This window comes from Sprattus sprattus (assembly GCF_963457725.1).
Source record: "Sprattus sprattus genome assembly, contig: scaffold_34, whole genome shotgun sequence".
In the NCBI taxonomy this organism is placed as follows: domain Eukaryota; kingdom Metazoa; phylum Chordata; class Actinopteri; order Clupeiformes; family Clupeidae; genus Sprattus; species Sprattus sprattus.
The window spans coordinates 148,222-220,310 of NW_027667030.1; the positions used below are offsets into that span (position 1 = coordinate 148,222).

Genomic DNA, 72,089 nt, shown 5'->3' on the forward strand with positions numbered 1-72,089 from the left:
ATATTTATCTTGGTCATTTGTAGTCGGCATTTTTTGGAAGTCAATACCTTTTCAGTGTGTTTGATTGCAATAGTGAACCCAATGCTAAAGACAGTTAAGCCAGATCTAACTGACTGTGTTAGGTTATCGCGTGACCTGCTATGCTACTATAGTTCTATCCCTGAACGTGAAGCTGTAGGCAACATAACATAATGTCAACTTCGTAGACTAGTTTATCCTCATTTTCTATTCGTCCTTGTTGTGATATTCCTATCGATTAAAAAAAAAAATGTGTTGAGTAGTAATGCTTTTATTTAAGGCGAGACACGGCAGGCAAAAACATCGTTTTTTTCAGCAGTGGTCAATTTTGAGATTTTGAGCTAGTTCACTCCCTGAACATGTAATCTTTCATACTAGCTTAAAGAAAATATCATAATTATACATTAATGTGTATATTTATTCACATTTTGTCTATTCGCGACGTTAGAATTCTCAGAGGTTTCCCGGAAAGTTAGCATTCTAACGTAACGTGCAGTATATCGGCTGTTTTCTGATGCTTGTCATGTTTGGTATTGCTAAAAAGCTCTGTATCTTCCGCATAACGCTATGTCATCCAAATAAGGACATTTCCTTTCCATCAGTAACCAATGATGTAAGTAAGAATGGGGCTTTAAATTTAAGGACGCAATTTCATTGGTTTGCGATGGTTTCTGATAGCGTGATTCGTTCAGACGCATCACGTGGTATGGTTTGACACTTCCTTGATTAGCTTTCCGCGGGATCTTTTTTGAATGAATGAAAAGCAACGCAAGCAACAATGTCATCGAGAAAAAGACGTCGACAGTTGTTGATCGCTAGAGAAAGTAAAATAGATGATATAAGTAAAGAATTGCCCTGTGCCGTGTCTGCGTCTGAACGGAAGCCTTCAATGGGAAACCTGGGGGGTGATATTCAGAATCAGAAAGATGAAGCGCAAACCGGTGCCATACAGCAGTGGCTGCTTGTGCATGTCGGCCGCTTAAATGACCTAATACAAGATTTGCTCTGTCCAAATTGTGCTGGGTCAGGGCTTGAAATTCACATAGATCCCCAGAATTATGGATTCTGCAGTAATCTATCGCTAGAGTGCTGTCTTTGTAAAGGGGATCCGTACCGTACACGTCGACGCGACTTCAGGAGGAGACCCGAAGTGATGTTGCGTTTGACGTGAATGTGCGAATGGTCCTGTTGGCACATGAGCTAGGGATGGGCTATGCAGCGTTGAAAAAGATCAGCAAGGTGTTTGGGATCCCTGCCCTTCATCTTAGAACTTATCAGAGGCATGATAAAAGAGTGACAGGTATGGATACAGGATTGTGTTAGAAAAGTTTAAGCAGTTTGTAGAATTTCTAATGACAGAGATAGCCTAATGAGCGTAGTGGTTAGCACCTTGTGACATAATTTTATGACATTTCTGTAACAGTATTTGTTTTCTATGGTTGGAATAAGGATGGATTTATAAGAATAGAATAAACAGTCATCCCATTCATTATGTTGTGTTGGTCAGTTTTACTTTTACAGTTAAGATTTCGATTCAGTGGCAAAAACAAAGAATATAAACCTTCTAATCAAATTAGTACATGGCAGGACATTGAAGTGAATTATTTCCCATCTGATAGCTTTACCTTATGACAACATTGGTTCACTGGGCAAACCTTGGCCCATAGTTGCACACAGGGAGGGAGTTAGGGGGGAGAAGGGCGCTCTCACGCACGTGCGCACATACACACACAGGCACAGAGTATGGGTCTGTCTTGCTATGCTTGGATAAAAGTAGGCTATTTGCTAAGCAATCACACAATTTTGCATAGTGTAAAATTAGGGACAGCTGACGTTTATTCCTTTTATTCAATGTATCACTTTCAGCTTATCTAACAAACTGCCCCAGTGACTGTTCTTGACCTAATCCCTGGTCCTATCCACAAAAAAAAAAAAAAGGATTTTGCCACAAGTGAAAGAAATGTGACCTGTATCAATAAAACCAAACCAAATGAACAGTTCTTGATACAAATTACATTTCATTATAGCAGCGGAAATTGAGAGAGGTCTGGAGTCCTTGCACAGGACCAGGGAAAAAGTCAGGCAGGCCTATGTTGATTTAAATCCTGATGTGGCAGAGTTGCTGAGGGAGGATGAAGATGCAATAATCAACATCAGTGTATCTTTTGATGGCACCTGGCAGAAAAGGGGCTTCACCTCACACTATGGCATAGGGGTGTGCATAGACATTTTCACTGGTCTAGTGATAGATTTTGAGGTCCTATCCTCATATTGCCATGGATGTGCCCTCAAGGAAACTGCCAGGCATGAGGGAAAGATAACAGAGGAGGAGATTGAGAGCTGGAGGGAAAAGCACGACTGTGCACAGAACTTTCAGGGCTCTAGCAAGGCTATGGAGCAGGAGGCAGCGAAGAGGATGTGGGCCAGGTCCATAAGTCGTCACCAGTTGAGGTACACCCAGATGCTGTCAGATGGGGATAGCGCAGCATTCAGGGGTGTGGTGTCCCTCAACCCATACCCAGAGCATGAGGTTGACAAGTTGGAATGTATAAACCACGCTCATAAGCGCATGGGCACAGCCCTTAGAAAATTAAGTGCTGAACGCAAATTGGGGGGGAAGGGTCTGGGAAAATGAACGGCCAAAAAATGTAAAACTTTACAGACTTATTACAGGGGGGCAATTTTAAACAACCAGGGATCAATTGACAGCATGAAAAACGAAATATGGGCTGGTCTCCTCCACGTCATGTCCACTGATGAGGTCCCATTGCACAACAGGTGCAACCCATCCTGGTGTTGGCACAGGAGAGCTGAGGAAAATGGGGAAACACCTGATAGCCACAGTACCCATGCAGGGAACTTTTTGTCCAAAGATGTGGGCCAGAAGCTTCTCCCCATTTACCACCGCATGTCGAGCGACAGCCTGCTGCAGCGCATGCAGCATGGTGGCACTCAAAATGCAAATGAGTGCCTCAACTCGTCATATGGGCTCTCTATCCCAAAACAGTGTTTGTTGGGAGGAGTCGAGTGGAGGCAGCAGCAAGCATGGCCATCTCAACTTTTAATGAGGGGGCCTCTGCCATGCTTGCTGTGATGGAAAAGCTATGGCTTGAAAGCACTGTTGTCACCATCACCACAATTAAGGAAACCGACATGTTGAGAATGGCTAAAGCTGACACCATAACATAAGAGAGTGTGAAACGTCGAAGAAAGACTCTTAGCACAGCTAAAAAGGTAGTTAGGCACCAACAAGAGAGGGGTGAGGGGCCAACATACATAATAATAATAAATAATAATAATAATAATAATAATAATAATAATAATAATAATAATAATAATAATTCATTTTATTTGTTATGCACTCTTCATTCTAGGCAGAATCTCAGAGTGCAAAAGGACAAAAGGACAGTTTAAGAAAATATATACATTTTTTAAAAAGTAGGAAATGCCTTTATGAATAAAAAGGTTTTTAGGCCAGTCTTAAGTGTCAGTCTAGTGTCTGTGTTGCCCTTAAGTGGTCCGGGCTGTTCCACAGTCGAGGGGCTGCAGCGGCGAAGGCCCGGTCGCCCATGGTGCGTAGCCTGGTGTTTGGGATCTGCAGGGACAGACTGTTATTGGATCTGAGGGGGCGGTGCAGGTATGGACAGATAGGCTGTTAACACTAGGGTGGCTGTTTTTTGTACATTTTGTGTAAAGTGTTGTTGCATTTCTGGTTGCAGAGTTGCCGTTCTGGTGGAAAATCTGTGTGTGTGTGTGTGTGTGGTTGTCTACAGTTGGTAGACCTGTTTTGTTAATAAATTATCAATTTTCATGTACTTGGGATGTTGCATATTGTTATTACTATGGGCCTGACTAGTTGTTTTGCTTGCAAGGAATGCTTTTCTAATAGAAATGTGTGGAATTTTACAATGTAAATCTTTAAATGCGATTTTCTCAAAATGAGTTTTTTTCTCATACTCCAAGGTAAAAGTCTCCACTTCAGTTCAACCTATATACACCAAACTTTCCAGTCTTGTACCCAACTATATTATGAAGACATTTACAGAGGGATTTGTAAATATATTTTTCCTAGCCTGAATTTTATAACATTATGTCCTCAAAAACATGGCGAAAATCGATTTTTTTAAGGCTATTGACAGTATTTTCTGATTTGAAGGAAAACAAAAGTAGATATCCATAAATCCCTCTTTATTTTTTTCCCATCTAATATTGTCAACAAAAGGGAAAAAAAATTTTTAACCTGGCTTAATCCCATGATCAGATTTTTTCTTTCAAACATTATCAAATGAACACATATTTAATGAGATAATACCTCATTTGCGTATTCAAACATCAAAATATAAAAATATTGTAATACATTTTTTTCTCACCTAAACATGAGTAATCAACTGAGAAAGTTTCATGGTGATACCTATTATTTAAGATTTTTACCCTATTCACCTGTAGTGGCTCGCCTTAAGATCAACAAAGGGAGGCTGTCCATGGAGAATCTGATGTTACAAGGAAGTATTAGAGATATAAAAGTCTTGACTCTCCCAATAGTTTACCTCCGATTTCCTGATGTCACATTGAGCATGGCCTATCATTGAGGAACAGCCCCCCTTTGACAATATGCCACTATTATTTTGGGTTCTCATTTCTTCCTCCTTCTGCAAATTTTGACAGGTGGTGCGGGTTAAAAGTTACAGCGACCATTTTTTGTAATGCTTCCTCACAGTTTTCTCGGTAATGCTGAAACTCACAAAATGGCAGATATTAAATGCATGACATGAAAATAACTATGTGCTTTGAGCCTGCCCTTAGGGGGATCACGATTGCTAAAGCTTGTGTGGAGGTGGTGTCTTGTATTGGATCCAAACGGATCAATGTCACCATTTCAACCTAAAACTACACTGCCTTATTTGCCTATGTATGTGTTTGATGTTTGTCTTTGTCAGTGATTTGTCCTATGAAAGTTTGCAAACGTTGCAAAAATAAGTGAAATATGCACCCCATGGCCTTCAAATCAAAGTCTTCTGAAATAAAATGCTTTGGAATCTGTTTTGTCTTTTTTTACAGGTCTACAGACTTTAACACATTTAACACAATGCCACAATGAATGACTTCAGCATACAGAGATGTCCTAACTAATGACTGGCACCTATCCTGCTGCCATCATAAAATAAAGCACACAGTAGAAATATAAAAAGGTTTCAGAATTCTGCAGAATGTCACAATCAAGTTGCAGGCAGTCCGTGAGAGTCAGATGAATTCCCTCATCCTACTATATGAGGTAAATATCTAGTCGGACTGGTCAGACAAGTTTCAACGTTCGAGCCACCCTACTGGATTCCAGCAAACGCCCCACTCTTCTAGCTAGCCCTGATTAACAATCAGGTAAGAATGAGTCACAGTGGAAGTGACACGACCTGATGTGAGGGGCTTCAGAGGAAGAATGACACACAGATGACACTCTCAAAACACTCTAATAACCACACACACTCCGTGCCATACAATACAACCATAAATACTCCAGCCACAGAGGCTCTCATGCAACCACTCCCCCTACACACACACATACATACACTCAGTGACGTGCGGTGAAGTCAGTAAGAGGGTAGACACTGAGTTATGAAAGCCAGATTACCTCATTTATTGTTTTGGCTAATAGGCTATGTCACAACAGTAGGTACAAGCGCCGCACACATGCACGGTCGATCGATATATAAAAAAAATCCAATCAGGCTGACATATCGTGTACTGCCCCCAGTCTCGCACACGCATGCAGACAAGCCAGTTAATGTCCATCATCATCATTTATCCTTAATCATTGCACAGCGGCCAATTATGTTTGTCAGTCAGCAGCAATGAGAACACACACTGCGCAATTGAATATGAAGGCAAATGGCTTGCAGTCGGCATTAATTCAACCACACTTATCAATTCAAAATTAAGCCCAAAATACTTTCTGACTCACCTGACTGGTAGCACAGACACAAAGCAATAAATAATATCGGCAGATACCGCTGCTGTCATTTTGACTTAGATTTTCGCGGGGATTACGCTTAAGGCCGAGATATACTCAGTTAAGGGAGCATGAATTGCTACGTGCTTACGTGTTGCGTCTTAATGGTTGGGGGTGTTGCCAAGCAATTCACCGCCGGAACAATAGGCTTGCGTAAAATGGCGCAAGTCTAGAAAAATCGCCGACGCACGCATGACGTGAAAAGAAGCGCAAGGGGCGTGCAAGGGCCTCTTGCGCTTGCGCTTGTGCTTGCACCTCTGACCATAAACCAGCCTTTAGCTGGTGTAATGACGTCGGCTGCGCAAATGTCCAGTAATATCTCAATTTGAATTGGTCAATGTTTGATACGTAACATAGATGATTACTGGCATAACATATTTACGTGCAAAGGCACAGGAGAGTTGTGCTTTTCGATGTACATGTTAAAGATTACAAGATCGAAGTGAGTTTTTCGTTTTCGTCCACAATGAATGGACCGTAAAGGCACTGCTTATTCTACCATTTTTTTGCATTTGATTATGCTTGTCATCGTTACGTCTAAACAATTGGAATAACACTATTGCATATATAAATCACAAGAATAAACAGTAGAAATACAAATACAAGTTTATTAAATAAAATGATTTAATAAACATTTCTACGTTTGAATTTTGGCAGGGTAGGCAGTGCCTACCTTGCCTACCCTGACTGCACGTCACTGCATACACTCACAAACACACTCTCTCTCTCTCTCTCACACACACACATGCAAACACACACACACACACACACACACATGCAAACACACACACACACACATGCAAACACTCAAATTCCACGGTGAACAAAATGAGCCGAAATGGAATTCAACGAAATTCACCTAAATGTGAAACGGAAAAATCATTTTTTTGAAATGGAAAGTCATTTGCCCTTAATATTGACTCACCTTCAGAATGAACTCAGCTGACGGCGGACAACAGGTTGTGGTGAGGTCAAGCGCTCCTCAGCTGGACTGAAAGATCAAGAGGCTCGCACCTGACTTTATACTTTGGTTGTGCTGAGTCACACAGACGTAATAGGCAGGTGGTAAAAAGGAAGGGGCTATGTTATTGGAACCAAAAGTGCTCTATGATGGGAGGGATGATTTAATCAGTGCCAAGCGCCACAGGTTTGTCCGGTTAGTTCACAAGTCCTGATGACAATCTAAGAAAGGTATTTATTGACACGCACACACTCCGAAGCCATGAATGCCAGGAATATGAAGTAACCGTCTATTGAACCGTGATAGAAAATAAAGATTTAATAATAATTTATAAACCATAGTAGCACAAAAGTTTATTTTAACAGCACAAACCAGCACAAACCAGATCGGGAATCACCGATCATCAGCGCATATTCACAGGCTCAGGGAAATCACCGATCGCCTGCCTGCAAAACGCCGTAGGAAACCAGGCTCTGCCACATCTAACATATAGTATTCAATGAAGGTGTGGTGAGAGCTCCAGCTCGCAGCTTTGCAAATATCATCAACTAAACTCCCTTGAATAGGGCCCAAGAAGATGAGAACCCACGGGTATAGTGCGCACGCAGCATCTCCGGGGGATCTAAGGAGAAACTCGTATATGACAAAGCAAAAGCCTCCACTAACCAACGGGAGAAGCTTGACTTTGCTAGAGGTTTGCCTCTTGCGCTTTCACCAAAGCACACAAACAGCTGATCAGGTTGCCTGAATGTCCCGGTGCGCTCTACGTAGGCAGGGAGAGCGCGCTCCGGGCACAGCCTATGCAAACGCTCCACCCTCTCACCAGCGATCGAGAACTGAATGCCGATGGGCTGACAGACAGGGCTTACATGTCACCAACGCGCTTCGCTGACACCAGTGCCAGGAGCAGCACAGTCTTTAAAGATACCAACTTTATGTCCACCGTCTCCAGGGCCTTGAATGGAGACCCTGTGAGAGCACGTAACACAACAACGCCAACCACGGCTGATTGGGCCAATTGGGGGCTAAAAGTATCAGCTCTATGACCTCCTCCGCTACCCTGAACACTACTTGTTGTAGGAGAGGGATCGGGGGAAAAGCGTACAGATGCATGTTGGGCCACTGCTGGCTCAGCACATCTACACCTAGTTGGGGATCGTCGCCCCCCAATGAAACCACAGAGGGCAGCAGGCGTTCTGCCTGTAGGCCAACAGGCCTACCTGCGCTCTGTAAAACAGCAGCCATATCTGGTCGACCACCTGACGGTGGAGGCACCAGTCCGCTGCCTGAGGGTTGCCCCTTGACAACAGGTCTGCTCTGTAATTGAGGTGACCTGGAATGTGAACTGCCTTGAGAGAACGAATATGGTCCACTGCCCACAAGAGCAAGCGGTTTGCCCATTGATAAAGTGCTGGGGAGCACACTCCCCCCTGGCGGTTTATGTACGCCATGGCAGACATGTTGTACGTCCTTACCAGCACATGCTGACCACTTAATGTAAGCAGGAAGTGCCGAAGCGCTAGAAAGATTGTTTGCAGTTCCAGTACATTTATATGTGACTCGGCCTGTGCTGTAGACCAGCGACTGTTTACATATTCCCCTTTCGCAGATCGCTCCCCATCCTGTGGTGGAGGCGTCTGTGGTTACAACAACACGGCGCGTCACTGTGTCCACTGTGCCCATTGGAGCCGCTGCTGAGAGGAAATGTGCCAGATAGCCAAAGTTTTCCAGCATCTGTGGTCCACCACAATCATTTGGAACTTGGTAGAGCTGAGTCTCAAGGAAAGATACCACCTCTGAAACGGCCGTGCGCACAGCATTCACAGAGGAAGCACTATAGTGGCAGCCGCCATCATTCCCAACAGTTTCTGGCAGCAAAGAGACGTGCCTCTTTGACCTAGCTTGAACTGCTGTACACATGCCCTGATGGCATTTATTCGGGCCTGAGACAGACTAACCGTCATTGAGCTGGAGCTTGGGAATGAGCGGCCTGCCGTGGGCGTAGCGCGCTTTTTTTCCTTGTTCACCAGAAATCCAAGGCGATGCAAGTGTGTCACCACCAGATGGCACCCTCTGCCTCTGAGCGAGAAGCCAGTAACCAGTCTTCCAGATAGTCGAAGAGGCAAATGCCTAACTTTCGTAATGGTGCGATGGCTGCTTCTACGCACTTTGTAAAAACCCTTGGTGCCAGAGACAAGCCGAAAGGGAGTGCGTGGAATTGCTACACTGTTCCGCCGAATGCAAATCACAAATATCTTTGATGTCTGGGAGGAATCGGTACGTGGAAGTAAGCGTCCTTTAAATCTATCGTGATGAACCAATCGCTTGGTTTTATGAACTGAACAAGACAGCGTGGAGTCAACATTTTGAACAACGGCATCAGTGCTTTGTTCCACACACGCAGACGAATATTGGCCGGTAATTTCCGTCCTTTTTTGGAAGTTTGGAAGTGGCCAATGTTTGCCTTCTCTGGTGGCACCACCTTTATGGCTCTCTTTGCGGGCAGGGCGTCTATCTCCTATTGTAGGGAATGGACACACCCCCGCGGCACCACTGATTGGACGACCCCCCTGAATTCGGGAGGGGCCTGCAGTGTAGCCTGCTGAGATTGTTCTCAGCACCCATGGCGACGCTGCGCATGCGCGCCAACTTTCCACACAGCCTGCCAGGCTGGGCTTCAAGTTGAATTCGTCGAGGCTTAGCTCGCTCATAACCAATTTGTCTAAACCTAGATCTACCCCCGCCTGGGGAGGGCACTCTGCCGGTGCTGTGTGGGCGGCTGGCCTGGCGGCTGGAATGGATTCTTATTCCATCTGCGCCGCGCTTGCACCTTGGATGGAGGCGCGGGGGAGCGAACACTATTGCGCTTCAGGCTGGTGTGGTCTGCCCCGAGGAGGACTGCCGCTCTGAGCTGCTAGAACGCGGCATCCATCCTTGAAAGGTCTCGCGGCTTTTCTGCTCTGCCTCGAACTTCTCATTTATAGCGCCCACCGCCTCACCAAACACGCCCTTGACGCTGAATGGGGCGTCAAGGAGTGGAGCTTTTTCCCTGTCAGAAAGTTTGGCCAGGGAGAGCCAGAGGTACCTCTGTAATGCCACAGTTGTCCCCATAACTCTCCCCAGCGCCTGCGATGAGCACCTGGTGAGCCTGAGGGACAAGTCAGTCGCTCTGCGCAGCTCCACTACCGTCTCGTTGTCGCTGCCCAACGACGCAGCTAGCTCTGTGAGGAGCTTTTCTTGGTAGCGTTGGAGCAGAGCAGCCGTGTTGGTGGAAACCGCTGCCTGCCCCTCTGCCAAAACCGCCTGATGTCGGGACGCCTTCGTGGGTAGCACGGGTTTCTGGCTGAGGCGCATTGTTGGGGAGGCGGGCGAGATATAACCCGCAACGGTATATCTACTGGTGGGAAGGAGAAGTAGCCCCTCTCTTTAGCACGGTCCAGCTGGAGGTATGCCGCAATGTCTGTGTCTTTCTCGTTCAAGGCTTGCTCGAACGAGTCATCCAGCAGACTCTCTCTCTCCAAGTCGACATCCAGCTCGACCTCGAGTTGGTTGTTGTTCTCGGTCAGCAGCTCAGCCGCCTCTGCAGTCACCGCGACTGGGGGCACCTCCCCGGAAGGCGCGGGCTGCACCTTCCTAACGTCTTTTCGCTCCCAGTAGCTAAGACTTTTTGTGACGTGTGCCAGCATCATGCTGGCACAGAGAGCACAGGTGAGGTCCTCGCCAGAGAGCCGCTTCTGCATGTACTCTGTCGAGGCAGAGCACGCAACGGGGGTTGCGGTTCCCCTTTATCTCGGGAATGTCCGGGTAGGCCTGTCTGGACATTATTTGTAATGAAACAACAGTCAGTTAAGAGAACTATCACAACGTAGCACATGGAATAGCAATGGCTAGCAGGCAAGTCAGAGACTAAGCATGGTAACCAGCCACTAAATAAAAATGAAATAGAATTGCCGGTAAAATCCACCATACCGCCTTCTCTGGCCACCTGCTCTTCCCCATGTGAGGAAAGCAGTAGACTGATGTAGAAGTTATGTGGGTGGGTTAGTAGATGAGGCCCTGAGTGAGTCAGAAGGTACTTCAGGTCGTATTAACCCTAACCAAATAGGCGTTTTTTTAATTATTTACTAAAGTGATAGAAAACTATTTGATATAACTTTTTGGAGTTTCATCAACGATTTCAATGGTTTGAAAATAGTTTCGGGTCACTATGACCCAAACATAATAGGATGCTTCACCCAAATGTGAAATTATGACCCAAACAAAAAAGAATGCTTAAACAACAAAGTCTGGTTTCATTTGGTTAGGTATTAAGAAGTTCTTTAATCTACCGATTGTTTTTCCTAGATGTCTCTTCGGGAATAGGTTCTTGGTGTAGTAGAATTTTAAATAATCACGGACACACAAGTTCGAACTGAGAAGACTGTTTACTCAAACTCCAGCCACAACGAATAACCTCTTTTTCACTTTCTTGTATATCAAACCATTACCTTCAAAGCATCATGGGTATTACCGTTCTTACACTACTTCCCCCTTCCGAAAATAAAACGTCCTTGTTTTAACTGATCCACATTAATTATTAACATTATTGACATAAGAGTAACAAGTGGAGCCTGTGGGGGAAAACGCACACACACACAAAAAAAACATCCCACATAATGCAGTTATACTGTTTTCTGCCAGGGATTAAAAACGAAATATTTTTCGTTTCGTTTCGTTCTGACCAGAAACGTTATTTTTCTGTTCCGTTCCAGTGTTCCTATGCTTCTCTTCATATTAATAACCGGTTAGAGCCTTATAAAAGAACGGTTAATAACGTTCTTTTCAAAAATGTCATGGGGGTGGGGGGGGGGGGGGGTGCTTACTGTTTGTCATAATGCGGGGTGGGGGGGGGGGGGGGGGGGGGGGGGGGGGCGTGCATGCTTAATGTTTGTCAGTATTCGGGTGCGTGCGTGTAGCCTATAGGTTAAATGCAATGCGCCCGTTCCAACGTCAATAATGGAACAACATTATATCACCTTGCAGTTCAATTTTATTTGTTTCCGTACAAAAGGTTCCTCCTTTCCGACAGTCAGCAACATGAAATCAGGCTGCAGGACCATTTAAACGCAAACATGGCCATGTCTTTCGAACTGAAGTCCGTTCAAAAAAAGGAAAGCAAGAAAATGCAGCAGCTTAAACCCATGGCTATTCAAAACAAAATGACAACAAACTCAGCCGGTCACATTTAGGCCTACATTCAAATTCGGAGAGCATCTCCAACAAAACCCTCTCCATTACGCACAAAATAAACACAACTCATGTCCATAGCTAGAGGCCTATTAACTCGAGAGCTAGCCTATTTGAAATGAACAACAGATAGCTTACATACCAAATTGCTTATTCAGTTTAAAGAAAAGTATGTCCTCCAAAAAATTTTCCTTCAGATTGCTGCGCAAAGGAGACAGGACATATTTGAGAGACGAAAAGGCACGCTCTACACTGACCTTGGTAACGGGCACAGGCAGCACACTCATGGCAAGTTTGGATGGACCTGTTAGGCTACTCGCTAGTGTCAACAGTAGTTTCACTTCAGCCAGGCGGTCTGGGTAACATTTAGCGGGCAGGTAGCCAAGCCCATCACTTCCGGAATAAAACTTTATTTCAAGATTTATTTTAACAATCATTTTATTTCCACAATATTTCAAGAAAGGTTATTTGGAACGAAAAATAACGTTATTAACCGGTTATTTAAAATTGAAAATATTGTTTTCACTCCGGAACAGCTGAAATTGTTTTTGTTCCCGTTTTCGATTACGTTCCTCACAAAATTTCGTTCTTTACCGGTTTTCGTTTTCGTTCTTTGAACCGTTTCTAATCCCTGTTTTCTGCCATATATCTACTGGTAATTCCACTTTGTTCAGACAGTTAGTCAGTTCACTTTAAGACCAATACAGATAAAACAAATACAACTCTTAAAGAAATCTAATCAGGTAAGTAGGCAAACTCAAATGTATAACTGAACAAAAATACATGTTGTAGGCCTATACTATATGTGAACATACAAAACAGTTGTGAAATTCCTTAAGTGTCATCCCTAAAACGTAACCTAATCTGGTTCTCCGTTCCTGAGGCAGGTATGTTTGCCACAGGATCTGGGGCATTGTCCATTGTTGGAGGTGCAGGCTCATTTGCCCCAAGCTCACAACTCCGATAGACATAAGGCTGTGAAGCTGAGAGTGCCGTGAGCTGGGAGCCAACACTCTGATTGGGCTTAGCCTGGCTGTGCTCAGGAGTAGTGGTGGGCAAGTTACAAGTCCATGGTGAACGGTAGGGCTTTAGGCGATTATAGTGAACCACCTTAGGCTTTGCCCTTGGGTCCAGTTGGTCTTGCAGGTTGTAATCCACTCCAATTTCCCCTGAGGATGAGTCAATGCGTATATTTTGAAAGGTCCAGTCCATCTGGGAGATAACTTGTGTCTGGCAAGTGCGGAAGATTGACCCACACAAGGTCGCCTGCTTCATAAGCATTGTGCCTCATGTGGCGGTCATAGTAATGCTTCTGTTTAGCACCTGCCAGAGCTATGTTCTGCCCTGCTAAGGCAAAAGGCAGTAACTCACCAGAGTGTGAAACTGAGAAAAATGGCTTTAAAGTTATCCTAATGTCCACACAATGTGGTTATAGCTACAATGTTGTAATTTTCACAGTTTGTAGTGTATGCCTGTCTTAATCTATTCATTGAGAAAAAAATTAACTCAAATTTGACCTTTGACCTTTTTTGGAAGTTACTGTGTTCTGCCTTAGCATTGCCTTCGGAATGTTGATTTGTCATACTAAGGCAGAAGGCAGTAACTTCTATGTTAAAGCTCAGTGGTATGGTAACAATGGAATAATGACCCTATTAATTAATCAGTAGTAATACTATTTCATTTATCACAATTACCAATACCATGATTATCACACACACACACACACACACCATTGAATTATCACATTAAGCACATAAAACAATGAACTTGAATTGTCACATGAAACACATAAAACATCTATGTCAGTCCATTGGGGTGTGTGTGTGTGTGTGTGTGTGTGTGTGTGTGTGTGTGTGTGTGTGTGTGTGTGTGTGTGTGTGTGAGAGAGAGAGAGAGAGAGAGAACGATAGAGAATGAGGCCCATTTTCCCCCTCCACATGCCCCCGCTCGCCAAGCGAAGTTACCCGATTTAGATGCACCTTTTTCGGACTAGCCACAGGCACTGGGTGGGGGAATAGCCGGATAGCTTAGCATATCTGCCATGCAATTCTAATGGTAATGCTACCTAGCTTGGTATGCTAACTGTCGGTAGCCTATACATCGTGAAATCAACCAAAATACTGATGTCACTGGCTTTAATTTGATAATGGCATGTTAGAGGTACATTTAATATCAGTACAGTTGTTTAATTACTGCTGATATTTTACATTTACGGTCTGTAGCCTGGTGATCTACAGCCTCTGCCACCTCTGCCACCCTAGCCACTCTACTAAGGCATAGAGCCGTAACTTCGGGGCGGCGCACACAGTAACTTCATTCGAATGCTCAGGACAAGGGTGAGAGGAAGGCAAAAAGGCGTATATCTGAAGTTACGGGCTTCTGCCTCAGTTTCGCCTTGCACTTTTGAACTTACGGCTAAACACCATCTTGTTTTTTGCCCGAAAACAACCGAATTTGGGCTTGATATTTGTGTACATGATAAAACTAAGGCATGTGGTTCCAAATACGTCAAAAACTCATTTTTGACCAAACTTGAAGTTACGGTCTTTTGCCTTAGCACGGCAGTGTTGACTGCTTCCATGTTAAATGCAGAATAAAGTCTGTGTCTCACAGCCGTGGCATATTCACCAGGGGTTCCAGGTGTAGCATTTGTAGTCATTGGCAAGTCCCCAAGGATGATATCTGCCGGCAAACGAGCTTCTCTACCATGAGTCAGAAAGAAAGGCGTATGATTAGTTGATGAATGCAGACTTGTATTATATGCAAACTCAACCTTGCGTAGATGATACCCCCTTTGGTGTAGAGGAACTTGGCTAACTGGTCTTTAATAGAGCGGTTGGCTTGTTCTACCGTACCATCTGACATAGGATGGTAGGCTGTTGTCCGTGTCTTGTGAATTTCAAGGATTCTGTATAACTCTTTGACCAAATTCGAATCAAACTGGCGTCCTTGATCTGTGTGCAGACTGCGTAGTACCCAGAGGCGGTTTTAGGCACAGGCGACCCGGGCGTCAAGTCACTCTAATACAATTAGTGGGCTTAAGTCAGTCACACCTCAGCTTTCTTATAAAAAAACGCACATTCATAATATTTTAATTACAGGCCTATAATTCCTGCAAGTTTTTTGTTTTTCTGAAGTTTGTGAAATGGCTTATACAAATAGGTAATACTGAACGATTATGTGTCACCAAGGGCAAGGTGAATTGATTTAGTCTTATCTTCTATACGAGTGACAGTGTTGGGGGATGGGGAATTTGTTGATTGTCGAGTGCAAAATAAGCACAGAGAAGGATAGGAAAAGGCCAAAGGCGTCAGGTGCCCAATTTCGAGCAAAACGTAAAGGTATGGCACTATGTTCTCTCTGATTGATTACGGTATGATGAAGGGCTAATGTTAATTGGTGGTATAACTCTTACATTTGTTAGCCTGTTATTCTGCTGCCTATGATTATACAACAATAATTCGGTGTTAACTCAACAAACACGAGATCTAATTTCGCGATAGGATTGTGCTTTGCAACAAAACAGTTACACGTTCAGTTATTATTTATTTCCATCTTTTAGGTTGACGTTGGACCGTGTAATTAGCCAACGGAATGTTCATATCTTCTGTAAGCAGTTTCAAAGACGGACCATTTGCCATTTGCTACAACTCTATTTCATGACAAAGTATAGTTTACCATTCATAAGTGTGGCATGCATAAAATTCTAGGCAATAACCAAGCAGCTAATTGTTCCTCCCTGAAAGATAGGTTAATATAGCGTCTAACAGATATTTAGCATGTAGGCAGTTAGTGTCAAGGTTCTTCTCAGGGATGAGACCTGAGTTGCTGGATTTGGGGAACCAGCGCTTAACCCAGTGGGCTACAGACAGGACCCAGTTGCAGGATGTCGTTTGGAGTTTAGCTTCTTTTTATTTTCAAAAACACAAAAGATTCCTCGACAGGAGAAACTACAAAAACGCAGAAAATCAAGAACAGGGCAAAAGGCCATAAACTAAATACTACTAATGTGCTTGAGAGCACTACAAAACAATGTGCTTGAGAGCACGACAAAACTATGGCGCTTGAGAGCACTTCTCTCAACCATGGGGAACAAAGACAATACAACGACCAGCGAAAGAGCAGGGAAACTAACCAGGTATTTAAAGGTGAGGGCACATAGTTAGAGGAGGGCACACAATGGGAAACAGGTGAGGGCACACAATTGGGAACAGGTGAGGGCACATAACGAGAAACAAAGGCACATGTGAACACAAACATAAAGTAAAATGTCCTTTTGGCCACTAGATGCCGTCAAAGTGCCAAATTACGGCAATCGTCGCCCAAAGTCCTGACAGTTAGGGCATGTTTATTCCCATTGATTCCCTTAAGTGTGTTATTTAAAGTTCTCTAAAAGGATTTGTGCAATTGTGCAAAGTTTCTCTTTCATTTATTTAGTTATAATTAAAAAAAAAAATGATATATATCTAAAAAATATTGTGGGGGGTGGGGGGGGGGGGGGGGGGTTCGGAGGGGGGTCTCGCCCGGGGCGTATTTCCATGTAGAACCGCCACTAGTGGTACCCCATGTCTACTGATGTAGTCCTCAAACAAACATTTTGCGACTGTTGTTGCTGTTTGGTTGGGAGGTGCATTTAAATCCATATATTTTGTAAAGCAATCCATCACAACTAGTATGTAACGGTTACCCTTATGACTGAGTGGCAGTTCAGTGAAGTCAGTAGCAATTTTCTCAAAAGGCCTACTTGTCACTATGTTTTGCATTGGGGCCTGCTGATGTGGAATTGCTGGCCTGCGTGCCTCACAAACAGTACACTGGAGACACCACCACACCGAGTGCTCCGCTGGGAAAGTCGGACCATGTTATGCTTTTCCTTGTCCCAGAGTATCGCCAGAAACTCAGAACGGTGAAGCCAAAGTCCAACGTCGTGAAGGTATGGTCCACGCAAGGGCCTAGGTTTGGTCTCAGCATTGGTAGGGACACCCCCCCCCCCCCCCCCCCCCCCCATATAAAAAAAACATAGTTGATGTTATATTGAACAGGCAAACTTTATTTAAATGTATTAACATTTGGGTACTAACTTGTGGAACTTGGAACTGATTTAAACATAATAAGAATAATAAAACCTTAGTTTAAATAAAAAACAAAACGTTCTCCACCTCATCTGAAGCCCTTATGGTCCAGCTGCTGCTTCCTCAACCTGCACTACATCTGCACTGGATTTCTAAGTTTCCTGAATGCATGTCAAAATATTGCCTTAATGAACAAATGACAAATTAACAAACTGAGAAGTACATGAAGTGCATTTGTTTGTTCTGAAATACATTTTGTAATATGTAGGTAATTGGTTCAGGTTTTATGGAGCTGTACTAAGCCTTCATCATCTGTAAGCGAGAGTGGGGTAATTTGTGCCAGCAGGGAACTTGTGCCACCCCTTATTTCTAGGGAACCATAGAAAAAATTGGTCAAGTGACCACATATTTTTGAAGAGTCAGCCATTTAACTCATTGTTGTCGTAGCCATTCTCACTAGGCTACGGTAGGGTAAATGTATGTAATATACGGAGGAAATAATTCACGCTCCTACAATCGGTAAGTGGTAGACCGGAAAGAGAAAGACTTTATTTGCACAGCAATATTTATACAGAACACCACGCATAACGTCTGACGTCTGAGATCATATATGTCAACACTCCCACTTGATCACATACTCTTAACATCATAAACTTACAAATAACACAACACTTTAGTACACAGGATTCTGTATTAGTATACTGTATAACAGAGACACTCCATCTCTATAATTTCTTTATTTTGATTGACCTTTTTACATACCAAACATAAATGTCATCAATCTCTCCACCTTGAACTTTGTCATTGGCTCTGTCATGACATCTGCCACCATATCAACTGTAGGACAGTACTCAATCAATATTTTCCCATCAGTTACTGCAGAACGAATAAAATGGTACCTTATATTAATGTGTTTGCATCTTTGGCGGCAAACTGGGTCTTTGGACAGAGCAATTACACCTTGATTGTCCTCAAAGATCATTATCCATTCCATTCATTAACTGTACAAGATAGAGGCTCTCTTGCGTGGTAACAGCCAGCGTTTAGGACATTGTCAGATCTCAGTCTCAGTTGTCATTCTCACTTGGTCAATTGTCATTCTCACTTGGTCAATTGTCATTCTCACTTGGTCAATTCTCATCCTCACTTGGTCAATTCTCATCCTCACATGGCATTTTGTCAGTTCTCATTCTCACATGGCATTTGTCAATTCTCATCCTCACATGGAATTTTGTCAGTTCTCATTCTCACATGGCATTTGTCAATTCTCATCCTCACATGCCATTTTTGTCAGTTCTCATTCTCACATGGTATTTGTCAATTCTCATCCTCACATGGAATTTTGTCAGTTCTCATTCTCACATGGCATTTGTCAATTCTCATCCTCACATGGAATTTTGTCAGTTCTCATTCTCACATGTACGTGGCATTTGTCAATTCTCATCCTCACATGGCATTTTTGTCAGTTCTCATTCTCACATGGCATTTGTCAATTCTCATCCTCACATGGCATTTTTGTCAGTTCTCATTCTCACATGGCATTTGTCAATTCTCATCCTCACGTGGCATTTTTGTCAGTTCTCATTCTCACATGGCATTTGTCAATTCTCATCCTCACATGGCATTTTTGTCAGTTCTCATTCTCACATGGCATTTGTCAATTATCATCCTCACATGGCATTTTTGTCAGTTCTCATTCTCACATGGCATTTGTCAATTCTCATCCTCACATGGCATTCTGTCAGAAAAAAAGTTGTCAGTCAGAGCAACATGGGGGGGTTGTTGACTAGTTTTCTGCAGCTTTTACAATGAATACCGCTGTGGTGTTTAGGTTACAGGTACAGCAAGAACTTTTACACAAAATAGTTGTTTTCTGCAAGCTAGTTCACTCGTGTAAAGTAAACCCATATTTAATCCACCGGTGGCCATGGATACTACAAACAAACTTTCCTGAGGAGTCTGTATCATCAACACACGGCGCGACGATAGGAACAACCGTTCCGCCAGTACAGTGGTAAGTTGACCCTTGCATCCTTAATAATACAAATAAAATAATAAGAAATTGTAAGAAAGTGAAGTATTGCATTTGATATGTTAATGGACATTTAAAATGAATGCCTCCATGTTGCTAAACTAACTTCGCTAGCTAGTCAAAGTTAGCAAGCTAGAAAGTCTATGATAGTTAGATAGCCTGGCGCTAAATTAACTTCGCTAGCTAGTCAAGTTAACGAGATAGCATAAGGTCTATGATGACAGCACACATCATTTTTTTCGTTTGAATGGTTTCCTTCATGGTATACATTAATGTCGACTGTGGTGTGTAATTAGTGCTTTGTATTAGTCATTATTTAATGGTATGCACGAAGCTTAGCAATTCTGTAATAGCTATTTCTAATGAAACTGTGCATAGCCCTAGGCAGGAGTACAATTTAACAGATAGGTAATAGACATCATTTAAATGTACCCACATAATGTATTGACTGAAGCATCTCTGAGCTGTTATTTTAGCTCCACTCAGTAGGACTGTTATTGTGCCATTGAGCCTAAAAATTAGTCTCAAAATGCAGAACTTGTAGACCACGTTGAATGTCTATAGGTTGACAGTTGACAAACTGAACCAAAAATTGTGTATAGGTTGACAGATTACAAACTGAACCAAAAATATAAATAATTTGGCTCCATATCAAATTTAGTGCAGCCCTTTTTGCTTTTATAAGTTTAAATATGCCTTCCCAGGTCATTCAGTACTTTCATACAACATTCATTTTTTTTCTGTACCTTTCAGATTCAATTACAGTCGAAGAAATCAGTCCTGACAGACTGGGGTTTGGCCAACATCAGGGACATTGTCCAGCTTCGCCAAGGTAACCGTGTACAAGGGTGGGCTGTAGGGCGGGACTTGCCTGTACATGGCACCTGAATGCATCCTGCACTATCAGGATGCATCCTGCACTATCAGGATGCCTCCTGTAACACTGACATGTGGTCCCTGGGGGTCACCTACCTGGAACTGTTCACAAGGTCAACCCCATGGGTCATCAAAAGACGACGAGAGCTGACTGCTCTCATGGCATTGAATACTCCACCATATGCTCTCGCAAGTCTAAATGAGAAGTACCACTTTTTGTGGTCATTGCTAAACTATGAAGACGACGAGAGCTGGCTGCTCTCATGGCATTGAATACTCCACCATATGCTCTCGCACGTCTAAATGAGAAGTACCACTTTTTGTGGTCATTGCTAAACTATGAGCCACAATCCTAACCCACCGCTTCAGAAGTAGTGGAGTTTCTGAAGTTGGGGCTAATGCTGGATTTAGATAGCCGATATGGGTACAAGTTGTAGGGAAATGCTGTCAGTGTGTGGAAGTGTTTTTGGTATTTGTTCCTGTTTGTTCTGAACACCAGTTAAGTACAGAATCAATGTCTTTTTGTTCTAACAGAGTGCACTTTATTAAAGAACATTTGTCATAAATTTGTTTCATGATTTTTAATACACTGCTTTAGAATAATAAAACATGAAGCTGGGGCCTTCAATATAGCCGCTACCACTAAGGTGACCATAGCACCTTATTAAAATGAGGGAAACCATGTAGAACTGTGACAAGATTCTCGATTCCCCCCACTATCCCCAGACCCACACACCTTCCTTTTTTCACTCTCTTTCCCTCAACATCATTTTGTACAATTCCTTTGCCTTTGCCCCATTTCTGTTCATCCACATCATCATGTCATCCACTAATTTCATGTAGGCAGCCAGGGCAGCCGTCGACTGTATGTGGAAACCGGAAATCTCCCAGAATTGTCCCACACAAACGTATGAACTCTTCGTTGGAAACCAGCAACTGCTCATCCATGTCACAGATGAAGCGGGTGGCATAACGAAGGAGTTTTGGCTCCACTGGGCACATCATATTGACAAACCCTGTGTGTGTCTGGGGGGGGGGGTTGTTGGTATTGCACTACACAAAACTTAGCACTACATTACAATTACAATACTAGGAGGTGGTGTGGGGTAGAGCACGTCAGACTTCACGAAAGGACCAGGAGCATGGTGCTGTTTCCTTATGTGATGGGTATTCCAAAGGCTCCGCTCCATATCCAGTTCGTCCTGAAGTAGACAAAGGTGGGTGTACTGCAGGCAGTTGCTATTTCAAAAGAAAAGGAAATAAATATCTTTAAAAATTCACTTATCCTGGCTAAATTCCAATATCTCGCCCTAAGCTCACTAAACAATTTTGACTCAACAATGCTGATTCGACTTTGTGACGGACTGATTCAAGCAAGTTAAAGACACACCAGCAACAATGGAATTCATAGATTGTGTGTACATTGCCTGGTATGCCTTTAACTCAGGGTGACCGGGTTTACAGTTAGGACATTGGGATTTAGCTACTGATTCGTTATTTACAAAGCAAAAGACTCTTAACTTACAGGTGCACAGGATTGTCCACTTCGAGCATGTCAGCCTCTATCATCCCCTGTGAATATAAAAACACACAAAATCACTCTATTGTTGGATAACAACAGTTTATGATATATTGTAAACTAAAAGACATGAGTGGTAAGGTAGTTAAGACTTTTGAAGATTTAAGATGTTTAAACCATTTGCTGGAATACCTCAAACCTTGTCAGCCATTTTTTTTTATCCTTCCCTCTGTCGTTAGAATTTTAAAGTTTATTCATAAGATTTCCATATAAAATACATAAGGACAGATAAGTAAACATTGGTGAATGCCTGAATCTCTGTGGAAAACAGTGTATGTGAGGTTTAAGAACAAATGTAATTCTTAGAACGGTTGGCGAATGAGGCCCATTGTTAGTTTACTTACCCATCAATGCACAGATGTACCCACATACCCACAAACTTAAGCTTGTCATTACCTGCAAGAAAAAAAAAATCTTTATAAGAGCATGCAAAGTTGTTTATTAAATCTAGGTAAACTGAGTCACATACTGTATGCGTTTTTCTCATGGGAGAGGAAGCACTGCTACCCACTAGTATAGTCTATTGATTCAATAAGTCTGCTTGGCCTGGTGCAGCAGATTTAAGTCTTACAGGCTCAGTTGTTCATTGCAACAGCTGAGCTCATCCTGTCACTTTCAATATAATGTTCATCTACGATCATTAGTGATACCCTTTAGCCAACAGCTTGATATAATATGAGGTGTGGCTATTAAATAAAGAGACTAATGCCTTAAGTAAATTGCATTGAAGAGGATGTATTTGTATATGGGCCATTCTACCGAATTGGTGCAAAGTCAGGTCGGAAATATTTTGATTTTTTTTATGTTTTATTCCCAAAACTTTGTCCGTATGTTTATTGTACCATATCTAAAGTACACTTATCTAGTAAAAGAACAGTCAATTTTTATATTGTATTTTCAGAATGTGTTGGAATGTTTTTCCTCTTCCAAAAATTGTCACTACCGAAACATCACATTTACTATAATAAAAAAGTATTATTATTGACCTGTTCAGATTGTGTTTCCTTCCCTTCTCTGAAGAGTATTTTTACAAATATTTCTTGAAGGTTTTCACAATGAAATCCATAAAAATGAATTTTTTACCAAATTTTCAAGTTCAATTTATACAATTCATCAAAATCTAAGTGCAATATTTCTTTGTAAAATGCAAAATACTGATCATATTGATTCCAGAGTTGTTGATTGATGAAATTGAACATACATTAATCCAATCAGTATCATAACATTTTAGTTGATTACTCAATATACTTAAATTTTTACAAAACATCCTGTGTTTCGGTAGTGCTGCACTGTTTCGGTAGTGACATCCAGTGTTTCGGTAGTGACTGCACTGTTGGATGGATGTTCATTTCTCTCCCAAAATCTTCCAAAAGGTGCTCTGGGCCGCCCTTTAGTCCACACAACACATTTATTTAAAAAATTATCGGATTGAACTACTTACCATTTCATTTAGTCACTACTGAAATCATCAGGTCACTACCATATGTTTCGGTAGTGACTGTTTCGGTAGTGACAATTCTAGCTAATTTTAAGCATAAATAAAGAATTCTAACAAGCACACTGCATGCAAAGACATCTTTGAAGAGGTGAACACACATACAAACATAAGATTTTCCATGAAACCCCAAAAGGTTTACTTAATTGAAGAAAACATGCGTTTCGGTAGTGACAATTCTTAAGGTTACACGTCGATTTTCAGACTTTGGAACACATTTATATAAAAACTATGGGATTTAGCTACTTACCATTCAACCATGAGGGTCAGAGATGCAGTGTCACTGCATGGTCAAAAATGCAGAGTCGTGGCTAAAACACAGGCTCAGCCAATGGACTAAAACTCTTGTGTTTCGGTAGTGACATGAAAACTAGGGACATGATTTTTTGAGTATAGAAAATTGATTTAAAAATTAAACCCACAATAAATCTAAATATTCCAAGTTCTGTTTCAACCCAATCATAAAGATCTTTGAAATTAAATCATTGAAAAAAATCTAAAAAACTTGAAAAATGTTATTTAAAGGCATTGAAATTTAGATGTCAGGGTTGGGGACAGCTACTTCCCAATAGAAAGTACCCTATAAATGATGATTTTGTATATATTTAGCTTATCACTATCTCATGTAATGCATTGGGTTTATATAGACCATAACATTTTCTAATTAAATATCTATGCCTAAATACCTAATTGTTTTGTAAATAGTTTTTATTGTTGAGGGACTGCATATTACACGAATTCGGTAGAATGGCCCATATACTCGTAATAACAGTCTCATTATTTTTAATTTGAACTTCTTTGGATCAAAGCCTTGGTCTTGATATACATTTACCTGAGATTTTTCAGTTTACACTGTGGGTCCTCCTTTAGGTCTAAAAGCAGTTTCACTCCTGATTTCTCAGGATCGTTTCCTCTGAGATCCAGCACTCTGAGATGATTGGGATTTAACCTCAAGGCTGAAGCCAGACTAGCATAGCCCTCCTCTGTGATACTGCAGTCTGAGAGTCTACAGTGATAATATAGTCATAATTCAACAAGACATTTGCACTATATTTACGGTAAGATTCTTTTTGTAGATTATTGAGGGGATCAGTAGTTTACTATGTCAAGTATATTGGATGATAGAGCATTTGAAAGGTTGAAATTCATGCTCACTGAGGTGGTATTACTACCTAAAATGCAGTTCTAAATGCATGGTGCTATGCCCAAGGTCCTATTGTTAATTCAACGAATTTAAGTAACAACCCACATCAGGAGTAAATAGGAATAATATAGTCAACCAGATTTTCAATTAAAAAGTTTGTAACATTTCATGATACTCTAAACATTTTATTTCCATTTGAGCATTTGTTCCAACAAGTACTTGATAAGAGTTTTGTAAACTGAGACAACTTCTGTAGTTCGTTAAGTGAGCTTGTATCATTGAAATGGAGGATCTTTAAGTACTATCTGTGAAAATGGAAAAATATTTTGTCTTTAAACATTGGGTTGCTTTTCATGTATAGTTTTCAAAGTATATAATACTGAAGAATCCAAATGTCTTACCTGAGAGTATCCAGTGCACAGTTTGGGTTCTCCAGTCCGCTACAGAGTTCTTGGACCCAGGCGGACTGGGACAAAAAAATCGGCCCGGGCATTTTGAACCAGACCGGCCCACTAAATTCGATAACACACCTTTTTAATCTCGAATGTCTACACCAACCAGGCTTATAGCTAGCAGGGCGTCTGCCCTATAGTCTACTAAAAAATAAGAAGAAACGGGACGCCTATACTTTTAGGCAGGACGGCCTAAAGACGCCCTATTTTTCTCCCGTTTTACCTGTTAACTTCGCTGAATGTGATCAAAATTCACCGTTTCAGTCGCTTCAGTGCTTAGCGAAGTCTAGAATCATACATATGACCTGCCAATTAGAAAATACAAATAGCATTGCTGTATTCCCGCTACAACAATGTTACATCATGATTCCAACGAAACATTGATTCACGGGCTCGCAGAAGCTCCAGAAGACAGCTGTCTCACCGCACGTCACTGAACCTACTACTGTATGAGTTCAACAAGAGTTTGTGTGTTAAGGTGGTGGTCTTAATTAATCTAAATGCAATACACATCATACACTTTAAAGCTTTGTTCAGAATACGGAGGTATAAGATCGGTCGATATTTTCCATGAAAATAGCGACTGAAGAACCCCCTGTTCTCGTCTCCGAGAGGACAGGCTGTATTGCTCCCTTTTCTAGAAGGGAGTCTATTTCCTCCTGTAGGAAACGCGCTTGATGAGGTGGCATTAACGTTTGACCTACGCCCCTGAACTTCGGGGGGGACGGGAAAACTGGAGCGTATAACGGGCTATCATAATTCGGTATCTGGACAAATTGGCATATTTTCGGAATACCAGGGTTTGGGAATACTGGGCTTTCGGAACAATTGACATGGCACCGCGCACCACTCAAACACACAACATAGAGTGTAGGCTAACGGCTGGCTGTTTCAGAGTACAGTAGGCTGAGGGCTAGCAACAGCTACAGACTTGTCTTGTATTTAGCTATGCAAACGAACTTGGCCATAGAACATAGGTTTTAAGTCAAACATATTTTAGAGACGTTTTAATTCATGATCAGTAAGCTTACCGTAGGTCGTTGTATCGTATCTCCCTGGCTGTAGCCACCAGCACTGTCATCCACGGGAGCTGATGGCAAAGTTTAGATAAAGGTAGAAGGTGTTTGCTGATATGATTGGACGAGACCCTAGTCACTCAAGAAGACGGCCAATGGGCCGCAGACTAGCGTGCGCGTGTCAAGCATGTCAAGGCCATGGGCCACGCTGTTTACCGTCCTAATGCATTATATAGGCAGGTCCAAATCGAAAGGGGTTTGTGTTGGGTCAGCCCAGGCGATGTGATTGGGCCAGCCCAGTGTCAGTAGGGCCGCTGATGAACTAATTTTGTGGGCCAGCCGGTCAGACCATTATATGGGGAAAAAAATTTAAAATTAAAATTCGGGACCATCGGCCCATATTGCACCCCGGCCCAGCGGGCAAACGCCCGGTATGCCCGATGGCCAGTCCGTCCCTGCTTGGACCCCAATGTCTCCAATACTGTTGTCACTGAGATCCACATGTCTCAGTTTTGAAGATGCTTTGCTGAGGATACATGCCAGTGCTGTACAGCTCCTTTCAGTGAGCCCACAGCTCTTGAGCCTTAAGGGGACAACAGCCACCAGTGACTTTAAGCTCAATGAAAAGGACACTGCTGCTGTCTGCATATAAGTGTTGTGCTTCTTAACCAATTAAAAAATAAGACTAAATGTTTCTCCACATATCCAAATTAAAAATGGGCAATCAGCAGTGGTGGGCAGTAACGAAGTAAATGTAATACGTTCCTGTACTTAAGTAACATATCTATGTATCTGTACTTTACTCAAGTATTTCTATTTGGTGAGACTTTATACTTTCACTCCACTACATTTCAAAGTGAAAATTCATACTTTTTACTCGATTCCATTGAGTAAAACCTCTCGTTCCTTTTAACCAAAGCGAATCAAATAATGAAAGGTCAAAGTGAGTTCACAATCACAATCACAAGTCCTTTCGGTTTGGTCAGTTTCGTTCGTTCGTTGAGCGCGAGCTGTTTCTGCTCATGCTCACATTTAAAAATGCTTGCCTTTTATCAGGGCACAGACTAGTATGCTCTGTAATTTTGTGCAATTTATGCAAAAACTAGTTCCCGTAATTTCTTCACGTTTGATATGGGGTCAAGTGTTTTGTTTTTGTACCTAGGGTTGTGTAGGGAATATCACTGCTATCACTAGTCTTCAGCACAAGCTAGTTTAACACCATTAGTTCCTCTAATGGTATTTATCATACTTTGAAACTAAAATTAGGATTTATGAGTTTAAGGGTAACACAGACAGACATATGTGATATAGTAAAGGAGCTTATGTGTGTGTGTGTGTGTGTGTGTGTGTGTGTGTGTGTGTGTGTGTGTGTGTGTGTGTGTATGTGTGTATGTGTGTGTGTGTGTGTTAAAAAAAAAGTTAACTGCTGAATTAATATTATCCCTTTACAGATAGATAGATAGAAAAAATACTTTATTCATCCCGTAGGGAAATTCTGGAATGTGAAGGGCATGACAGTTCACTATCACTGTGAAATACAATGATATCAATTCAGTATTTGGTCTTGTGATACTCACTGTAGGTACTCCAGTGTACAGTTGGGATCCCCAACAAGAGAAGAAAGATGCTTCACTCCTGAGTCTCCTGCTTTATTCCCAAACAGCACCAGCAATCTCATGTGTGAGGGGTTTGATCTCAGTGCTGATGCAAGAGAACTGAAGCCCTCTTCTGTAATATTGCAGTTTGCAAGGCTGTGGAGAGAAAAGGAAAAAATTATTGTTAAAAATGAAAGACATTGCAGAGATTTCAGTGTCCTTTTTATCTTTAGTTTTGCAGACTCATTCACAGTTAGGATTAGGACTAGGCCAAGGCTCGAGTTGAGTAGGTTGGTACAACATTGTTGCGTATTAGGAGTGGGCAATATACTGGTATGATTGTCACAACCGGAATTGTGCTGCGCCATGATATGGATATGCAATATCGTGGATGCATGATATATTCATAAATGGAATTCTAATTTGGCATTCATGTTGTTTTTTTCAAAATTTTAATTGAGTGATAGTAGTTAGTAGCTACATCTATATTTAATTTGTTTCTAACCTCTCAAGGTTCTTATGAAGAAAATAATGTATGTTAATATGTTGACCTAATTTTAGGAGCAGACATTGCAGGCAATTGTGCTAGCAAAAAACACGCATGGAGGCAGCTGCAGTTAGTAGGTAAGTAACATATTAATTAGAGCTGTGAAAAATAACGTGTTAACGCGTAATGATTAATTTACAGGATTAATGCTTTATTTTTTTTTAACTCATTTAACGCATGTGCCGAATGAGCTTCCAATAAACCCACAATTGAGCGTTCGCAAAACTCCTCCCTAGAACGGCCCTCGTCCAATCCTACCTGAGCAACCTCTACTAAGAGAAGAGGGTCAGACAACCTTGAGGTCTGATGAGCATGGTGAAATGGTGTTCATACATACGGGACTTGTAGAGCTGACACAAGGTACCCTGAGATTTTAGAGTGACAAGTCGTTTTTTTCCCCATTTCTAACGCCCAAAACAATGGAGGAAAGGAGCCAGCTGTGGATGAAACAGTGTGGGAGACCCCATTCCCAACTCAATGTATCAAAGATCAACAAACACACATGTCTGCTCCAAAGTAAATGAAGCTTCTTGAGCTTGCCAGGTAGCGAACTATGCTATCTAGCTAACTATCTAGTTGAGAGAACACCCCCAAACAGTTATGGTTCATGTAAACTAGTATTATAACGACTACAAGTACATAACTAGTCTCTCCAACAAATGTGTTAATGTTAAAATAAAATGTTACCTCTGTAAGGTTGCACACTTAGCCATCCTAGCTAGCTAGCGATAGCAAACGCCTTCAAGTTGCAAGGAGCTTAATATACTATATCAATCTTGAACAAAACGTCCCAAAAGGCCATTATGAACTTTTTTTTATTTTAATCTTTGTAGCATTTTGTGAATGGGCAACCTGCTCCTGGGTATCCCAAGGTATGTGTGGTGTAGTGAAGCTTCAGAATATAACGACAAGCTGGATGATATTAACACTCTTTACTGAGAACTGTCAGCAGCATGAAAGTATGTGACTAGTAGCATTGAGGTTCACTCTTCTTCTGCTCTATGTACGTATACTGTATTAGCTAGCATTGATTGCGGAACAGTGCCTCCTAGTGATAGCACAATATATAGCAGAATTACAGAACACAACAGTATGCATAAGGCACAACCTGAGAGCAATAACCGGTGATTTGATTCAAAGCCATATCATTAAGGATCATCATTTTAGATGTATTAATGTCCAATATGGAATAGAAAAGAGTATTGCTTTGCAGCATTTGCAGCACCAATATTTCACTTTTTTTATGAATAAAAAAAAACAAAACATTTTAAATGTATATATCAGTCTTTTGTCATACATCTTTTTCTGACAAAAATATGCAGAGAAAAATATGTGATTAATCATGATTAATCCACAGAAACCTGTGATTAATTTGATTAAAAATTGTAATTGTTTCACAGCCCTACTATTAATATATATATGTATGCCACGTTCACACAATTGTTGTCTCATTCAACATGTCAGGCTGTAGAGAGGAGAAAAACATATGTAAAACAGTTTACTGTTAGCAAATCCATGTATAATAATATTTACCACAGTAGACAATTAGTTAATAGTCATCATTTCAGGATTCTAAATATAAATATATACAGTATGATACTTTTGACATCTTATTTACATCTGAGCCTTTGCCACAAAATGTGCTTGATATTAGTTTCATACGAGACAACTTCAGCAGTTCGTTCAGTGAGCTTTTATCATTGAAAGTCTATGAGTGTCTGAAACTGTACATAAAAATTTGAAAAAATCTGTAACATTGGGGTTATTTGATCAAGAAATGAAAAGTTACAAATTATCCAACACAACTCATTATGAGGGAATACTGAAGAATCAAAATGTCTTGCCTGAGTGTCTCCAGTGCGCAGTTTGGGTTCTTTAGTCCACTACAGAGTTCTTGGACCCCAATGTCTCCAATACTGTTGTCACTGAGATCCACATTTCTCAGTTTTGAAGATGGTTTGCTGAGGATACATGCCAGTGCTGTACAGCTCCTTTCAGTGAGCCCACAGCTATTGAGCCTTAAGGGGAAAACAGCCACCAGTGACTATAAGCTCTATGAAAACAACATTGCTGGCTCTGTATATTAGTGTTGTGCTTCTAAACCAATTCAAAAATAAGACTAAATGTTTCTCCACATATCAGAATTAAAAATGAGCGTCAGGAGTTGTGAAAAGCTGTGGGCAACTTTCACAGGAAAATGTGATAAAAGTGCAACAAATGCCAATTTAATTCAAACTTAAGTCACAATATATCCTATGCCAATAGTGAGATAATCCACCCCATCTAGTAAATCACTTGTTTATTTGCATTCAAGGATTTTACACGAATTTCAGTTGTTTCTAGACAGGGTCTATTATTCAAATGGTCAAAATGTGCATTCAAAAGTTGGATGGAAGCACAGCTAGAGTTATTAACTCCTCCCATGCTGAGGATACACACTGCCACCATACTTACTGAGCCTTTTGAGATTCCTCCACTACTGGCTGCAGCCTTAGGAGACCTTCATCAGATCTGACGAACTTCTTCAAGTCAAACACATCTAGCTTCTGTTCTGAAGTCAGCAGCACAAACACTAGAGCTGACCACTGGGCAGGTGAGAGTTTAGCTCCAGAAAGAGTCCCAGCACTCAGCAACCTCTGAACCTCTTCCACTAAGGAGTTATCATTAAGTTCATTCAGACAGTGGAAGAGGTTGATGACCCTTTCTGATGAAGGAACCTCCCTGATCCTTGCCTTAATGTAACTGATTGTTTCTTCATTGCCCATCTGATTTTGTCTTCTCTGTATGAGGCCATGCAGGAGTGTCTGGTTAGACTTCAGAGAGAGGCCAAGAAGGAAACGGAGGAATAGGTCAAAGCGTCCATCTTCATGCTCCAAAGCTTTGTCAACTGCCCTCTTCTTTAAGATGATCATGGATTCCTCCATTGAAGGATTCTTCAATATCCATTTCCAAAGATTAATGGATTTTTCAGGAGCTTGGTGTCTGGATATTATGTCTTTCCCTTCAACTGCTATAATCAAAAACACATACAAAGCTGCAAGATACTCCTGGACACTTAAATGCACGAAGCAGCACACCTTTCCTTGATAAAGCCCTGATTCTTCTCGAAAGATCTGTGAGCAGATGCCAGAGCATACTGCTGCCTCTCTCATATCAATGCCAGAATCTTTTAGGTCTTCTTCATAGAAAATCAGATTTCCCTTCTCTAACTGTTCATAAGCCAACTTCCCAAGACCAAGGATAACTTCCTGGTTCCACTGTGGATCAAGGTCATATACATTTTCAAACTTGCTACTTCTCTGTTTGGTCTGGAAAATGAGGAAATAGGTATACATCTCTGTCAAAGTCTTTGGAATCTGTCCACCTCCTGACGAGCCAAGAATCACAGCAAGAACAGTAGCAGCAATCCAGCAGAACACTGGTATTTGGCACATAATGTGGAGGCTTCTTGATAATTTGATGTGAGAGATGATATTGCTGGCAAGATTCTGATCATTGATCTTCTTCCGGAAGTACTCCTCCTTCTGTGGGTCATTGAACCCTTGTAGGTTTTTAATACATCAAAGATGCAATTTTCAGTCCATTTCTAATAGATGACACCTTGGCCTGGAGGAGGGGTCGTCAGGTGGTCCCCAACCTTCTTAGAGTGTTTCAACCCTTAACCACAACACTCTCCAGTTGGCGGGTCAGCAGTGATTGGCCAAGTCACTGCCCCCCTCCTCCAGGCTTCCAGCTAGTGTCCTCTCTTTTATGCCAGAGCCAACAGGAGGCTCTCTCTGCCGCTTCTCCCAACCTACGAACAGCTGTTTTTCTCAAGTGGCCTCTCAGTCCAACCTTTGTCATTAGATTCCATGCTGATTGAGCTGGGAATCCTCGACAACCCACTTCCACTGTCATCAGCCACGTTGTCCACCCCTTGTCCCGGCAGTCCTGGACAAGTTGTTGGTACTTCAATTTCTTCCTCTCTGCCGCCTCCTCACAGTTCTCTTCCCAAGGGACTGTTAGTTCCACCAGGATGATTTTCTTATCCTCTAGGGACCACATGATGATGTCTGGTCTCAGGGTTGTGGACAGTACTGCCTCTGGGAAGTGGAGTTTCCTCCCCAGATCGACCTCCAAAACCCATCCCTGGGCTGACTGAAGGAGATTCTGCTTGGCTTGGCTTTGGACGGCTGGTCTCTGACCCTCTTTTACAAAGGCGATGTTACTCAACAGCGGTTTTGTTTTGGCTGGACGCTTCTTCTTCCTCTCTTGCTCCAGGATGTCTGCGAGCTGTGCCAACACCTTGTCATGGCGCCACCTATACCTCCCCTGGGTCAATGCTGTTTTGCACCCTGATAGGATGTGCGCCATGGTTCCTTTACCGCCACACAGCCTGCACAGTGGGTCCTCCCTCATTCCCCACCTGTGCAGGTTGACTGGGGTCGGTAGGGTGTCGTACACTGCTCGGAGCATAAAGGAGATACGGAACGGCTCCAGCCGCCACATCTCACTCCACGTGATTGTTCTTTTAGGAAGGTTCCACCTTGTCCAGGCACCTTGAGTTGCGAGCTCGATGGATTTAGCTCTTCTTCCTTCTTCCTCAAGGTTTCGAACTTCATCCTGGATCATGGTCCTCCTTTCCTTGGGAGTGGACTTTGACCACTGCTGGAAATGAGATGTTCCTAGACCCTGCCTTCCAGTGCAAAGGTTCCCTATGGTGTCTTTGGTCCTCAGAGAAGATTCTGCCTGGTTAACTGCAGTGCTGGCGGCCCACTTTCTGCCGGATCGTGTTCTTATTCCTGCTTCCCTGGTGAGTTGGTCTTTTGAGTCCCTATATGTGAGGGAAAGTCTGCACTTGGCAACTTTAAACTCCTCCACAACTGAGGACAGGGGGAGCTGGAGCTGGCCCGACCTTATGTAGAGCCCCACTGATGTAAAGCTCGGGGGTATTCCCAACCATCTTCGAAGGTGCTTGTTGAACCTCCTCTCCATCCCTTCAACTGATGTTATTGGCACTTCGTAGATGGTGAGAAGCCACATAAGTCTTTGGAGTAGGCCATGTTGGTAGATCCAGCACTTATATTTCCCAGGCAGGCCAGACTTGTCGATTTTGTTCAACCATTCCTCAACTTGTTTAAAAGTGCTGGAGATGCTGTTTTTGTCTGACAGGGAATCATCATACCACTTTCCAAGGCACTTAATAGGGTTCCCCTGGATGTTCGGGATCTCTTCCCCTTGAACAAGCAGCTTGAACTTCTCTGTTGTTTTGCCCTTTTGGATCACCAGACATCTTGTACATCTGTGACCCGGTCAACACAGTCAGGTGGGATTTGATTGGCTGCTGCTGGTCGAGAGGTAATCCAAAGTGAAGCAGAGGGTAGCAGATTACCCTTGATGACATTTGTCAGGAGAATGTCCAATGAGGTGACCTTTGTCACATCAGTCAAACTTTCATTTTTCTGAAAGTCTAATTGGAGTTGACATTCATCCAAACCATCACAGATGAACAACACTTTGTACTTCCCTTGGCTGGGAAAAGTTGACTGCTTTATTTCTGTTAAAAAGTGGTGGAGGAGATCCATCAAAGAGAGCCGTTGTTCTTTAATGAGGTTGAGCTCCCTAAAAAGGAGTGGAAATATGAAGTGGATATCCTGGTTTTCTTTTCCTTCTGCCCAGTCCAGGATGAATTTCTGAACTGAGACGGTTTTACCAATGCCAGCCACTCCTTTTGTTACAACACTTCTGATTGGTTTGTCTTGGCCAGGTAAGGGTTTAAAGATGTCACTGCATCTGATTGGTGTCTCCTGTCCAGCAGGTCTCTTGGATCTGGACTCAATCTGTCTGACTTCATGCTCTTCATTTACTCTTCCACTTCCTCCCTCTGTGATGTAGACTTCAGTGTAGATCTTTTCTAGAAGAGCAGAGCTTCCTTGCTTGGGTATTCCTTCAGACACACTCTGGTACTTGTTCTTTAGATTTCCTTTTAGCTCAGTGCAGTGCAGTGCCATCTTCAGAGCCCCTTCTCTGGCTTCACTCTCACCCTCCTCTTTACTCTCAAAGTTCTCTTGGTAATCTGGAGTCAGCATCCTCTTGAATCTCTTCAGCTCATTCTTCACGAAGAGGATGATTTTCTCCTCTAACACCTAAAGAGCAAATAGCTGGTCACACTTGCATGTAATTATGCCATAAAACCATAGTACCAGAACATTTACCTCAACCCTTATGGGACCACTTTACCCTGTAAGCAAAATTACGTCCCCTCGACGTCCTGTAATGGTCTCTCTGAACGTTCTAAAAACGTAAATGTGTATGGTTCCCTTGACAACTCAAGGAAGTTTTGCACGACGTTCCAAGACCGTCCCGAGGACGTTGCAGTGACTGGGAAACGTTTTCTATAGGTCCTGGGGACGTTATAAAGGAAGTTCCAAGAACGTCCTGAGGGCATTGTGGTGACTTCTGGGAAACGTGTTTTAGACCATAGACATATAGGTCCTAGGGTTAGACGTCCTGGGGACGTTATTCAAGGACGCACCGTGGACGTAGCAGGCACGACCGTTTTTGCTGAGCTAAATGAAGAAAATAAAATAAAAGTAGATCGCGGAGCCGTCATATTGCTTACTGGGCGCACACACACACAAGTTCAAGTTAATTTATATTACACATTTCATATGATATGCATAGACACACACACAGACCCACACGCTTACAAACTTCATTGCAGGCATGGGAATTGAACCGTAAACCTTCCTATTACTAAACCACATCGCTACCTACTGTACTAACACTGTCTGATTACTATTGTGTCACTTTAACACGTTTATCACAGTGTGAGACAGCCAACAAACTTAGTAATTTTTTTCCGAGGGTTTGAGGAAAAGCATATTGTAGCGATCTCAGTCACTAGGCATTGAGGGTTTTCCTTAATGATTCCTTTTTTAATCAACATCCATGGCACGTCACGGACCTGCGTGCAGGGAGGCAGAATAACTAGCCAAACTAAGAATGATGAAATAAAATAAATTTGAATGCTTCTCTACTGATCTGTGCTATAAATGTAATGTCTGCATGATTCCAAAAAAATGCATACATAGGAAGGTCTATCAAGTGTCTAGCTTTAACATTGAGCTTTCCACAGGCCTTCAAAGATGCTGCAACAGAACGTCACCGGTCAAATTGTCTGATTGGAATTTCTTAAAAATCCCGTCTCGCAAACACAATCTGGATTTGACAACAATCCTAATATTTAGGCCTATAAAGCAAACGTGCACTGCCCTTATTTTGTTTTAAAGGAACAGGCTAATCTGCCGTTAGAAAGTTATTTAACAACACGCATATGCTGCATTTTAAATAAAGGGCAAACCCTCGGTTTCAAACGAGGAGCGAACTGAGTGAGAAGGATCCAACATAGCCAAGCAGACTGGCCTTAAAAGCTTTTTTTCAGAGGCCAAACACAAGTGATGAGGGTAAACCGTCTGACAAGGATGAACCTGTAATACCTGCAGTGTTGCGTCTGAATGGGTTTAATTTTATTATACTGTCTATGCCCATGCGTGAGCGCGTTACGTATCCGAGAGCGGTAGGCTATTGCAGACAGAGATTTGGAAAAATTATAGCTCGCACTCGCAGCATATTGAAAATTGGAGCTGTGAACTTAGTTCAAAATTTTGAATTATGAACAATTAACTGAGCTAGTTCATGTAGAAAGTGAACTTTCCAAACACTGAATACCTGAAATCCCTAGATGTTCGAACAGCATCACCAGAGAAAGAGCCGAAATGTCGGGCGTTTATGTCGTTATGGAGTGACAAGTTCTCTTGGCTAAGGTGCGAGGTAATTGATAGTCACAGTAAAATGTTCTGTTAGCACTGCGAGAGGCGACGCAAAGGGTTCACAAGAGGGTCGAATAATTTAAGAATCTCTGCTTTCATTGAACAGAGCAATGACCATGTTGTGGCGCTCATTTAAACGCCACAGCAGGTTGCGATTAAAGGTCACTTATTGACGCGCATCAGACATTAATGTTTTGTTTCCCATTGTAAACTTAGGAAAATAAACATGTTGCATTCTAAACTACCTGATTATGTTATTATTTAAGCTACGCAGGCCGTCAGTTTTCTTCAATAGGCTAATTAAGAAGAAGAAATAGGTTAGGTATTGGCTTATCATTACAATGTCGGGCAAATGAAAAAAAAAATCTCTAGGGGAACCTCTGGTTCAGAGAGGTCCATCAGAGGACGTCAAGGGACCACAGGTAAAGGTGACGGGACGTTTTTGAAGGACGTCCTGGGGAGACCAAATTATAATGTTCCCTAAAAGTCAGTTTTAAGACTCATGCGAACGTCACAGAAGGACCAAAGGTAGACTTGCTACGAACGTCAAAAACGTTCTGGTAACGTCCTCTAGTGAACGTTGTGGCGGGGACCAACACACTGTAACTGTTAGGGGGAAATTATGACAGCATGAACTACTCATGTTATGGGAGCATCGTTTGTGTCAATATGTTCACCTAGTGAATACTGACATACGCTCTTCATAAATTTTACTCCCAGGATGCTGCGCTCGTCTAATGAGCGTTGTTGAGCACTGCCGGCTGTGCAAGTACAGCAATCTAGACTATTCACATTCGTAGTAACACATTGATGGAACGAGTGGCCTAGCACTACCAGAGGAGTGGCGTCCTTCTCTACCTTTAAGAAGCTCTTGGAGACCCAACTCTTCAGAAATCTCCTTTCCTAACTTGCAATTCCAAGGCTACATTCCTGTACTTTTTTTAAAATTCTTATGTAAAATAGTATTTATTGTTACACTAGATCTCTATTGCTCGTAGCTTGATTGTTCTCTCGTTTATACGTCGCTTTGGATGAAAGTGTCTGCTAAATGACTAAATGTAAATGTCCTAAACACATATTTTTTCAGTAATTATGAAGGTGATTTAAAATCCTCATTGAATTACCCTTCAACTAAAGTGTTATTGTGGTTTATAAGTATCGATATGTTATTACTTATTGATATGATACATTATACAACACTGCTCTTTTGTAGTGTTGCTACAATGTTAGAAGGCATCTGTAAAGAGCGATGCAGCTTTTCACTCTTCACTGGGATTGATCTATGCTATGATCTCATATGATATGAGCCATTGGGTTAACTGTGAGATAAGTCTGCTTTAACTGCTGCTTCTTTCAAGAGATTGACTTGTAGTGGAGACATTATGTAGCAGTAGCCATTTGGTTTACTGTGAGATAAGTCTGCTTTAACTGCAGAACATCACTTAACCCTTCTTAAATGGAAATGATAAGGAGCGACATGTAAATATGAATATACAGTAAGAGAGATTTCCACAAGTTGCATTTTATATTAACATGTACGTATGTCATTAATGTATCTATCCACATATAAAAGTATTACATTTTTTATTTATTATCATTATTGATGAGTGTTTGCTGCATACGAACTATATTAATTATCATTACTGCTGAGTATGTCTGTGTTTGCTGCATATTGTAAGATAATTATTTCTTACACTTGCGTTTAGTTCAGGACCCGGTAAAGTACGCCAGCACGAAGGTTTTGTTGTAACAAGGTAAGAGCTTTACTTGATAAGTAGCAGCACAAATACAGTTGAGTTCACAAGACAATTGCATCCAGTAAACACAACAGGAGACTCCGGAGTTCTGATCTGCCCTAAAGAAGAAACAATTCTTATACTCCATTTCTCACTGATGTCATTTCGTGGGCCCCTCCTGGTAACAGGTGGTGTCATGGGATCTATGACATGGTTTATCTGTTGTTTTTCAGCAATAGGACATTTACGTGTGAAGTCCCTGCACCTCTGTTTCTCACAGACTAGCTGACCATGTTATCTCCCTAGAGACATACTATGTATCACAGGCCACATTCTCCTGTCCTGGCCTGCTAGAGAGTCTGTAGCAAGTGACCTGACCTTACCAGGCCTGTTTTTCACTCTGGTCTCTGCAAAACAGTTTAGAGATGAAACCTATTCTACCTAATAAACCTATCCTGAACTGATTTTATCTTACAATATGAACTGTGTTCATTATCATTACTGCTGAGTATGTCTGTGTTTGCTGCATATGAACTGTATTCATTATCATTACTGCTGAGTATGTCTGTGTTTGCTGCATATTAACTGTATTCATTCTCCCAGCATGCAATTCCTTTGGGCATTTTCAGTATAGCACAGGGGGGTCAAACATACGGCCTGCGGGCCGGATCCAGCCCACTAGGGGGTCCAGCTCAGCCCACCCGATGACTTTGCTAAGTGTGAAAATTACGGAAAGACATAAATTGCATTTATATAAAAGTAGATTCCTATTCCTAATCAGTCCACTGGGGGTCAAAAAATATGACCGCTTGCAAGGTAACTGTGAAAAGAGAAGACAAATTACCTGCTAGCAAGTCTAAAGAAACAACAGGCCGTTTTTACCTGGAGCCGAGAGATAAGTGAGGCAGCAGTGAAAGCTAGCTACCTTACTGCTAATGAAATAGCACTAGCCTTAAAGCCATACTGTGAGGGTAAGTTCGTGAAAACATGAAGACTTCGGAAATTGTGTGCCCCAAGAACCGGCAGGGTTTTGCCAATGAGGAATACTGCGAGAACAAACGTTTTGCAATTGTTCTAATCGATCCAGTAATTGCTTCAAAAACAGCGTAAATTCGATGTCTGCTCCGGACACAGCAGTGCTTGCTTTGTGACGCTTTGTGACGTTTTTGGCGACAAACGCATCACAAAGCGAGGGAATCTGCAGAGAACAGCCCAGGTAGATGAACAGTGGGCTGATGTCTGAGTTTTTGGTTTTATGTTTTTCTAGTTTATTGTAGAAAGACCTTAAAATAGGGTTTATTATCCAAAAACCTTCACGACTGATTTAAACATAAATAAAAATAAAAATAAATATTAACGTTTTGTGTGCGTTATTGTGCTATGATTTTACTGGTCTGGCCCACTTCAGATCAGAGTGGGCAGTATGTGGCCCCTTAACTAAAATGACTCTGACACCCCTGGTATAGCAGTACTGCATCCAAACCTGGAATATGTGTTCCAGGTCCTCCTGTGGAGACTTGGTAAACAGGTCACTGACAGCATCTGGGTCCCATTCCTGCATCTGGCCTCTGTGTATAAAGCATTGAGTGGATAACAGCATTAAAGCCTGAAAGTGGGACACATTAGGTGCACAACAAGCCCCATGTTAAATCAGTACTGCTGTGTATAGTGCCATGTTTAAAAAGCAGAGTTAAATCAAATGTAGTTGTAGATTGATTTACGTATTTAACCCTAGTATCCATAATGTTCTACAAAGTCTTATGACACATTTGCAGTGAAATGTTGTGTGACAGACAGTGGCGGCTGGTGACATATTTTTGAGGGGGGGGGCGCAGTTGGGCGGCACGGTTAAAATAGCACTCCACAATAAGAAGAAAAACAGGTTTGAGTAGAATATTTGTTACTGAGGTCAAAGGACTGTATATTTCTGCTTTCACTACATGACACTGCATGAGATGGTACATATGGGTGTGGTCTGCAGTGGGAATAGGGACCAATCAGCACTGCACTGGATTACATAAACATGAATGATTGTTACACTATAACAACAATCACACATAACCGATATTATTAAGACACATATCATAGTGGACATTACACTTAGCAACAAAGATCTCATTCGTATTATATTAACAGTATGAACAGTATGAACTCATCCTCAAGTCAATATAAGATAAACGCTAATAGCAATGTAAAGCCCACTATAACTTCATGAAACACACTTACTTTTATCAGGTACGCACACAATGCCTCACATACATATTGAAACAATGATGATTGGGAAACTAGGCACTCAGTATGTTTAACAACGTAACTATTACTGCCACTGAATTGGCTACCAATGGATGTATCGATATTTAACTGTTTATCTTAACTGAGGGAGCTACACACGTTACACCATTTATCTATAAATCCAGGAATCTCTGTGTGTCTGTCAGTCAGTCTGTCTAGGGTGTATCTCCCTGACGGTAGTTACGTTAGTTATGAGATTTCGCATGTAGCTTACGCATGTCATGAACCTGTGCATCCTTGATTTTGAAGATTTTTGAATTCATAGTTTGCGAGATATTTGTATTTTACCGTTTCCCGTAGGCACTATGGGTTATCGTTTCCCGTAGCACTGTCAGTCGGTCCACCGAAATGACGTCACAATCAAACAAGCTACGTCACGCTCAGAACCTATAAAATCGGATGGTCAAACTCGATTGTCAGTTTTTGCAACAAGACAATTAAGTGGCTTATTATTTACACATACTGGAACAAGAAAACACAGACTACATACGGCAGTGAAACAAGGTGAGTTTCCTATAGATCAAACATGGTCTGAAGGGAAACCATATGGGACCATCATACCTTTCAGAGTATAATGAATGGTAAACTGTTATTGGTTACCAAGGGTCTTACATTAAAGTGTTCTCAGAGATTCTAGCGCCGGATCTCAAAATAATGATATTTAAAAAGTGCCCCGTATTATTCTGATAATTTAATACAGACTTCGAAAATAATATGACATCGTTGATCAAAGTCCAACCGCACCCCGTCAACAGACATATGCTTAATCTATCTATGAGACAGCAAGGGAAAATAAACGACGATTAGTAAAACGGTGAAACTTTTAATATGCGTCTAAACAGTTCTCATAAACGTGCCAATGCGTTTAAAATGAAAAACCACGATACACAATGCTCAAAGCTGATAGTACAGTACAAGTTGTACAAGTACAGTACAAGTTGTACACATTCTTAAAGCAAAGACATATGACATTTAGTTTATAGTTTAGACAGCAACGTTGACATCAGTGGCGGCTGGTGGTTTTTAAAGTGAGGGAGGAAGGACTGCGCGCTTGGTTGCCATTGGCCCGTTTGTACTGTTGGTGACATAAGTATGTGAGACTCAAGTTGTTTCAGGGTGTTTTGGTGAACTACAGCACAAAATAGCCGGGAGGGATAATTATGTGAATAAAATTGATAAATTCACCAGTGGCAGCATTGTACTTTGAAAGCTGGTGGGCAGCATGTCTTTGATGGACTAGTCCAGGCCAGAAGGAAAGGATGCAAAGCCAATTAGTCAAATCAGGACTACTCTTGATTTGTAAAACTAAATAAAAGATTCTGGGCCAATCATTGGGCCTATTTTTTCCACTCAATGACTGAAGCTATTGGTTGTAATTTGTCTGATTATTTTCAGCTAAAATTGTTTTAAGAAGAATGAAGACACAAGACCATAATTGATGCCATTTCAAATGCATCATGCTCTGAATCATTCACTTACATCCTTTTGCGCAAGTATTATTGGCTAGAAAAACGGCGTTCCTGAATTGTTCCGTGGTCATCAACATAGAGCAAGATGACAGACAGCTGAGAATGACAGTTAATGTCTGTGGTCTCGTCAATTTGCCAGGAAAAGAAGTGTGCCCTGTTAAGTTCCTTTTCTAGCTCTGTTTCAATCAAATGGTGAATGGCTGCAATTAGATCGTTCTGGATTGTTTTTGACATGCCTGTGAAGACGGTGGAGCTTTCCAGATGTTCTGCCAGAACACGGTCATACTTAGCTACCACCTCCGCAAGTTCCCTGAAATTGCCCTTGTTGTCAGAATTTTCCCCCTTCGTCATGCCCCCTGAATGACAACTCTAGCATGCCTAGGTAAGCCGTTGCATCTAACAGACGTTTTACCACCTCCCTATTGCCACGCACTTCACCTAGCAATGAAAGGCGGATAGCAGCACCAACGTGGTCTTAACATTTGTCGTGGCGCTTGGTTGCCCTGTCAATATTTTTTATATTAGTAAATCCATGAAAAGACCACGTTGGAGAGTTGACATTCATTAGTAGACAGGGCCAGCAATATAACCGATTGTTGGTAATGCTACCAGTCACCCACGAGTAGCCTACCTAGCAAACCGTGTAGCACTCACGACACTGACTCTGCCGTTGCTTTTGGTGATTTCAATCTTTGGAATTGGTCTACCTGTTGCTTTAATGGCCAACTTGTCATTGTAACTCACCCCATGGAATGGTTTCTGTAATAAAACATGAACATGTCCTCGGTTTCCATAGTTTACTTTATTTGCTAATATGCTAATGTGTTCTCATTATTAAAATTATCGGATCTTCTTGCTTAACTGTGTCTCCTAGACTGAGCAGATTATCTTTCGTAGCCTAGATTTGAGGGGATAACCCCACCCACCATATCCAGGGCTTCTGCTTATTGGTTCATAGCGTAGACGTGACTCCAGCCTATTCGTTAATAGATTTTAGCGCTATCCAGACCCCTAAACTAGTCACACCCTCTCAGAGGAGGATCGTCCTCCTCTCTGCCATTGAAGTCAACGCATTCCACCGGCCGCCAGCGCAGGCAGAGAAATTAATGGGAGTCAATGGAGGGTAGAGGGAGGAAGGTCCTCCGGCAGTAATTTTCGATAGCGATAGGGGTGCTAATGCCATCTTTACCCAGGGAAACTAACATTACATATACAAAGGTATTAAAGTAGTCATATTTAAGGGTTTTAATTAATCACAGTAGTCTGGGCAAAGTACACTTTTTATTCTCAAAATGTTAAGGAGGATCTTCCTCCCTCTCCTCAATGGAGAAGCCTCCACTGGTTGACATCTATATTCAACTGCATCCACTACATAATCTCAAACTTTATTTGTTGGTATATCTCCAAAAAGGCTAACATTAAAACATTTCTTAATGAAAAGGAAACATGCATCACAATAATACTTCAGTGTAACCTGTACCTATGTGGAGTGCAAATATGTCTTGCTATTACACTACCCAACAGCTACACCTACGTCTGCTAACACTACAGAATGCATAATTCCTACGGGCACTGCACTAGTTCATCTATAAATCCAGGAATATCTGTGTGTCTGTCAGTCAGTCTGTCTAGGGCATATCTCCCTGACGGTAGTTACGTTAGTTATGAGATTTCGCATGTAGCTTACGCATGTCATGAACCTGTGCATCCTTGATTTTGAAGATTTTTGAAATCATAGTTCGCGAGACATTTGTATTTTACCGTTTCCCGTAGGCACTAATGGGTTATCGTTTCCCGTAGCAAGTAACACTGTGCACCGAAATGACGTCACAATCGAACATATACGCATAGCGGTATTAAAACTATCCTGCCTTCACTCAAAGTTCAGAATAGCGTTGGATTCGATAAGGAGGTCCGCATTCAAATTCTTCTTGGTGAACAGATACAGACTTTTGCTCAGGTAATCTTAAGACAGTGATTGATTTCATCTATTCGTTTATTTTTAAGCTTCTTTATATTGTACAGTCATCTAACAGACAGGGAATAATAATACATCAAAATATTCATATTGTTTATTAGTATAGCGTATTTTTACAGTACATTTCTGCACTTATTCGACTTACAACTTGGCAAACTCATTTCATAAGCATGGTTGAAACGTAACTGTGATTACAGCACTTATTCATGGCGTATGCAAAACGCAATAATTTTAGCGACGTGAATTATGTCATAGTCATAGAACAGTCGTCGTCATAGATGTTACCCCAGCTGATGCGTATGGGCCTGGCATGTAACCAACTCTCATTACCATGTTAAGTAGTATATTGTAGTTTGATGTATTTGTATAAGAGTTAGCTTTCTATTCATCGTTGCCGGTTAGCCTAGACCAGTGACCATGTGTTTATGGCATGCATCTACTGACGCAATGAGAGAGGTTTTACGATGTATTAGTGTCCCGATGTATCTGTTATAATTCGTGTGTACTTTGTTTTCTCATTATTGCAATATTAAAAACCTCAGTCTGCATTTACCCTGGCTGGGAGAGGCTGTCATTCCCAAGATACTGTGTGTGATCGCCTTTGCTCTGTGTTCATTAAACCTGTCAGAGTGTATGAATAAACGGCTGGGTGCCAATCAAAATCACAACGCAAGAGTGGAGTACTACACCGCTACAAATGGTAGATAATATTGATAAGCCTCGGAGGCTTTCAGATTGTTCATTGCTTTCCCATCTGTTGCTATGGAGTCCACGAAATACGCGCAAATAAACATTAAAACATTTCTTAATGAAAAGGAGACATGCATCACAATAATACTTCAGTGTAACCTGTACCTATGTGGAGTGCAAATATGTGTTGCTATTACACTACCCAACAGCTACACCTACGTCTGCTAACACTACAGAATGCATAATTCCTACGGGCACTGCACTAGTAACTATTGATGTTACAAATGAACCCGAGGCTTCGGAGCTTGTGTCGCGAAAATGAAGCACTTCATCACCGGAGCGCGTATCGAGGCTTGTATCGTTTTGCCGAGATGACGTCACCGGTGACGTCTGAAGCCTCATTTGAATCAAGTGCTTCACCAAGTGGTTCGTTTGTTCACTTTTCGCGGGATGCTTCGACTATACGGTTGGCAAGTGTGACGTCACGGATCCAAATCCTCAGCTGCCAATGTATACTGTAATGTTAAAGCCAATATTTACGGTTGGATTGTAAAACGCCTGCTAAGGTTACGAAGGCAAGGAACACCTTGTTGAAAAGACAAGACCACGAGGATTCATCTACATTTTAAAGTAAGTCGATCAGACCTTTATATCTCATTCAATGAACTCCATGAAAGTGCGACTAACAAAAAGGACCCAGTGCTGTTTGTGCTAACGTTAGCCACGCTACAATTTCAAACAGAGTTGTGAGTGTGAATGTTATGACAGGTGGCAGCTTGAAAATGATTTTGGTCTTGGTGACGCCAACCCCATACGATGTACCAAAACTCATCTTGTATTCGTGGTAGTTATTGTCAGTGGTTGGAGAATAAGCGATAGTTGGAGATTTAGATTTTTTGGTGTTGTTGGTAGTATAGATTATTTGAGATAGAGTTATGGAGCCAGTTAGGAAGAGAAAGACCTTGATCCGGTTGCACAAAGCACTTTCTCCCCCTTTTCAGTGCCCTGCACTGACCAGTTGTCCAAAAGCACTCATTGGTTTTACAAAAGTTCTGACCAGTATTTCAAAAGCACGTTCACTATGTTCCAACGGCATAGAGAATAAAGATAATTTACAGGCTTTTTTTTTTAATATAAAGCATCGTTTAAAATTTGCTTTGGTCAAGATTTGAAACTAAACAGACTAATGTTCAAGCCGACGTCGATTACCGTTGTTCCACTATATAATCCTTAATGTTGCTCTGACTGACAACTTTTTTTCTGACAAAATGCCATGTGAGGATGAGAACTGACAAAAATGCCATGTGAGGATGAGAATTGACAAATGCCATGTGAGAATGAGAACTGACAAAAATGCCATGTGAGGATGAGAATTGACAAATGCCATGTGAGAATGAGAACTGACAAAAATGCCATGTGAGGATGAGAATTGACAAATGCCATGTGAGAATGAGAACTGACAAAAATGCCATGTGAGGATGAGAATTGACAAATGCCATGTGAGAATGAGAACTGACAAAATTCCATGTGAGGATGAGAATTGACAAATGCCATGTGAGAATGAGAATTGACAAAAATGCCATGTGAGGATGAGAATTGACAAATGCCATGTGAGAATGAGAACTGACAAAATTCCATGTGAGGATGAGAATTGACAAATGCCATGTGAGAATGAGAACTGACAAAATTCCATGTGAGGATGAGAATTGACAAATGCCATGTGAGAATGAGAACTGACAAAAATGCCATGTGAGGATGAGAATTGACAAATGCCATGTGAGAATGAGAACTGACAAAATTCCATGTGAGGATGAGAATTGACAAATGCCATGTGAGAATGAGAACTGACAAAATTCCATGTGAGGATGAGAATTGACAAATGCCATGTGAGAATGAGAACTGACAAAATGCCATGTGAGGATGAGAATTGACCAAGTGAGAATGACAATTGACCAAGTGAGAATGACAACTGAGACTGAGATCTGACAATGTCCTAAAATGAACACCGTACCAGCGCCATGTATTCAGCCTCACATGTTGATAAGGCAACTGTGGCCTGCTTTTTGGACTTCCACGAAATCAGTGGACCATCATCAGTTAGACTAAAACAGTATACCGTAGTGCTTCGTCTGTCATTTATATCAGCAGCCCAATCAGAATAACTGTATGCCACAAGTTTTTGATTTGCCTCACTTTTCCTGTAACATAACTCATGATCAATTGTGCCTTTCAGATACCTCATCACATGCTTAGCTGTTATCCAGTGTTGTTCATTTGGTTCTGACAAATACTGTGATAACTTACTCACAATCCAACTTAGATCAGGCCTGGTACATGTCATTATGTAAATCAGACTACCTACCATCTCACGGTAAGTTTTAGCATCAACAGGGTCAGCATCACTGTTGTACTCCATTTTCTGTTCACATGGGGTTGACCTAGGCTTACAATCTGTCATGCCAAATCTTTCCAGAACTTTGGATATGTACCTCTGACTCATTTTTACAACTCCATCATTCTGATTGTAACCTTTGGCAACATATCTGGCCTTGTAGGTTTCTGACTGATCTGCATTCGTTTTGATAGCATAGACCCATCTACCTCCCACTTCTTGTTTGCCCTCTGGTAGGGTAGTCAGTGTGAATGTGTTGTTTTCTCTAAGAGAATCCATTTCCTCATTCATAGCTTTAGCCCAAATCTCTGCCTTAGGTGAGCTCATAGCTTCTTTGAATGTTTGCGGTGCATCACACATTCTATAGCAGTAGTCAATGTTAATTGACACCTGGGGCCGTATTCACAAAGCCTTTTATCTTACCACTAGGAGTGCTCCTTTTACGTAGGAGTAATTTCTTAAAAGTGATTCACAACGGCTCTGAGACCTACTCATACTAAGGATAATACCAACTCCTAAGCTTAGGATAAAAACTCCATTGCTATGGATGACGTCGATTCTCATGCACGAGTTTAGAAGGGGTGAGGACGGTGATTGGTTGTTGACAGGCTCTCTCATTAAAAACTCATTCGTGACGTCCCTCTAACAGTGACGTCCCTCTAACAATCCCACTATATCAACTGAAAATAAGAGAATAACCTAGGCTTCAAATTAAGTCATATTAAATAGTTATGGACAGTGCAGTTAGCAGAATGCACACGCATGATGACAAGTTTGTGCATCCAACGGGAATGACACTTTGCACGATAAGATAATTAGAAAGCGATCAATATATAATATGGCAATTGCATGTAATCAAGGCAGTAATAAAAGCACCCAGCAAACTGTTAGGCTATTATATTTCCAGCCCTTGACCACTTCAAATATCAGCACATACGGCCCTTCAAGCCCTCCAATCTTAATTGATCAAAGCGAAACGAACGTGAACCGTAGCCTAGGCGAAAGCCTACTGGTCCCAGGACCAATAGCCACTGTCACCCCAGCGGCATCCAGCTGGTAAGTTCTCAAAAACCTGCGACCGCTCTCCGTTGAAATGCACGAGTCATCGGTACATCCAGGCCACGGTGGACGAATTATTGTAATGTGTGTCCCGTCACTGGACATTCCTGCGATCGCCATGGAATTTACTTTGATATTGTGTAATAGGCGATTGTCCAAAAGCAACTGGATAAACTGTTGGATGATGTGGGGTCTACAGTGCGTTGATAGTTTGATGAATTAAACGGCTGACTGATGATTCCCAGTGTCGTCATTTACGTTTTCCGCGAAGCCAAATAGGCTATCTTTATGTTTCCAAACATTTCACTTCGGGACACATCGTTGTTTAAAGGCGTCGTTGCATCCCGCGCTGATTCTCTGACAATATTAATACCTTCACGGTTTAAGCAATGTCTTTTATCAATTCCAAGTCGGCTGCAGCCATCTTACGATTTTTTGTGAATAGGTCTTAGTGATTTAGGAGTCCTCATGAGGAGTTTTAAGCTGTCCTAGACTTAGGTGATACTTTTAGGGATAAAATATTTTGTGAATTGCTCTTAGTAAAAAAAATTAGGAGTCCCACATTTAAGACTGACACGCCCATTATTTTTAGGAGTTTCTCCTAAATTTGCCACTTATGAGCTACTTTTAGCCCTAAGATTCTTTGTGAATACGGCCCCTGGTCATTAGACTTCACATCAGTAACATACTCAGAGAGGTACTGTCTCTTTGAGGATAACGAGGCTCACTTCTCTCAATCTGGGGCCGTATTCACAAACTCTCTCCCCCGAACTGTAGCACTCGCCCTCATGACGTTGTCTTCCGAGCTAACACGATATTTTTCAGTGTCTTCAAAACTTCTCAATTTTGTCTTGAATTCAGCAAAAACTAGATTCTCGTCCGTTTGCGTAACGTGGATAACGGACGGTTTGAATGATTCCGGCAATCCCTTCAAAATCATGGCAATCAAAAGTCCATCACTCAGTCTTTCTTCAGCATTTCGAAGTGCTGTAACTGTTGCTTCTGCCCTAATTATGTAGTCCGTCACACTTTCATCTGTACTCTTTTGCAAAGACGTTAGCTCCGTGTACAGGCTAATTATTCTTGGTTTGCCTTTACCTGCGTAGTAGTCTCTCAGTATCTTGAAAGCTTTTCTTCCGTTGTCTGTAGCATCTCTCAATATTAACGACAGGCTTTTATCGTCCAAGAACTGTATCATTTCTGCATATACCTCTTCATTTTTCTTTATGTCGTCCTCAACGTCGTCTTCCTCATCGTCGGAGCCAGGCTCGTTGAGGAGGGTATCCTTCAGTCCTAGTAGCATGTGGCCCAAAAACTTTGTCTCCCAAATTTCGTACTTCTTCTCATCTCCGTCAAAACACAATCTACTCCACCTACTTCCATCTCGTGACCTGGGCCCATAACCTGTTGTCGTAGCCATTCTCACTAGGCTACGGTAGGGTAAATGTATGTAATATACGGAGGAAATAATTCACGCTCCTACAATCGGTAAGTGGTAGACCGGAAAGAGAAAGACTTTATTTGCACAGCAATATTTATACAGAACACCACGCATAACGTCTGACGTCTGAGATCATATATGTCAACACTCATCCTGCAAAGAAGAGAGCCTCTTTGCTATCTCTAGAGGCTGTGTGCTATCTCCTCTTCTGTTCTCCATCTACACAAATGACATAAGATCTCACCACCATTCCGTCAAGATGTTCAAATATGCAGATGACACCACCATCATCGGCCCAAAGATGAGGATGAGTCTCAGTACTTCAAGGAGGTAAATTGGGCCGTAGACTGGTGCAGGAAGAACAAGCTTCATCTTAACGCCTCAAAAACTAAAGAAATAGTTGTGGACTTGAGAAGGAGGCCTAACACCAAAGCCTTAGTTAATGTATTTGACCAGCCCATAACCCTTACTGAGTCCTTTACATTTCTGGGCTCCTACATCAGTCAAAATTTTAAATGGGATATCAACACCACCCACCTTATCAAAAATGCCCAACAGAGACTGTATTTCCTCAGGCAACTGAAAAAGTTCAATGTCAACAAACACCTTTTGGTGCTTTTCTATAAAGCCATCATAGAAAGTGTCATCACCGTATCAATAACTGTCTGGTATGGAAATTCTGACAGTCGCACAAAAATGAAACTGGAGAGAGTGGTGACCAAAGCCTCCAACATTATTGGTTGTGACCTTCCATTAGTCTTCGCATTGTATGCTGAGCGTAGCTTAAATCAGCAAAGAACATTATCAGAGACTCCTCCCATCCAAGCCATGACTGTTTTGAACTTCTACCTTCTGGAACACGCTACAGATCCATGCGAACTGGAACGACACGCTTCAACAACAGCTTCTTCCCCTATGCTGTCAGACTCCTGGACTCTCAATGCTGACCTGGAGTATAATTTATTAGGTTTCCTCCGGTAGGAGGTAACCTATTGTTATTGTAGGCTTTCCTATTATTATTATGTTGCTGCAATGGGAGTCAATGGCAGCCCCTAGAACCATATGGTAACTTTTTGTGAAATTTGGCACACTCATTAAGGACACTCCCTTCTTTATTCACACCAAGTTTCATGGCTCTCATTACACCACTCTAGCGCCACCAACAGGGCAAAGTTGGACTTTTGTAACACAAGCAACTTTTGAACCGTATGACCGATTTTCAAAAATGAGGTACCATTTGATTCCCTGAATCAAGACGAATTAACCCACCCCTTGGCGTCGATTTCCGGTTATATAGATTTTCCGCTATTTCCGGTTTTATCAAGCAACTTTGAAAGCCTTCTCCTCCTACAATTTTTGGCAAATCTTCTTCAAAATCACCAGAGATGATCTTCAGACCTAGCCTCACAAAAGTTATGGAAATAATTGTGATCCTCACAACGGTTTGTCCGGTACAGCCACTCAAATTCAGCTGAAAAGCGGCCAAACAGCAAGTGAAGTCATATGTCAGCAAATATTTGAGTGAAATTTACGCCATAGGGTGTTTTAGTTCGTCTTGATCCAGGGAATCCAATGTTACCTCATTTTTGAAAATCGGTCATATGGTTCAAAAGTTGCGTGTGTTAACACAAGTCCAACTTTGACCCGTTGGTGGCGCTAGAGTGGTATAATGAGAGACATGAAACTTTGTATGAATAAAGAAGAGACTGTCTTTAATGATTGTGCCAAATTTCACAAAAAGTTACCATATGGTTTGTCCGGTACAGCCACTCAAATTCAGCAGAAAAGCGGTCAAACAGGAAGTGAAGTCATATCTCAGCTAATCTTTGAGATATCAACACCAAACTGGTATATCACTTGGATGACACTGTAGCTGCCAAATGTGAGGACCTGCCTGATGTGAGTCCGCATGCGCAAACTTGCGACACTATTGTAGTACAACGAACCAGGTAATGCTGGTGGTGTAGGCTACAGCATGAAGTGGAATGACAAGCGCATTTGTTTACGTTTGAAATCCACCAAGGTTTATGATGTTAAGCTTCATGTTTATTGAATTATTAGTTAAGCAGTGCATTCATTAGCCTACTAGTAACAGTAATACAACATAGCCCCATATGTTGACTCTGAGCCTTATGCTGTAAACCGTTGACAAAATTATAAAACACTACGTTAAATAAACCTACATTATGCGTTAAGAGAAGCCAGATACGTTGATATTAAGGCGAGACACGGCAGGCAAAAACATCGTTTTTTCAGCAGTGGTCAATTTTGAGATTTTGAGCTAGTTCACTCCCTAAACATGTAATCTTTCATACTAGCATAAAGAAAATATCCTAATTATACATTAATGTGTATATTTATTCACATTTTGTCTGTTCGCGGCGTCAGCATTCTCATAGGTTTCCAGGAAAGTTAGCATTCTAACGTAACGTGCTGTGTGTCGGCTTTCTGATTCCTTACATGTTTGGTACCGTTGGAAAGCGCTATAGCTCTCACACAACGTTATCTAATCCAAATAAGGACATTTCCTTTCCAGCAGTAACCAATGATGTTAGCAAAAACGGGGGTTTAAACCTAAGGACGCAATTTCATTGGTTTGCGGTGGTTTCTGATAACGTGATTCGCTCAGACGCATCACGTGGTATGGCTTGACACTTCCTGAATCTTTAAATGCGATTTTCTCAAAATGAGTTTTTGGTCATACTCCAAGGATCATAACTCCACTTCAGTTCAACCTATATACACCAAACTTTCCAGTCTCGTACCCAACTATATTATGAAGACATTTACAGAGGGATTTGTAAATATATTATTCCTAGCCTGAATTATATAACATTATATCCCCAAAAACATGGCGAAAATCGACTTTTTAAGGCTATTGACAGTCTTTTCTGATTTACAGGAAAACGAAAGTAGATATCCATAAATCCCTCTGTAATTTTTTTCCCATCTAATATGCCAACAAAATGGAAAAGGATTTTTTAACCTGGCTTTATCCCATGATAAGACATGGTCTTTTAAACATTATGCAAATTAGCGCATATTTAACGAGATAACGCCTAATTTGCATATTCAAACATCAAAATACAAAAAACTTGTAATACATTTTTTTCTCATCTAAACATGACTAATCAACTGAGAAAGTTTCATGGTGATACCTTTTATCTAAGATTTTTACCCTATTCACCTGTAGTGTCTCGCCTTAAACCATGTATGAGAATGCACGTCTTGGATAGTTTGCTCCTGAGCCTTCTGCCGTAAACCGTTTGTGTTTGCGCATGCGGACTCACATCAGGCAGCGGCGGACTCACATCAGGCAGGGTCCTCACATTTGGCAGCTACAGACACTACACTTTGTTCCCATGTGCAAAGGCAACTTCATATCTTGAAAAATGATTGACATAAAGCAAATTGGATACATTGTTAACGCTAAAATAATGCTTTACACATCTGCATGTCAAAAAGTGAAACTCTGATTCAATCACAAGTTCATATGAAGACACTTGAGAATGTTTAGTACACAAATCTGAAAAAAAGTTGACTGTAAGATGAAAAGTAGATTTTTGGTGAATATTTGAAACATGCATGCTTGACTACTTGCTAGGGTGGTTCTCTATGTCTCTCTGTCTCCTCATCCGCGCGGCTCCTAAATCTCACACACACAGTCTCCCCTTAACACACGCGCAGGCTTTGTTTTACGCACACACATTCTCACAGACACACAGCTTGCTGTCACACACATACATTCTCACAGACACACAGGGTAAGCGCACACACACAACCTCCACTCAGTCTTAACTTCAAGGCAAAAGCGTTGTAAATGTTGGATTTGAAATGTAATATCCCATTGGCAAGTCTGCAGCATGGATTTTTCTATACAGTGACAAATTGTCACAAAATTTCATTTTTCCCTGGTTCGCAATGTTTGAAGGAGGAAACCGCCATCGCTGCTTGCAGCTATATTTTATTATTATTATTATTTTTTTTTTTTTCCTACCCCCTTCTCCCCCCTCCTACTGGCCTGAGCTACCTATGACAAAGAATACCGGCAACATTGTTGTGTGGCAATAAAGTTTTATCTTATCTTATAACACCGAGTCATTGCATTCTGTAGTGTTCTTTTGCTGCCAAAATGTCCCGATAGTGAATGTCGATTAACATCTTAAAAACTTAATTCTGCAACCTATTTGGGACCACCACTTGGCATACAGGGTCACCTGGTGGGGGCCGGACCCTACGATACAAAATGGAATCCACAATGACAAGTCTGGAAAACTCTCTCCAGTAGTGGCGTAGCTCTAACCGCTCGCCCTTCAGATGTGAAAAGGGTGGTCTATTGTCATTCAAGACCCATTCACTGACAGTTTTCAGCATAGGATCTTCCTTTTGGGCATCCTGAAGAGTGTTTTTGTCTATGTCATAACAGAGTGGGGCACAGGGTCAGCCGCAACAGGCTGTACTGACAAAGTCAATGCAGCACCTTCTGGTGGCGCAGTCGTAGATCATACACTCTGTGGTTGAACCGACACAGAATTCACAGATACGGTCTCCCTTATAGGCAAACTGTCTTCGGTCCTACATGGACGCCGTGATAGGGAGTCAGCATTGCAGTGTTTAAGACCTTGTTTGTGTTTGTGTAAATCGCCGATAGCTATTGGGTAATGACGTTGCAGTAAAACGTGAGAAAACGCCAAATTTTTCCGTATAAACAAGGCAGCATGTAAGGATGTTTACATTTGGACTGAAGAGATACATGATGGCGAACTCCTTCTCTGCTGCCGAAGCCTTGCGCCAAATTCAAGAGGACCTAGTCAGCGAGGAGGAAACCACATCCTCGGATGAGAGCGATGACGATATGGAAGATGAACACATGCACTTTGAGCTTCGTCTTGACCCCGTTGAGGATTTCCTTGTGAGTAAGTTTTATTTGTTTATTTGTTCACCTAGCTCTTGTAATGAATGCTGTTGATAAACTTATAGGAAGTAAAATGCTCCTCTGAGTTGAACGAAATATTTTAGTATGCTACTGTTTGCATAGTGAATAAATTACTTTATGCTTCTAAGACTATTGTATGGTAGAATATAATTCTCAGAGTTGGGTTAATGATGTTAGGGTATATCAACGATTGTTGTTGATGTTTCGAGTTGGTTGTCTGTGCTGATATAAGTAAAACATACTTGGTGACTATATTGCAGCCATTGATGTAAAAATGCAAACGTGTCTTACTGTTATAGCGAGTACAATGCACGTCGGTATGCTCTGAGTTGAATGGAATGTTTAGTATGCTACTATTTGCAGAGCGATTAAATCACTTTATGTCGCTAAGACTATTGTATAGTAGTAAACATATCTAATTAACAGAGTTGGGTAAATGTTAACAGGCTACACATATAAACGATTGTTGTCTGTTCTGAGATAAGTAAAACATAGAACTACATGGTGACTATATTGCAGCGGATGATGTAAAATGCAATCGCTAAAAACGTGTCTTACTACTGTGGGTAGTCGTTAGTGTTATTACGACGCGTATGGTAGGTGTGAATCGAAACTAGGAGGTGTTTGTGGTCGAAACTGGTGTCGTTAGAGCGCTAAAGTGATATGTGTTACAATGCCCGAACATAAAATGAAAGAGCAACAGTTAATTTTATTTTACTTTATTACAGAAACTTGGAGAACATTGCACCTACACCGCCAAGGAAGAGAGCACGCTGTCAGCCTAACCCAGATCTGTCGTCATGGAAGTCAGAGGGTGACAACGATGCACTCCATCAGCACTGAGGTTTTTTCCTGCAAGGGAGCCTGGTGTGCAGCTGAATGCAGCAGACAACCACACTCCTCGGCCTCTTCAAGTTGTTCTTTTCAGAGGATGCTGTGGAAACCCTCTGCCAGAACACCAACAAGCAAGTTGCTAGGAGCATTGCCAGAGGTGTAAAGTACAAATGGGTGGATGTTGGAGTTGCTGAATTCTACAGATACATTGGACTGGTTTTCTACATGTGCATTATCAAGCTGGATCACATTTCTGACTACTGGAGGAGAAACACCATCTTCTCCATCCCTTTTGTGGCAGATGTGATGGTAAGAGACAGGTACCAAACCATATCATGGAATGTGCACATGAGTGACCCAAGCGAGGACATGGTGAATGATGCTAAGAGGGGGACCTCAGCACATGATAAACTGTTCAGGCTCAAACCCCTCATGTACACACTCCAGAATGCCTGCAAGGTACCTTTATGTACCTACTTTTATGCACCTTATTTTATGTACCTACTATGCCTTTACTTTTATGCACCTTATTAAATTCACCTTCTTGTATGCACCAAGCTTGTATGCAATTTCTTGTATGTACTTTCAAAGCTGATGGTTGTGGGGGAGAGATAGCCACAATGACAGTCCAGGGCCATTGACAAGTGGGCCATTGACAGGTGAGCCATACTGGGGAGGGGCACTCACAGGGCAGTTTACACCTCTTTCATCAATATGCATAGTGGTCTAGGTGGAAAAAAGTGTCACCTTCTAAAATTCTTATAATTAGTGTAGAAATCACACACACTTTCTGAATGCTAAACTCACCTATGGGGAGCAAACACATATGTTTACAAGGTTCAGAGTAAAAAAGAAAACTTCCAAAATATTTACAATGTGTTTTTTGTAAAAAGTCTGAGCATCTCTAAAGCTAGAGTTCATTTTAGTGTCTTTAGATTAATTTTAATAAAAAACTTTTTTTACTACATTTCTTTTACTCTCATTTTATTATTGCTGAGTTGTTCTAGAATATAATCATAAATTCCACTTTTGCCTAATGGTTTTTAGTTTATGTGAAATATACAAAAATATCAGGCATGGCAGACTACCTAACAGAGTCAAAAAAAGCCCTCGGGGTTGGAAGTGTTAAGGCAGCACAACAATTGTTAGGCTCCAAAATGCTAGCGGCTAAATTTAGCGAAACCTGTTGACATATACCTACTTTGACACTGAGACAAACGTTCCTAATGCAGTCAAACATCAAGCAAGTGCAACACAAGACAAAACAAGATTGCACACAAGCAACTTACTAGTAGTGCATCGAGTGGAAGGACAACTAATCACATTTTGTGTCCGCATAGCGCAACCAGTTTGATGTAATGAAATACTGTTAAGATGTATCTGCAGTGTTGGGAAAGTTAACTTCCTACATGAACTAGTTCAGTTCATAGTTCATAATGTTTTTAAATGAACTAGTTCAGCTCATAGTTCAAAATGTTTAACTTGTTTCACAGGTCCAAAAAATGAACCAGTTCAGTTATTTTTTTCAATATGTTGCGAGCTATAATTTTTCTACACTCTCTATCTCTCTGCAATACCGCTCTCGGCCTCTACACAACTTAGGTGCTCTCACACTTGCCTGGCAATCCTTCAATGAGCGCGTTCAGACACAAAACTGGGTATCGGTTTTTGGTATTGGTAATTCCAAAACGAGTATGAGTATTTTAACGAAGTATCAGTGCATCCCTACCTAGAGCTAAATAATACGGAGAACTTCTTATGCAGATGGTTCATTTACTCTTTCGGTTTCTATGGCTGACTTTTTACCTCTAAATCACCATCTGCACGTTCCCCTCAGATTTCCCTCTCTCTCGCTGTCTTGCTTGCTCGCTCACGCGCACGCTTTTCCTCACCAATCTACCCACCCTCTCTCCCTCTCAACAAAGGAGGACATGACAGGATGGTATTAGATGGATTTTTCCACAAAATGAAAAGGGCAATATGAAATCTAGATACTGGTTTTAAGCTTATTCTTCATAACCTGGTATTTCAGAACAAATTTAAATAGTGAATGAATAAACGCGGTGTCTCATTTTAAGTTATGTAAAACTGTATAACCTATCTGTCATTTTCATGTTCATATGTTTTCAAGAAGTGTTACGTCCAGTCCTGTTTACTAGGTTAAGTTGGCTTATTATTTATAGTTTATGCTTATGTTCTGTGTTGTGATTGTTTACTCATCTCTCCTCTCGTTTCAGACTCCTCACTCCCTGCCTTGTGTTTACTCCACCTTGTTGATTGTCTGCCCCTCCCTGAATGTTTGCACCTGTTCCTCATCACCTAGTGTATTTAGTCTCTGTGTGTTCCTGTGTCTCGTTGCCAGTTCGTCTTTATTTACCCTGTGTCTCAAGTGCTTTTGCTACTTCCCTGTCTGTACCTCTGCCTATGCAATTTTTGTCTACCCCCGAACCGAAACTGGACTGGATCTCCCTCGATTTCTGCCACTGCCTGATGTTTATTGGATTTATGTATTTATTATTGGACTGCCTTACCTGTGTAGCCTACCGAACCTGGACTGGATCTACCTTGACTTCTGCCGCTGTCCGACGTTTATTGGATTTTTATATTGGTTTCTGGACTGCCACTCCTTGTATCATAACCATTCAGTAAAAGTATTTTCTGATCATTCCTGTCTCAGAGTCGAGCATTTGAATCCAACCCACATCGGTACATTACAAGAAGAGGGCTCATGGTGTCTGAGAAATGCCAAATGAGAGTGGCGGATGGTAGCCTAAATAAAAAGTCTGTTTGCCTACATAATTGGCACCCATATAGGTTATAGTAAGTTCTGATCATTTGAATAATTGATACATCCCTTTTGGGCTAAAGTGATTTACACCTGTACGGTGTTCATCCTAGATAAAACCTATTATTATTCCTGTTACCCAGCTGGGGGCATGACAATATCCTTTTAAATAGTGTCCTCGGGTGGGTTTTAGAAAGATAAATTAACAAATGAATAACAATAAACATAGTGAAGACCTCTGCTGAGATAGGTGCTAATTATACTGTAGCATGGTAGGGATTTGCAGCTCAAGTGAGTAAGTTGACCTTGTAGGCTAGAGTTCACTGGACTGAATAGGGTAGCATTCCTACAGGATCAATGAACCGGCATGATAAAAGAGAGCCAACATCTACCATTAACTGGTGATGATTTAACCATTTCGTTACTTTTACTATTTTAAACTTCATGTGCTATACCTTTATATCCAGCAGCTGATTATGGCAGCTTTCACCAGCTTGAGTCGGACAGTCGCTCCAAGTCTGTTTACTAGATGTTATCACTGTCTGTCTGTCTGCACGTTCGCGAGGCTGACTCACGAACGACCAAACAGAGCCGTGCGATTCCCACCACAGTCTCAAACAAGCGGGAGTCCAGTGTTATTCGAGACTATTTCTAACTCTAAAAATTAAACAAAATAAGTTCACTAAATCAGTTGTAGGGTGTGAATTTGACGATCTCAAAATATAAATAAATAAAAAAAATGAAAAAAAAATGGGGGGGGCTAATGAAACCAAAATAGGGCTAGATACGCCCCTGCGTCATTCTCACACAAAACTTCGACAAACCAGAAGCATTCTCCCACAAAACGGCGTAAATAAACGTCAAACTAAACAACACAATCGCCAGTAACGTTTACCAAGAAGGAAACAATTCAAACGTTAAATATGTTGCGTACTATCATAGACCTTCTGCTCCTTTGTTAAGTTTGACTAGCTAGTGAATTTAGGTTAGCGACAAGTGGAGGCATTCATTCTTCATCAAAGTTTGCTTGTAGTATCTGTGGCAACTGGAGGACTAAACATGGGTTTACTTTACATGTGTGAACTAGCGCGCAGAATTTTTTTTTTTCGTATTATATCAAAAGTACGTTTTCTTGCTGTACCAGTTAACAGAAACCCCACATGGGTATTCACTGTAAAAGCTGCTACTTTAGCTAGTTCAGAAAGCTAGTCAACATCTCCCTCCTTCTTGCCCTAACAACCTTTTTCTGACAAAGTTTTGTGTGAGAATTAGACCGGTTTTTTTTTACGCCGTTTTGTGTGAGAATCATGGCGGTTATTTTCACGCCGTTTTGTGTGAGAATGATTCCGGTTTCTTTTACGCCGTTTTGTGGAAGAATGACGCAATTTTGTCTGAGAATGACACAGGTTTTTCTGAGACTGAAGCCGTTTCGCCTTAGTCTGACGACTTCTGAGACCTGACGCCTTTTCATTTGAGACTGAGCTCTGAGGATACCCTAAAATGAAGCTGGACGTGCTGGACCCAGCTTCTCGCTAGACCTCTCTCCTGAAACAGGTTGACTCTATTGTTTTGTCATTTACCTACCCTTCAAATGATAATTATTTTTTTCTAACATCAGAGTTGAGCAACTTTAGATTTTTAAGTGTTGATGACTAGCTTAGGACCTCAAAGGTATTTAGTACTCGACACAAAACGTCAGACATTTTTAATCCAAATTTCTTCTGACTGTCTGCTTACTTAATAATGTAAATCACACAGAATATTACTTTTTCTAGCTAATTAACTGGCATTAAGTGTAGGTCAAAAGACTGTGTTGCTTCAAGGGCAAGTGGTTCTGACTGCTTCACAGGGTTTCTTTTTATTTCATATTGAATCAAACAGCCAATCAAATTACATTATTCTCAACATCACTGGTCAACTATCAATATTTCCATGTTTACATTACACATGCAACACATTTTCTTCTTAGTTAATATCAATATATTTAAATCTTAAATTCGCAAAATGATATTATTATTCAATTACAATATTATTATTACAAAACATTTTTTGGGATAAAAGAGTTCTAAACAAAGAAATGGCAGATTGGTACAAATACAGACCTAAATAATGATGTTTTCACATTTCAGCATCTTTATTTTATTTTGAATCACATTTACATTTAATTTTATCTCATCTTATTCAGTTCTTGGACACCCTCCAGCCTAATCCTTCCCTTCTTGCCATCGAGAACAGGCGGGTCAAACAAACGGATTTCGATGTAGTCATCTCCTCCTACATACACCTGAGGAGATGGAGACAAGGACAGAGAGGCACCCATAGAGAGGCAAGGACAGAGATGAGAGACAGAGGGGGAGAAACAGAGGGAGAGAAGTGAGAAGAGAAAAATCTGAGAGTGTGGCTATAAATTATATCTAGAGACAAGAATGGTACAATTATCTAATTACTAGTGAGTTCACTGAACAGCCACAAACACACACACACACACACACACACACACACACACACACACACACACACACACACACACACACACACACACACACACACACACACACACACACACACACCTGCATGCATATGAAGTCTGTATGTACACACTCACACACACAGAGAAGTATTATACCGTGATTAAGTAATTTATCCCTGTCACAATTTGCATCTTGTACGTCTTGGCAATAAAGATGCCATAGTTCTTTCCTGCTTTCTTTTCAACAGCGTCTTTCACCTGCAGATATAGCAAAGAGAGATTATATGGCAGTGTGTGTGTGAGAGAGAGTGACACAAGGTAAGAGTTAGGCACTAGCTTACGATCCCACACAGCCCTATGATGTTGGTGCTTTTAACTTAAAGTTAAAGTATTTAGCAGATGCATAAGCAGAGGGTGTAGGAACACTGTGAATATGAGGCTTTTAACTAAACTACAAAAGCACATGTTACATTGTGATCTTTCTGGAATCATGTTCTATTCAAGAAGTACATAAATGTATCTCAGTCATTAGGAAAGGATTTGGCACTGGCCACTCTGTCTGCATGGGGACGGCTCAGTGTTCCGAAAGCCCAATATTCCGAAAAAGTCCCCCTGGCAGCTAGTTAAAGTTGCACAAAAATTGCGCAGCGGAGCTGAGACGCTCACCGGGCTATCACACATATCACTTTTCCTAGGCAATATTTGTTAATTTAGTCTACTCTGGTTTTTAATATGGGGAACCATTCATGCAAAGGAAATCACCGGCAGATTGTCGCAGGACATTACAAGCACTGACAAGGCATGCATGCGTTGGTTATCAAAGAAGTATATTTATCATCGTGATGCAAATGCCATGTGTGTATAATAATATTCTGAATTAAAGTTCATGCTTGTGAAATGAATGCATTTATATGTTTAAGATTGTGTGTTCAATTCATTGGGATGTGCATGTGGGCTGTGCATGTGGGCTATAGTGGTTCACGTTGCTGTGCTCACAATTTCGAACTGCAGGCTGTCGGAATAATGGGCTTTCAGAACATTGCCATGGAACCGTCTGCACGCCCATGTCATGGACCCTCATGCCCCCTTTAACTCACACTAGAGAGCTCTTCAGCTAAATTCAAATGACATCCATTTGGAACCTGGGACTGCAAATCCTGCCACATTAAATTCATCCAATGAAGTTGTCAACTTATGCCTAAAAAGCAAAAATTGCAAATGTTTTGGAACCTCATTTTACTGTACAATTTACTGCACACTACAATACAAACAAATTTTTATGTATTTGTAATATCCTCCAAAGCACTCTGAGACAATGTCAGTTGATTACTGCCTTAAAATAATTGGGGTGTGTACGCTGTGTCCCAACTGCTGTTAGAAACTCAAAAAGGAAATCCAGTTGAGTCATATCACCTCATCGCACATAGCTTGGATTTCCGGCGTCGCATCCATGTCCTTGCTCCATCCTCCTGGAATCGACATTTTCTTGAAGAAAGGAGAGCAAACTATAGAGAAAGTTTTGTTTTTCAGTCTTCAAATATGGACAAGGTGCGGATAAACGCACATCTTCTGTTTTTTTATAGGCTCAAAATACACACATAACCTTAAGAGTCATCATTCAGTTCATCATTTCATGTTTTTTTCCATCCAGCATAACTAGCAGTGGTGGACGAAGTACACTAACTACGTACTTAAGTAAAAGTATAGATACCTGGTGTAAAATATTACTCCAGTAAAAGTGGAAGTATGCACTTTGAATTTCCACTTAAGTAGAAGTATACAAGTATTGGCCTTCATATATACTTAAGTATTAAAAGTAAAAGTACCTTAATGAATTATGGTTCTAATGGCCTTTTATCATTTTCACATCAAAGCGCAGGCTCAATCAACTGATATAAGGTGAAAATAGTAATGCCAATCTTTAAATAGTGTCTTACATTTGTCTATTAAAAAGTGTACAAGCACAAAACATTGAAAGCTATCTATTGCCATTAGGTAAGACAAAGTGGTTATGAAATACAAGAGAACAGTTATTTCATTTTACATTTATTTGTAACTTAGTTGCACATTTAATTATAAAAAAAATGCGGAGTTAAACATAAGCTCCTTTACTATATCTTGTCTGTCTGTGTTACCCTTAAACTCATAAATCCTGATGTTTCAAAGTATGATAAATACCATTACAGGAACTAGTTCCACAGAATCAGAGAATGTGGTGTTATACTAGTTTGTGCTGAAGACTAGTGATAGCAGTGATATTCCCTACACAACCCTAGGTACAAAAACAACAACACTTGACCTAGTTATACTAGTTTGTGCTGAAGACTAGTGTTAGCAGTGATATTCCCTACACAACCCTAAGTACAAAAACAAAACACCTGACCTCAGATCAAACGTGAAGAAAAAAAATATCATTACAGGAACTCGTTTTTGCATAAATTGCACAAATTTACAGAGTATACCAGTCTGCACCGAAGTCTGTAAAGAAGTATGTAGTGATACCTTTACCGAGGGAGTTTGTCAAGAACTGCATGATAAAAGTTTGCGACATCGTGTGCCCTGATAAAAGGCAAGCATTTTTAAATGTGAGCCTGAGCAGAAACACCGTTGATTGTGTATGTTTCTTCCATCATGTATGTAGCATTACGTAGGCTAAGCTTGAGCATAAAACAGCCTCAAATTGCTGGAGAATTCCACGTAGCTCTCGCTCAACGAACGAACGAAACTGAAAAAACGGAAAGGATTTTAGAGCAAATAGCGCTAATCCCTGATTGGTGTGATTGTGAACTCACTTTGACCTTTCATTATTTGATTTGCTCTGGTAAAAAGGAACGAGAGGTTTTACTAAATGTAATGGAGTAAAAAGTACGAATTTTCACTTTGAAATGTAGTGGAGTGAAAGTATAAAGTCTCACCAAATAGAAATACTTGAGTAAAGTACGGATACATAGATATGTTACTTAAGTACAGGAACGAATTACATGTACTTCGTTACTGTCCACCACTGATAACTAGACATATCTAAACACATACAAAAACCCCAAAATCTATAAAACTGGGCTACAGACAGCGTATGTTGTACCGTGAAGGTAGGGGTGGGCAATATTGCCAGATCTTTTATCACAGTACGTGTCATTTTATATCACGGTTACGGTATGTATCACAGTTTATTATACAGTTCTTCAGACTGTTCAAAAAAGTTCTGTTGATTTGAATGGGCCACCCCAACATTCACAAGTCTGTAATTTCTTTATATTCACTGCTGCGGAAAAGCAATGTCCGCTGATATTGGCACTCTTCTAGCTAGCTCTGATGAACAATCAGGTAAGAAAGAGTCACAGTGGAAGTGACACAACCTGATGTGAGGGGCTTCAGAGGAAGAGTGACACACAATACATAGATGAGACTCTTATTACACTCTAATAACCATACACACTCTGTGCCATACAATAAATTATAACCATAAATACTCCAGCCACACATACACTCACACACATACTCTCTTTTACACACACACACACACACACACACACACATTCAAACTCCCATATTCCCCTGTATTTTGCCCTGCAAGGCTGTATTTCTTTCAAATAAACACAACAACAATGAAGAAACATTAATTAAAGAACAAAACCACTTAGAAAATGTCACGTCTATGCTGAACACCGCTCTGACAACGATGAGGCAGCCTACAGAGAGGAGGTTGATACCCTGACAACATGGTGTCAGGTTAATAACCTCTCTCTTAACATCAATAAAACAAAAGAGATGATTGTGGATTATAGGAGACGGCAGGAGGAAGAGCATGCGCCCCTATACATCAATAGATCTGTAGTGGAAAAGGTCAGTTGCTTCAGGTTCCTTGGGGTGAACATCAGCGATGATCTCACCTGGTCTGTTCACGCGAACAAGGTGGTGAAAGCGGCCCGGAAACGCCTTTTCTTTCTCAGGAGACTGAAGAAGTTTGGTATGGAATCAGTCATCCTCACTAACTTTTATAGGTGTACTATAGAAAGCATCCTGACTGGTTGCATCACAGTGTGGTACGGGAGCTGCACAGCCAAGGACCGTAAGGCCCTACGCAGTGTGGTCAGGTCTGCAGAGTTTATCATAGGCAGGGAGCTCCCAGCCCTGCAGGACATCTTCCATACACGATGCATCAGGAAAGCTGGCAGGATCCTTAAAGACTGCTACCATCCATCCTATAAACTTTTTTCCCCTTTGCCATCTGGTAGGCGTTACCGAAGTATTCGATCTTGCACCCGTAGATTGGAGAGCAGTTTCTTTCCCAGGGCCATCAGGCTTTTAAATGGACAGTGATAGAGTTTGATACACATTTGATTTGTCTTTAGGTTAGTATAGGTATATTAGGTTAGTTTAGGTTACTATATGTGTATTATATGTTTAGCAGATGGTATTGTATATTTATATTTATTTTGTATATTTATTAAAATGTGGAATTTATGTTCAGAGTACTTATATGTTATGTTATGTTATTTTATGTTATGCTATGGTAGGTTGTTGTACGGTGTCTTGTCCCAAGAATTTCAATGCCCAGTCTGACTCTGTTTTTCTGTGTATATGACAAATAAATACTTGAACTTGAACTTGAACTTGAACTCTGGCCACACCCCCTGTTCAACGGTTTACATACAAACACCCGCCACAGCCTGTCACATTCACTCCCTCATCTTCCCAATCGCCTGCGAATTATGTTTTTTTTAGTCTTCTGTTCAGTTAATGGCTGGGAAAAAACTATCTTAGAAGGTGTGGGTCACTTGTGGCACATATTATTAACTCATTTCAACCCTCCTATTGTTCAAACACACACACTCACACACACATACATACACTCAGTGACCTGCGGTGAAGTCAGTAAGAGCGTAGGCACTGAGTTATGAAAGCCACGCAACTACTCCCCCTACACACACACACACATACACTCACAAACACACTCTCTCTCTCACACACACACACATGCAAAACACACACACACACACATGCCAACACTCAAATTCCAATTAATTTTGCCCTGCAAGGCTGTATTTCTTTCAAATAAACACAATAACGATCGCAACGATGAACAAAACATTAATTATAGAACAAAACCACTGAGAAAATGTCACCACTGTGCTAAATTACGCTCCGACCACGCTTGCCTGTTCAATGCTTTACGTACACACCTCCGCTACAGTCACATTCACTCGCTCATCTTCCTAATCGCCTGCAAATTATGTTTTTTTAGGCTTCTGTTCAGTTGATGGTTGGCAAACAACAATCTTGGGTAGGTGGTGGTCACTTGTGGCACATATCGGCCTAATTGACTCGCTTTAAGCCATCAATGTACCTCACGGTGAACAAAATGAGCCGAAACGGATTTAAACGGAATTCACCAAAATGTGAAACGGAAAAAAAAAAAAAATTTAAATGGAAAATCACTTCCCCTAAATATTGACTCACCTTCAGGATGAACTCAGCTGACGGCAGACAACAGGTTGTGGTGAGGTCAAGCGCTCCTCAGCTGGACTGAAAGATCAAGAGGCTCGCACCTGACTTTATACTGAAGCTTTGCTGAGTCACACAGACGTAATAGGCACGTGGTAAAAAGTAAGGGGTTATGTTATTGGAACCAAAAGTGCTCTATGATGGGAGGGTTGTTTTAATCAGTGCCAAGCGCCACAGGCTTGTCCGGTTAGTTCACAAGTCCTGATGACAATCAAAGAAAGGTATTTATTGACACGCACACACTCCGAAGCCATGAATGCCAGGAATATGAAGTAGCCGTCTATTGAACCGTGATAGAAAATAAAGATTTAATAATAACTTAGAAACCATAGTAGCACAACAGTTTATTTTAACAGCACAAACCAGCACAGACGATTGAGACTATTTTGATGAGATTTGGACGTGGATGGGGGGGCTGGTGACATCTCGCGTGTGAAGATTAAGCTGTAAAAAAATAAAATCCATGATAGCACAGTATGCTTCTTCTAACAGCAAAACGGTTGAGACCATTTTGTTGAGATTTGGTTAGGCTGGTGTCGTCGCGCGAGTGAAAAATGAAACTGTATACTTTAAAATCGTTATAGCACAAATATTTATTTTAACAGCACAAGCGCAGCACAAACGATTGAGACTATTTTGATGATCTTTTGACGTGGACGGGGGGCTGAGTGACTTCACAGGCCAGAAAATGTAACTTTAAATTACTAAAAACACTTAAAAGCACAAACGAGAATTTCTACAGCACAAACCAGCACAAAACTAGCACAAACGAACATTAGTGCTATTTTAGTATTTTTAATGTCACAAGGGGCCAGCTTCACTCAGGTCATTTCATGCACTAGTATTTCCTTGAAGAAATGCATATTCACAGTGCATTCACAAACGTCCGGTATTGTTATCCAAAATATTCTTACACTTCTTATTATTCTCTTTAATTGATTTCTTCATTAATTCAGCTCGAACCGCTTAAGGTAGAAACTTCAGCTATGTATTTTAAATTTTTCTAAACATTATACTTTTTAAGATTTTAAAGAAAAATGAATCAGATTTCTCCCATAGACTTATATTGGGCCATTGTGACATCATAACAGGGTCATTAAACTGGCCTGCACCTGTGATTCACCGACGCCTGCGCCAATTCCGAGGCACCTCTTCTCTCTGTCCCTCTCCATTCAACTGTATAACTAGGAATATTAAGATACGCCTTCCATTCTCTCTATTTCTCCATCTTTCTCTTTATCCCTGTCAGTACATTTTCTCACACTCAATATCTCTGCTTCACTCCATTTTCTCTCCTTCTTTCAATATTCTCCCTCTTCACTCTCGCTATCTCATTATCCATAGCCACTCCTGTTCACTGTTCTTTCATTTCTTAATTCAGTTTCTCTGTCCATCAATTCTTACTCTTTTTTCAACTTTTTTTTGTCAGCCTTCTTTGTCTTTACAGTCCTCTATCCTCCCTTCCATTTCCATTGCTTCCTCCATGCCATTTCTATATCTTCCACTTTATCCATCGATCATGCTCAAATCTCCTTTCTCCGGTTCATTCTCTTTCCAATTTTCACTCATTCCCTCTTATTGAAGAACCTCCATCCAAATGTTTTTTTTTTTATCCCTCTTCAACTCCTCTTTCTCACACTCCATCTCTCTACTTCAGTCCATTTTCTTTCCTTCTTTCAAACTTTTCCCTCTTCACTCTCTCTTTACTGTCATTATCCATAGCCACTCCTTTTCCCTCTTTTTTCATTTCTTCTTTCAAATACTCTGAATTGTCCATTAGGAGTGGGTGCTATACCAGTGTGATTGTGACTACTGGGATTGTGCTGTGCCATAATATGGATTTTGTTTTACTGTGGATACCGGTGTAACAGGCCAAATTAACCCCCGTCCAGATTATACCCGGGCATACTTTGGCACGGGCCACATTAAACATTGGTATACTTTGGCCCAGGCCAGCCAGAGTATACCCCGGGGATAAACCGTCCTAGCCAAACAATACCCGGGGGTGTAAAATACCCCAGGCCATATTATACCCCTCCAGGCCAGAGGATACCCCAGGGGATAAACTCTCCTAGGCTTAACTATACCCGAGGGGTGTAAAATAGCCTAGGCCAGACTATTCCCCTCCAGGCAGGGCCCGTCCTTCCTATAGTCTACAAAGGAAGTTGCCTAGAGCGCTACCTAGAAGGAGGCGCCCAAAACATCTCGGTTACGTATGTAACCTCGGTTCCCTAAGCAGGGACCAGATGTAACAGATGAGACATGACTCTGTTATGGGCCAATCGATATATTCACGCCGGAACGCCGAAATGCGACGCATCACCGTCCTGAGCCCGCCCCTCAAATAGGGGCTGATTACGTCGCTCAGTCTTGGATGACTCTGATCGTAGAACCAACGAAGAACAAAACCCTTTACACGCAATGCCTGTTACATTTGGTCCCTGCTTAGGGAACCGGGGTTACATACGTAACCGAGATGTTCCCTATCGCAGTGTACTGCGATGTAACAGATGGGGCCGAGTCCATTCACGTGTGTAACAGTGCTGGCCAACACATACACACCAACTTTATTCGCTTTTTCCCTCAGAGAGGTTCATTCAGCAGTTGGTAGTGTACATTCATAGGGTATGAATTCAGCTGAGGTTAAGGGAGTCACCGATCCCCTGCCTATAGAATAACCCGCAATCTGGTTCATCCGCATATTAATATGTAGAGAGTGATGAACACATAATCAGCGCATATTCACAGGCTCAGGGAAATCACAGATCACCTGCCTGCAAAACGCCTCGTAGGAAACCAGGCTCTGCCACATCTAACATATAGTATTAAATGAAGGTGTGGTGAGCGCTCCAGCTCGCAGCTTTGCAAATGTCATCAACTAAACTCCCTTGAATAGGGCCCAAGAAGATGAGAACCCACGGGTATAGTGCGCATGCAGCTTCTCCGGGGGATCTAAAGTGAGAACTCGTATATGACAAAGCAATAGCCTCCACTAACCAACGGGAGAGGCTTGACTTTGCTAGAGGTTTGCAGGGGAAAAGCGTACAGATGCATGTTGGGCCACTGCTGGCTCAGCGCATCTACGCCTAGTGGGGGATCGTCGCCCCCCAATGAAACCACAGAGGGGAGCAGGCGTTCTGCCTGTAGGCCAACAGGCTTACCTGCGCTCTGTAAAACAGCAGCCATATCTGGTCAACCACCTGACGGTGGAGGCACCAGTCCACTGCTTGAGGGTTGCCCCTTGACAACAGGTCTGCTCCGTAATTGAGGTGACCTGGATTGTGGAAGCAAAGCATGCAACAGGGGTGGCGGTCCCCCTTATCTCGGGAATGTCCACAGTCCAGGTAGGCCTGTCTGGACATTATCTGTAGTGAAACAACAGTCAGTAAAGAGAACTTTCACAACGTAGCACGTTGAATAGCAATGGCTAGCAGGCAAGTCAGAGACTAAGGGCCGGATTGCGCCCATTTCTGGCATAAAATAGCGGTCGTAAACATAAAACAGTATTTACTAACGGGACGCATTTGAGTAGAGTCGCATATTAACGCTTTGGGGGTGTGAACATGGAATCGTGGGTGGAACGTGGGCGTAAAGCGCTTTTTAATGGGAGGACAGAAGGGTAGTGGCCTGATGATGTATTGCGTGGTATTTACTAAAACTGCCTTGCAAGCGCGCGTCTCTAATTTGCGGGATAATTCTCTGCCTCATAAAAGCACGTCTTAATCAGGAAGCGCATTTCCACTGAGTCTGAAAACGTTGATATGGCAGCAGTTATAAGAGCAAGGCGAAGGCATAGTCAGAGACAACGCACAGAAATATTTGTTTCAACTCTTATAACAATTTTTCAGTTAAGCGAACCACAAATCATTAGACGATACAGGTTAACCAGCCACGCAATACTTCAATTTCTGAACCAGATCAGAGACGACATCGAACCCTCCAAACCAAACCCTCACATTCCAGTCCATCAGTTATTAACCCGTTGATTCAGCAAGAGACGCTGGCGTTACACGGACCTCCCCCCACCTCTTTTAGCAACGTGTTTGAATTTTCCTTAACTGCTCGCGGCCAAGACAAATGTTTTTTTCCTGAAAAATACCTTAATAATAAAAGCCATATATGAACTCTACGAAACTGTATTGTTATTTTTCGCCACAGTGTATTTCATTCCTTGTTATTCATTAATTTACATTTGTACTACGCATCTCTACCCGTCTTTGTTATCTCTGATTGTTTTACGAAAATGGCGATTCCTCCTATCAAGTTACTAGAAACTGATTGACACTTATTGTATCCAATAGTACTTATTCTCAGGTTTAAAACGGTACCTCCTTTGCCTGTCATTAGGTAATTTAAAGGTCTGATTGGATAATGCGTAACTGACTAAACAAGATTTATTGCCAGTGAGTAATGACGCAGGTCATTGCTCTGTTTTTTTCGACAGCTGACAGTCAAGTGACACGAAGACGGTAGCGCTAGTTTCATCCGAGTTCAGCTCAAAGTTATTATAGTCCAAAAGTTTATATTATTTAAGACTGTATTATACTATTGTGAGAATGAAGAAGTACACCACAGAACAGGCCTTGGAGTTCATGTTTGAAGACAGTGAAGAAGACGAGTGCCTTGAGTGGGCAGATGATAATTCAGACGGCGCCAGCATTGATTCCCTCGATGAGTTGGATTGGGATGAACGCATTGATCGTGTCCTTGACATGTAAGTACATATCTGCATTTACTACTGTGAGCATGCATTTAAGTTTGTTTCCACGATATAATTGCCAAGTATTATCTGCCTAGAAAGCACGAATGCTAGCAAGCTGACTGAGCTACTAATTTTATATGGGTGGATGCTGGCTTCATCACGCACGCATTGGTTATTTTATATTGTCGTTTTCCTGATCTTATTTGTTTGCTGTTTACGTAGTAATAATGTTATAAAAGTAGTAATAGAATATAACTAATACTGTTGTTCACATAGATAGGAATGGTCATGTAACTGATATGACAGAATATACTCTTGTTTCCACAATATAATTACCAAGTATTATCTGCCTAGAAAGCACGAATGCTAGCAAGCTGACTGAGCTACTAATTTTATATGGGTGGATGCAGCCTTCATCACGTACTCATTGGTTATTTTATATTGACGTTTTCCTGGTCTTATTTGTTTGCTGTTTGCATAGTAATAGTGTTATAAAAGTAGTAATATAAAGGAACTAATGGTGTTTACATAGTAAGAAATGCTCATATGACTGGAAGAGAATATACTCGTCTATAATCTTTGCCTTACGGACACGCACCTGACCCATTAGCACCTCGATAAACCAGCCTCATTCCTGCTATCAAAACCCCCTTCTTCACCCTTTGTCCTCTGATCTCATCCCATCAACCTTAGAGTATCTTCATTAGTATGTATTATCAGACTCTGTTACCCAGCGTCTACAGGTTCTCTCTTTTGTCTCACATACAACTGAGCAATTAGCGTCTGGAACTCTATAAACCAGCTCCCTTCCTGCTATCAACGACCCCCTCTTCACCCTTTGTCACCTGTTCTCATCCCACCAGCATTAGAGTATCCCCATTAGTATGTATTATCAGACACTGTAACCCAGACATCTAGATATGTACTATCTTTTGTCTCACAGACAACTGAGCAATTAGCACCTAACCCCACCCCATTCTATCAAGATCTAGTGACCATGTTGCATATATCTTATTTTTAGTTGCATGCTGTGTTTTGATATTTTACAGTTGTTTTGGAGATGTTCAGTTATGCTTACTCAGTAATCTTGTTTTATTTTCACTGGGTTGCTTCTATAACATTTGCCTATTGATTTTTTTTCAGAGATGTCCCTGCACGAGGCACACCTGACCTCCCAGGACCGTCAATGCCTCCTCCAGCTCGGAGGCAGATGAAGGCCAAAAGGAGAGTAGCGCCATCCTCCAGGACACCATCCACACCATGGCCGCTTCCTTCCAAGAGGAGGAGACCTGCCCCCCTGGGGGATAGAGGGCATGCTAGTGGTTCTAAAGAGAATGTGTGCCCCTCACAGATTCCTGCAAGGGCCAAAAGGAGAGTGACAGCAGTTGCACACATACCACTGCCACCTCCTTCAGAGGCCCCCACCACACCTGCCCCACCGGTGAATAGATGGAATGCTGGTGCTGAGGAGGACGTGTGCCCCCCACAGTTCCCGTTCTGCCCTAAGAGGACGCCTGGACCACAGCTGGATTCCCAGCAAAAATACACCCCAAAAGAAATATTCGACCTGTTTTTCACAGACAATTCCATTTCAACCCTGTGTATCAACACAAACAAATATGCTGCCCGAAAGATTGCGGCGGGTGCAAAGATGCGATGGACAGAAGTCATTCCATCTGAGATGTGCAACTACTTGTGCATTGTAATGTATCTCGGCCTGGTCAAGGTGACCGCTGTAAGGGACCTTTGGAAGAAGGAAAACTTTTTCAGGTTTCCCTATCCTCGCAGTGTGATGCCAGGCTACAGGTATGAGGCGATCACAGCAAATCTACACATGAGTGACCCAGCTGCTGATGTGGTAAATGACCAGCTCCGTGGTCAGCCTGGTTATGATCGCCTTTTCCGCCTGAAGCCTCTTCACGATGACCTCCTCACGGCCTGCAGGGCAAACTACCACCCACATAAGAACTTG

General features: G+C 41.5%; 2 protein-coding genes across 2 annotated transcripts in view; one reads left to right on the forward strand and one right to left on the reverse strand.

Moving 5' to 3' along the window:
• Window positions 1–30,467: 30,467 nt before the first annotated feature.
• Window positions 30,468–48,864, reverse strand: LOC308382500 (protein NLRC3-like; the record flags this gene model as incomplete). Its single annotated transcript, XM_080860907.1, has 4 exons — window positions 30,468–31,565; window positions 33,297–34,142; window positions 39,048–39,170; window positions 48,655–48,864. The coding sequence occupies 4 exons, from the start codon at window positions 48,862–48,864 to the stop codon at window positions 30,468–30,470; spliced, it is 2,277 nt and encodes a 758-aa protein (XP_080717033.1).
• Window positions 48,865–71,768: 22,904 nt separating this feature from the next.
• Window positions 71,769–72,089, forward strand: part of LOC308382501 (piggyBac transposable element-derived protein 4-like) — a gene marked incomplete at both ends in the record, with an annotated part of 1,341 nt that continues 1,020 nt past the window's right edge. Inside the window, one exon of the mRNA XM_080860908.1 lies at window positions 71,769–72,089. This exon is cut by the window's right edge and continues 1,020 nt beyond it. Within this exon, the coding sequence (XP_080717034.1) occupies window positions 71,769–72,089 (321 nt within the window).